Source organism: Silene latifolia, chromosome 7 (assembly GCF_048544455.1).
Source record: "Silene latifolia isolate original U9 population chromosome 7, ASM4854445v1, whole genome shotgun sequence".
Lineage (NCBI taxonomy): Eukaryota > Viridiplantae > Streptophyta > Magnoliopsida > Caryophyllales > Caryophyllaceae > Silene > Silene latifolia.
Genome location: NC_133532.1, coordinates 23,791,421 through 23,863,509, shown reverse-complemented (window position 1 = coordinate 23,863,509; position 72,089 = coordinate 23,791,421). Strand labels below are relative to the sequence as shown.

Below are 72,089 nucleotides of genomic sequence, written 5' to 3'. Positions count from 1 at the left end.
GCTCCACATTCCAAATATCCAATCCAGTTTCACCTTGACCCATACATGGAGTCTTCAAATACTTTGCTACCTAGGACGGGACATACCCATATCATCCTTAGGGTCCACTTTTAGGTGCTCACATGACAAGGAAATTTTTACAAAATCAGTTACACCTCTTTGGTCTATGATCAAAGGGAGTTATCTCAAATCAATTCTTCGAGTCACCAAAGGAATACACCCTTGTGACCCTGCACTTTAAGGCCCTAACAACATAGCTTAGGCACACACCTGAACTACGAGCATGGTTTGATTTCACCTCTTTAGGTGGATACATAGGCAGTCCTTTCTTACCCAAGAAGGATACAACCACAACACCCAAACAAAATTAACCAAACCTCAGAACTACGATCTGGTTTGATTTCACTTCACGTGAATACGTAGGCAGTCCTCAAGGACACAAACATCCCAACTTTAAACCTCAATTATCAACCATCCCAATTTTCAACATTCCAACCTCAATTAACATCCCTTCCACAACCAACACCTCTATACTGGGGGCTCCTTATTGTCGCCCAACCTCTTTTTTTTACCAAAGTCCAGAGTTGTGGACAAGGCCCTCGGGAACTGCGTCCGCGGGATCCACACCAGGCATAATCGACTCGAGGTTCTTTCGAATCGAATTAAGACAAATTAGAGTCGCCACCAAGTTTTTTGGGAACTTGGAACCGTTCAAGTCAACTTTACACCTTTCATCGAAAAGCATAAAGCCCATCGACTACGAGTGATTAAAGATAAAGACTTGTACCCTATATCACTCGATTTGAATGACTCTCGTAATCCAATGGTATTTAGACGGATCCACAAACCATAGATCTTGAGTAAGGGGTGAGGGTACGTGTTGGGAAGCCCATAAGGACACCCAACCCCGCCCGTCAATAACGGCCTCTACTAAGTCAAGTGTCGGATTTCAAACAAGGTCATAGCTACTGCGATGTATGTAATGCAAACGTTGTTTTAACCCTATCATGTGACAACAATTTCTATGTCGTTTTAGATGCAACTAAACTAACTTTGTCAAAGTTGTAATTTAGCATGTGGGTTGATTAATCTAGCAACATATAACGAAACAAACAAGGCTTGATGGGGAATGGGGGAGCCGTTGGGATCTACCTATTACAAACCAGGCATTTCATGCCGACACAACAACAAATTAAAGATACAACTCGATCTAAATACAAATGCTACATACAAAACGACACACGACGACACACTCGGCCGTTTGGCCTTGAAAACCGTGCACATGAGGGTGGCCCACGGCTCACAGGACCCACGGCCTTGGGTCACTCCTCGTAATGCGTGCTCACGCTTAATCTCATCGAATTAGACATAGGGCTACGCACCAAAGCATGCATTAGCATAAACCGGGCCATGTTGCTTTAGACAACACGCGGTTTACTACGCTTCTACAAGCATCGGGAACAACCGTCTAACCAAAAAAGACCAAGGTTTTTAGAAAAGGTTTTGACTCAAAAAGAAGTAAAACAAACTCGAAAGATTACAACTCGATAAACAAACTGTAAATTACAAACTACCAAAACAACAAGGAACAAACGATAAACAAAGAAAGAGAAACGAAAAAAAGAAAGCCAAAACGCACGGCCAAATCACGGCCCAAACCAACGGCCAAGATAAGGCCAACCTAGTTCCTAAGTTAGATTCATTGGTTAGATCGAATGATTGCGAAAAGGGATAGGAAACAAGTTAGAAAACGAGTTAAAAACGATATCGATTGATTGTCGCATGAGGGTGCATTCTACACGGCCTAAGGGGTCTAATTAGGTCAAATTCGCTAATTAATTTAACTCATCGAGTGTCAATAAGAAGGTGCTAATCACGCACTCTTATACTAGCGAGAAATTAGGTGAAAGAGAGAGATGCATTCAATTATTTACAGAATCGTCGATTGATTTTATAACTTACGACGAAGCCACCTATCGTGTCTAATTAGATTATTAAATTAAATTAATGTTATCTAAATATGTCCTAGGTTAACAATCAGAGGTTAAACTAACATACAACGGGTCCTAGGGTATGTCGATTGGCCGAAACAGTAAGGGGGTCGAAAGCGATGAAAGTTAGACAACTCGTTTTATTTATGCCCTACCTTGAACACGAGGATATGTAAATGAGACGGGGGTGTACGACCGACAGAAGGAGCGGTTTCTTTTCCCATCTCAAGTCAACGCGGGTGTTCATGGTGGTACTTTAACTCATACTCGGACTAACTAGTTTCATAGTTAATTAAAAAACAATCGATAAACAAAACGAAAACAAACCAAAAAAACAAACTAAAAAAAGGCATAAGAAAACGAAATAAAAAGAGGAAAGAGAAGGGGATTTGATGCACCCTCAACCTACATGTATCGTTGACACCGTCTTGGGTCGTAATCGATGGTAGATTTTATCTCGAGAGGCCGTCGTCGACGAAGAATAAAGCAAACACGCGTTTTGGAAACTTTCTGGACAGCGATTTTCAAACGATGATATCTCCCTCGTTTCACGACGAAAATTCGATTTAAAAGATGTTTTGAAAACTAGAAAGAGAGGAGAACAGGAATCTTAAAGCAACCCCTGCTCGTTTTGGGTTATTGGGTACGAAAAACGAGCACAAACAGAACTGGACAGACAAGAAGAAACCGCGAAAACAGAGTGTATAACACTCTGTTTTTCGAGGGATTTCGTGTACTCTCAAGGGCAATTTGGCTCGTAAATCTTTGTCTAATGTGTAGATGGATGTTATGTGGTTAATTAGGAACAAGAAAATCGAGTTTTGATGGAGATTTGATGGAGGAACGAATTGTTTTTCGAGGAAGACACACAAACAGTTTCAGTTTGTATGTCGGTTTTGTGGAGGGTTTTTGAGAGGCAATTAGGGTTTGTTTCTGAGGTTTAAAGCTTGTGAGTGATGGTAGGATGTATGTAGAACTTAGAGGAATGAATGTATGGTGAAGGGGTGGTATTTATAAGGGTTTAAAATAGGGTAAAAGGGAGGAGGAAGCAGTCGGGCTCAATCCCGTATGGCTGCTGTCCAGCCGGTTTTGGGAGGGTTTGAGAGGGGTTTTCTTGGTGATTAAGGTAGGATAATATGGGTAGGATACTAGGGTATGGGTTAGGGTTAATGGGTACGGGTTTTGGTAGTGTTTGGAGCGGGTTTTGGGCTCGGGATTGAGCTGCCAAAACAGGGGGGCTGCTCGGTTTGGTGCGGGCTGTTTGGGGCTTGTTTTGGACGAGAATTTGGGCCGTGGTTGGGGGGTTCGAACAAGGGTGGATGTGTAGAGGCTTAGGTGGGTTAGCATACTCGAGATTCGTGCCAATTCGTAAAAGAAACGGGCTCAAAAATCGAGCTAAAATCGAGCTCAAAAACAAGTGTTCAAAACGAGTTTTCTTCGTTTTTCAAATCGATTTTTCAAATCAAATAATCCATTAAAATAAATGACTTTTCAAATCAAAAATACTCATAAAATGATTTTTCAAATCAATTATTTATTTTATTTTCAATAAAATAAACTTGGAAAAAATAAATTCAAAATAAGATAAATTAAATTGAAATTACTTTAAAAAACAAACTTTAATTTAAATATCATTTAAATTAATAGAATGAACTCACTAAAAAAACATTAATTTAAATATCATTTAAATTAATAAATTACTTCATCGACGACGCCCCTTCTACCTCGTAAAACGAGCCCAAATAATGACAATGACAACTAAAGAATACATGTGTCCTATCATCATCGGGTGTTTGTCGGGTTCTCTATAAATTCCAATATCGACGGATACGGGTATCTACAGAGCCCCCACTTTGACTGAGGCTTGGACAAGGCGAAAGTCAAAGTACACCCCAGGTCCCTCTCGACCTGAGGATTCTTCGGGTCGTTTATAGTCCATTAGACTTGCGTATATAAGCTCGCCAGCCATAAGAAGAGATCATACCTGAAACCTCGTTGAGGATTGACTCTTGCTTCTGTTGTGTCAAATTATCATCGTCGGTCATCGACCCATAAATTGCATAAATGGTGGGTTGAGCCTTATCCTTAGGCGCCTACGTATCCGTTTCTGACGGAATCAAACCCGCGTCGTAGTTCGGCAAGAATCGACACATGCCCAAAGTTTATCATCTGTGGCGTATGTCCAAAATTCATCATCTGCTGACATTTGCCCGAAATTTATCATCTGCTGGCGCTTGTCCGAATGGGACGGGACTTTCCGAGGAGGTTGCCGCCGCTTTCATCATTTGCTTTCAGCTACGGAATTCTTCCATTTCATACTCTTGTATTGAATTGAATTCTTGGTGGATGTCATCTTTTTCATCTTGACAATGGTCTCTGAAGCCAATGGCTTCAGAGCCCCCAGTTTGCAATGGCTCTAAAGTCGAAGACTTTAGAGCCCCCAGTTGAAGCATATCCTGCTACATTTGAAACACAAAAAACGCACTTGCAATAATCATCACATAAGCACATTTGGATCATCGATCTTGAAATTGGATTATTTGAAATACTGGGTCATCGACCCGAAAATTGAATTTGAAGATTACTTGGTATGTTGGGCCATCGACCCAAAAAATTGAATTTGAGTTTTTTTTGAATTTTGAAAGATTGGATCATCTATCCACAAATTGCAAAAAAGTTTTTGAAATTTCGGAATTTTGAACTTTTGAATTTGAACTTTTGAAATTATTTTTTTGAAATCGAACCTTGATGGGTGAGCATGAAATACGACTCAGACACTTTGTATGACCGGTAAACCACGTGGGCGTAGCCCGCTACCGTAAAACAAAAAAGGAAAATAAAACCGTAAGTGTGCACGGGTTTTAATTCAATTATTGACTTGTTGGGGGTAGAAATGTAAATTGGCCATTCCGGCGCCAAAAGATGGCAAATTGGAATCACAAGGCCATCGGACTTGAGACAGAGATATCGTATGGCACGGGCGTGCTCCCGAGGGCACATGGGAATCAAGATCACTTGGCATTGACAGGGTGGACTAAACTCACAGAGTAACAACGTTGGCTTCGCCCAGACACTAAACACAGACTGATCTTATGAAAGCACTTAGACATCACACATCACTCTTGTTGGGAACATTCTGTCACTCTTCTCCTCGCCTCCTTTCTTTTCAGCGAGTTTCATCATTTCTTGCCACCGCCTTCTTTCTTTTCAGCGGGCTTTTACTCTTTTTTCTTCCACGCCTTCTTTCTTTTCAGCGGGTTTTTCATATTTTCTGTTCCCAACACAAACCCACATCTATGTGCCTCAGCATCTTCGCCTAAACCATTAGATAAAGCTCATTCTGAGACTCGATACTATTCATCCGAACCTATATCCTCATCCTAGGCTACATCGAGTGCTAAGACCGACTCAAACAAAGGTGACTTCATTTGGACTTGGTTAGGACCCGTAAGAAACCGACAAGATGACAACTTGGTTGATGAGTGGATTGAATCCCTTATTCTGAAGGACTGCCTACGTATTCGCGTGGAGCGAAATCAAATCCGACGTAGTTCGATCTAGGTGCATAAACTTGGCATATTGATTGTGTGTACACACTCGAAGGTTTCACCTAAGGTATCATGTCGTATCCCATTCTAGCCTGTAAGGTACCGTTAAATCCCGTGTTTGGGGTTAGGTGTAAAAGGCTTGGATCTTTTGGGATGTGGAGCTTGGTAATAACAAGTTGGAACGGTTAACCATCATTCTGAAGGTTTGTTTTCTGGTGCTAAGGCCAATGGGTTATGGCTTATATCGTGGTTGGAAAAGGTGTCTCGGGTTTGATGAAACCCGAGTGCAAATGGGTTGGAAAACAAAGTGGGTTCAAATTTCCATGTCTGGATCCTAAAGGCTTGGGTTTACTAACACAAGCTAACTGATTCCCAGAATCCCTAACTATTCCCTCATAAATGCCTCGGGAAGGACTTATGGGTATGGATGACTGTTGATGGCACTACCTGACCATTTTGGCTTCGCCTTTGAACTCCGATCAACATTTGGACATTTCTTTTTCTTTTCTTCTTCTTTTTTTTTTTCCTTTTTCTTTTTTTCTTTTTTTTCTTTTTTTCATTTTTTCTCTTTTTTTCTTTTTTTCATTCTTTTTCATCTTTTCTCTTTTTCTCATTTTTTCATTCTTTTTCATCTTTTTTCTCTCTATGAAAATGATCTTCTATTCATTCTCTTAGTCATAAATGGATACACCTTGAAAACAGGGCTTCGCCAACCAATTTGGGTAAGAGCTAACAATTCCTTGTTAGAACGGGTTGATATCTTCTCTCTTCGAGATGGAATGATTTTGTTGGGGAAAAGGCTTGCCTTCCGTCATCAATATGGAAAACAAGGAGCTAGTCCGGGTTCGTCCCAGAATCATCTAAAAGCTTGTCACAAACATTGGTTCAGATGGAGGTTTTCTACCACCAGACATGGAATAGGTAAAGAAATCAAACACGGGATCCTAGTGTACCTTACATTTTGAAACAAGACATATTTCTACCCCAGGGATTCCTTTGAGTGTGTTGTGCGTTTTATCATGCTTTCAGAATGATTGAGGGTTGAAAACAAGGCAAATTTGGAAACGAAACTGCAACTTTTTTATTGGAATGAGAAATGCTTAACAGACTCGAAGGAACGACTTCTAGGACACACCCTAGGTCATCGCGGAACAAACGACTCAACTTCAAGAAAAGAAAGTCCTAGACTCGACTCGACTAAGATAAGAAAACAGATCCGACTCATAATTTTCAAATCTAGTTTTGAGCTTTCCCTTGTTCAGTTGTCAACTTAGATGCTCGGCTCTTGTCCTTGATTCCTGTGATGGTTTGCCTCCATCCCGAGGTAGTTCTCTGAGGATCTATGCTAGTGATGGAGGTTGGTGAATCGAATTGTCTTTTATTAACTTCGTTAATGAGAGGAGTACATTCTAAAGCAAGGCTCCCGACTTGAATTTCATTCTTCGGGTTTGGCAAGAATTCAAAGCAATCCACAAATATTTTCCCGATAAACACCCCTTTCAAGTGACATGGGCGGATAAGATGGGAATAGTCGATATTGTCTTCGACAGAAACAAAGTTGGTGTGATCGCCAAATGGATTGGTGATGTTATTGGGTTTAACAGTTGGGATCGGGAGTGTTCCATTCTCAATCATGTCTTGGATTTTGTGCTTCAGTCGATAGCACCTTTCAGTATCATGGCCTTTCCCTTGGTGAAAGGCACAGTAGGCGTTTGGTTTATACCATTTACCTTGTTGCTCAGCGGGAGGGTCCGGAGTTGGACCAATAGGCTTTAGCTTTCCTTGGGCTATGAGCCTTTGGAGAGCGTATGTATAAGTGCATCCGATATCGGTGAATGCCCTAGGTGTTTGGCGCTGCGACTTCTTCGATTGCCCTTCTAAGAGATTGACAGTTTCAACAAAGTGGGCCGCTGCTGGTGCTTTTGCTTTAGATGACGAAGCCCCTTGGTATCCCTTTGGCTTCTCAGCTTCAGCAATTCGGACATCGTCCTCTACCTTTATCCCGATCCTTATCAATTCTTTGAAAGAACCAAAATTCGGTATTTCGAGTGTTACGGTAAAATGTGTCGTAAATTCTTCACGAACTTATCTACCATTTCAACTTCATCGAGGCTTCTTAGCTAGTTTTACGCTTTCAGCGCGCCATCTTGCGAGGAATTCAGTAAAGCCCTCCTTCTCCTTTTGTGTCATAACCTCCAAAGTTCTTATGTTGGTTTGAATCTCAACATTGTCAGCATAGTGCTTACAGAATTCCACCGTAATATCTTCGAAAGTGGGGAAGTTCTTAAGGTCAAGATTGTAGAACCACGCCTTCGGGTGTTCTCCTAGAGATTGGGCGAAAATTTCAGAGAGCATATCAGCAGGTACTCCCTTCAGTGCTAAGTACCCTTTATAGGCCTTAACATGGTGGACTGGATCTTCGGTGCCCTTGAACTTTGGGATGTCGGTGAGTACCATGTTCGTGGGCAACTTATCCGAATCGGGGCATAGGCCCTAGCATTCTCATAGTGGATGTTCTTCCCCTGGGAGAGTTTCAAACGGTCTTCGATGAACTTGAACCGTTTTTCCAGATCAGTCAATGGTGGAGGGGAATCTTCACCCAGCTTAGATTCGATTGCATCCATTCGGGTCATCATGAGGTTCACGGCCTCAGTAAGCTTGTTAACAGCATCTTCCATTGCTTGACGTCGGGTTTTTGGCGGCCTTTCTACAAGAAAACCCCGTACTGAGTCAATATTTAAAGTAAGAGCCCCTGCACACTTAAGGACTCGACCCCAACTTGACTCAAACAAAGACTCGACTTGAGATTGACTAACCAGAGGTTCGACTCACGGTTTGATTTAGACATCGGTTCATTTTAGACTGGACAAAACGACATGACTCACTTGTCATAACTCGATTCTAAACTGGACTTGGTGTGGCTAAACCCGTGATTGGGCTAACATAGCCCATGGGTTCGAGTGAAAACGTCCCAAAGGGCCTAGCTTGGACGTTTTTTGTGGACTATCCTAGACCAAAAGGTCGACCAACATGACTCAAAGCCCAAGAGGTGAGCTTGGGTGACCCAACAAGGTCGTGTTCTAGACTCTTAGAACGAAACACACCCGGCCTAACACGGCCATGACCCGGACACGACTCGACGCATTTCATGCTTGGTTGAGGTTCGAGAAACATTTTGGATTGATTTTGAAAAATGAAGGATTGATTTGAAAATGAGATTTGAAATGGGCGCATCCTATATAAAAGCTCATTTTGGGCCGAAATTTCTAGTCCTATTTGGGCAGCGTTCCGCGTTTTTAAAACCATGCTATTTCGAAAATATGTTGTTCAAAAGTTCGGTTTTGAAAAGGACATGGGAATTTTCGAAAATAGAGACTCGGGAAAACACATTGCACATTGTCATTCTCATGTTATAAGGATGTATGCTCCTAGACATCTCTAAGTCTCGGCAAGTCTTCTATAAGAAGGTCTATGCCCTCCATCCTTTTGCGGTCTTATAGAGCAAGGTGTCTTAAGGTAAAGTACCTAGAAGATCGTCCCCACTCCCAAGAACCACGCGAGGCGAAGTGGAAGCGAGCAATGTGCAGCTTCCTGGCATAGTGGGACGTCGCCCCCCACGCATCACGAAGAAACGCTGGGACGGCCCGGGTAAGTCCTTAAGGGTTTATGCATGAATCGTAGCACTATGAGTAATGTTTTACTTGCCAACACTTTCTTTTCAAGTTTCACCTCGGAGGAAAAGACCCTAGAAACACAGTGTAACTAGTCCTCTTTTCCCCAATGAGTCGCCAAATCAGTGGACAAGGCCCTCGAATCTGCGTCCGCGGATCCACACTGGCATAATCGACTCGAGGTTCTTTCGAATCGAATTAAGACAAATTAGAGTCGCCACCAAGTTTTTTGGGAACTTGGAACCGTTCAAGTCAACTTTACACCTTTCATCGAAAAGCATAAAGCCCATCGACTACGAGTGATTAAAGATAAAGACTTGTACCCTATATCACTCGATTTGAATGACTCTCGTAATCCAATGGTATTTAGACGGATCCACAAACCATAGATCTTGAGTAAGGGGTGAGGGTACGTGTTGGGAAGCCCATAAGGACACCCAACCCCGCCCGTCAATAACGGCCTCTACTAAGTCAAGTGTCGGATTTCAAACAAGGTCATAGCTACTGCGATGTATGTAATGCAAACGTTGTTTTAACCCTATCATGTGACAACAATTTCTATGTCGTTTTAGATGCAACTAAACTAACTTTGTCAAAGTTGTAATTTAGCATGTGGGTTGATTAATCTAGCAACATATAACGAAACAAACAAGGCTTGATGGGGAATGGGGGAGCCGTTGGGATCTACCTATTACAAACCAGGTATTTCATGCCGACACAACAACAAATTAAAGATACAACTCGATCTAAATACAAATGCTACATACAAAACGACACACGACGACACACTCGGCCGTTTGGCCTTGAAAACCGTGCACATGAGGGTGGCCCACGGCTCACAGGACCCACGGCCTTGGGTCACTCCTCGTAATGCGTGCTCACGCTTAATCTCATCGAATTAGACATAGGGCTACGCACCAAAGCATGCATTAGCATAAACCGGGCCATGTTGCTTTAGACAACACGCGGTTTACTACGCTTCTACAAGCATCGGGAACAACCGTCTAACCAAAAAAGACCAAGGTTTTTAGAAAAGGTTTTGACTCAAAAAGAAGTAAAACAAACTCGAAAGATTACAACTCGATAAACAAACTGTAAATTACAAACTACCAAAACAACAAGGAACAAACGATAAACAAAGAAAGAGAAACGAAAAAAGAAAGCCAAAACGCACGGCCAAATCACGGCCCAAACCAACGGCCAAGATAAGGCCAACCTAGTTCCTAAGTTAGATTCATTGGTTAGATCGAATGATTGCGAAAAGGGATAGGAAACAAGTTAGAAAACGAGTTAAAAACGATATCGATTGATTGTCGCATGAGGGTGCATTCTACACGGCCTAAGGGGTCTAATTAGGTCAAATTCGCTAATTAATTTAACTCATCGAGTGTCAATAAGAAGGTGCTAATCACGCACTCTTATACTAGCGAGAAATTAGGTGAAAGAGAGAGATGCATTCAATTATTTACAGAATCGTCGATTGATTTTATAACTTACGTCGAAGCCACCTATCGTGTCTAATTAGATTATTAAATTAAATTAATGTTATCTAAATATGTCCTAGGTTAACAATCAGAGGTTAAACTAACATACAACGGGTCCTAGGGTATGTCGATTGGCCGAAACAGTAAGGGGGTCGAAAGCGATGAAAGTTAGACAACTCGTTTTATTTATGCCCTACCTTGAACACGAGGATATGTAAATGAGACGGGGGTGTACGACCGACAGAAGGAGCGGTTTCTTTTCCCATCTCAAGTCAACGCGGGTGTTCATGGTGGTACTTTAACTCATACTCGGACTAACTAGTTTCATAGTTAATTAAAAAACAATCGATAAACAAAACGAAAACAAACCAAAAAAACAAACTAAAAAAAGGCATAAGAAAACGAAATAAAAAGAGGAAAGAGAAGGGGATTTGATGCACCCTCAACCTACATGTATCGTTGACACCGTCTTGGGTCGTAATCGATGGTAGATTTTATCTCGAGAGGCCGTCGTCGACGAAGAATAAAGCAAACACGCGTTTTGGAAACTTTCTGGACAGCGATTTTCAAACGATGATATCTCCCTCGTTTCACGACGAAAATTCGATTTAAAAGATGTTTTGAAAACTAGAAAGAGAGGAGAACAGGAATCTTAAAGCAACCCCTGCTCGTTTTGGGTTATTGGGCACGAAAAACGAGCACAAACAGAACTGGACAGACAAGAAGAAACCGCGAAAACAGAGTGTATAACACTCTGTTTTTCGAGGGATTTCGTGTACTCTCAAGGGCAATTTGGCTCGTAAATCTTTGTCTAATGTGTAGATGGATGTTATGTGGTTAATTAGGAACAAGAAAATCGAGTTTTGATGGAGATTTGATGGAGGAACGAATTGTTTTTTTCGAGGAAGACACACAAACAGTTTCAGTTTGTATGTCGGTTTTGTGGAGGGTTTTTGAGAGGCAATTAGGGTTTGTTTCTGAGGTTTAAAGCTTGTGAGTGATGGTAGGATGTATGTAGAACTTAGAGGAATGAATGTATGGTGAAGGGGTGGTATTTATAAGGGTTTAAAATAGGGTAAAAGGGAGGAGGAAGCAGTCGGGCTCAATCCCGTATGGCTGCTGTCCAGCCGGTTTTGGGAGGGTTTGAGAGGGGTTTTCTTGGTGATTAAGGTAGGATAATATGGGTAGGATACTAGGGTATGGGTTAGGGTTAATGGGTACGGGTTTTGGTAGTGTTTGGAGCGGGTTTTGGGCTCGGGATTGAGCTGCCAAAACAGGGGGGCTGCTCGGTTTGGTGCGGGCTGTTTGGGGCTTGTTTTGGACGAGAATTTGGGCCGTGGTTGGGGGGTTCGAACAAGGGTGGATGGGTAGAGGCTTAGGTGGGTTAGCATACTCGAGATTCGTGCCAATTCGTAAAAGAAACGGGCTCAAAAATCGAGCTAAAATCGAGCTCAAAAACAAGTGTTCAAAACGAGTTTTCTTCGTTTTTCAAATCGATTTTTCAAATCAAATAATCCATTAAAATAAATGACTTTTCAAATCAAAAATACTCATAAAATGATTTTTCAAATCAATTATTTATTTTATTTTCAATAAAATAAACTTGGAAAAAATAAATTCAAAATAAGATAAATTAAATTGAAATTACTTTAAAAAACAAACTTTAATTTAAATATCATTTAAATTAATAGAATGAACTCACTAAAAAAACATTAATTTAAATATCATTTAAATTAATAAATTACTTCATCGACGACGCCCCTTCTACCTCGTAAAACGAGCCCAAATAATGACAATGACAACTAAAGAATACATGTGTCCTATCATCATCGGGTGTTTGTCGGGTTCTCTATAAATTCCAATATCGACGGATACGGGTATCTACAAGAGTCATCTTCTCATCCTGGGGGCTTCTCTTCCAAGATTCCACCCTTCCTTTATTCCTCTAAGTCTAGCTAGTACTCGGTCCGGAAAATGACAAAGATCTTAGATCAATTCTCCAAGTCATCGTGCCTCAAGAGGGGTCTCTTTTACAGCCAGTGGTGGAGCTAGGGGGCTAGCAGGGGCGGTCTGTAACACCCCGTATTTTATTAAGTTGGATAAAATTCTTTTAATTGCTATTTTGAATTTAATTACATCATTTAACGATTTATATATATATATATATGTTTAGCTAATTAATTAATTTCATCATAATTCGATACGTTAATTTTAATAATCATTAATAAGTTTATTTAAAGTTAGTTCGAGTTTATTGAAGTTAGTTGAGTTTATTTATTTAATAATTTCCGTTTCTTTACGAGTCCTTATGAAAGTTGTTTTAAGTGAACCCGAGATGGATTTTGGGAACAAAACCGTCCAATTAGCTATTTTGAGCTCATTTCACTAAATTAGCAATTTTTATTAATATCCGTTAGTTTTGTAAAAATCGCTAATATTCCGATTCAAGCTGATATTGTATTATTTACGTTAACTAGCTGAGTTTATTTTATTTTCACTCATTAAATTTATTTATTATTGATTCCGTTTTATTACTGAAACTTTTACTAAAAACCGATTTTATTAACTCGAAACGGTTTTAATAACTATCGAAGTTTCTTAACGACGAAGTAACGTACGTATAATAAATAGCAGTCAATTTGCAGTTTCTTTTATTTTCATCTCCTCACGTCTCATTTCTTCTTCTCTGTTCTTTTTCTTCTTCCTCGATTTTTTTCTTTCCTTTTCAAAATTTGATCTGTTAATCGACGTCGGTGCTTCGTTCCTTATCCGTTTTCAACTATTTTTGTTCCATAGCGTTCCTCTCGTCGTTCTCGTCATTCCGATGTAAGTAACATTCATTTTCGTCATGTATTTATACAAACCCAATTTATACTTTCAGCTTTATTTATTATAAGACGGTTGTAGATGCTAAGATAGACGGTCTTGTAGAAGATTTGTTAGTCATAAATGATTAGTTCAATCGGAAAAAGGTAACAATTATAGATTACTCAATATTACTTGTAAAATATGTTTATTTCGAATGCTGGTTAGTCTGTTTTATAATTAAGACGGTGTATAATTATATATAGGGATCCTTATGGATGTTAATTAGTCAGTTGTATAGTTGAGACGGTGTATACTGATATGTGGAGATGGTTGAGACGGTGTATACTGACCTCTAGGGATCATTTGGGACGCTAGCTAGTAAGTGGTATATTTAAGACGGTGTATGCTGACATGTATGAATTGTTTTGGGTGATAATTGGTGTGTTTTATAGTTGAGACGGTGTATACTGACATGTAGGGATTGTTTTGGACTAATTTGGACTCTGTGTTGGGGCGATTTTTGTAGTCTTTAGGGACTGTTTTTAAGTTGCTTTATACTTGTGGATTTCCGCTCTAAAACCGTTTTAAATGCTGACTTAGTTGGCTCAACTAGGACTGTTTTTAGGCGCGAGAATGGAGTCTTAAGGGGACGATTGGTACTCTGTTTTGGGCAGGGACGAGAGCTGTCATCGTGGGTTTTCACTTTGCATTTGAGGACTGGAGTTGGGGTCGAACTTAGGCATCTTTTGGGTTCTGTTTTGGACTGATTTTTGGGTCAGGTTATGAAGTAGGGTGAAGGGTGGCTATGGGTAGTCGGGTGGTGGTCGTGTCGGACTCCTTGTGGCTTGCTTTTAGGCGAGTCTGATGGCCTGGCAGTGGCCTGGCCGTGGCCTAGGCAGTGACCTAGCTAAGTCACGAGTTTGAGGCCATGTGTAGTTGGTGGTTAGGCCGAGTTTGAGGTTGTCATAATAACTTTTGAGCCGTGTCTATAAATTGTTTTGACGCTAGTTTGGTTTATTTAAAATATAATTAAATTAATTTATGTCTCATATTTTATATAAAGATAATTCGTTAATATCGTCCTTTCACATAATTATTTTAGGTGGCTCATATGTGGTTGAAGATGAAGAGTAATTTTGGGTTTTAGAAGCTTTCTCAAGTTATTACTTGTCTCTTTGCTAGCGTAAGGTAACTATTCCGAGTTACTCGACGAATTAATGTCACATTAGTAGTTAATGTTGTGCCTGTTGTTTGTTAAGTGTTTAGGTGATTGATAATGTGTTACTTTCGTTTTTCACATGATAGAAATTAGAAATAGCATGAGAATTATATTGTGATAAATTTGTGATTTGGGCCAAAGTAGGCCAAGACTCTGAGCTGGGCCAGATTGACCGAACGAGTTTGGTCAAACTAGGTTTAAACCAGTCAGCCTCGATTTGACCGATGACCCGTCGCGGGACTTGGGTCAAGGGTTTGTCTTTGAGGTAAGATTGGTTGTTATTGGAGGTTTTATGTTATGCCTTGATATTTGTAATTATCATTTCACATGTTGGTTGTTGGATGCTTTGGATGCCTTGTGCTTGAGTCTTGTTTGCCTTTAGCCATTGTAGTTTATTCTCATAGACTATGATATTGATGGTTAGCTATAATTTGGTTATTGATGACATTGAGGATATGGTTGGATTGTCTGCTGAATAGACATTTATATAGCCTTTCACATGATAGAATGTTAGCATTCATGTTGGTAAGTTGGACTCTTTGCCCTCTTATGGTTAATTGGGTATCCTACTTGTCTTGTGTGGTGTGGGCTAAAGTATTCAAGCTGGGACTAGGTCCTAGGTGAGTATTTCGGCCTTCATCATAGATAGGCCATTATAGTCTTTGACGAGTATATGTTCACTGCTTGATAGCCTCTGTGTTCCTGACTTGGTGGGTTTATATCCAAGTTGGGGCATGACCTCGTTACTTATTTTGATAGTAAGTGGTCAGCTTAAGTACTAGCCAACCCTTTGGTGGACTCCTTAGGGTACTCACTTTGTTTTAGAAAAATTGTGGGTCTTGGGTGCGGTGGTGTGTATCCGCATGTCTAGGTCTGCGCAGATTTTAGGCTAGGGTTGTGTTGTGTCTTGGCCATGTTTTGATAGAACCTCTGAGCCAAGATACCGGTTCGATTACCTTCCCTACCTCGTGGTATAGACTCGAGTTACAAAGTGACTATTGACCGTACTAAGAACTTATGCCTGTCTTTGATATATTGTCCTTTCTTGTATGGTGATTCTATGAATCATAGAAGGTGAGATGCAAGCCGGCTATGGTTGATAGAGTTTGGATTCCTGGATGTTATGTGATTCACATGATAGTGTAGTATGAGTCGGTTTAGTATTCACATGCTAGGACTATGTGGTGTTATATTGTTGTTCACATGATAAGCACGATTGTATAGCATCTATATGCTAAGGCATTGTGTGATTCGTATTCATATTCTTATGTTTACATGTTATATTAATTATGACATTTCGTGGCTGGGAGAACTCGGAGTTACTCCCCACTGACTGTGGCTTTCGTATTTGTATAAAATGCGAATGACAGGTAGGTGATGCATATATGGGGTACATGGACGAGCTAGCGAGCAAAGTAACCTTTGAACCTAGATTGGCTTTATTTTATTGTGACCCTTAAACACGTTTTATGTCACATACATTTTAGGGACATATGTCTCCCTCTTTACATTTGGTTGTATAATTTGCTATTCGCGACTTTAGCGATGGTTATGTTATGACTCTAGTTAGACCTTGTATGTTTGACACCTTCCAATTTGGATATCTTTATAACGAGTTCGGGTTTTAAAAATTACGGTTTTTACCCAAATGAACCTATTACAAACATATCCATGCACTTTTATTCTAGAATTACGTGTTTATTTTTCCGCAATAAATGAGGGTGTCACAGTTGGTATCAGAGCATATTTGCTCCCGACGCACGTTTGTGCACCCCAATATAAATAACTTGACCTTAAAATAATAAACTTGAGAGATGGGTAAGATGGGTAGACTTAGGACCTTATGTTGTAGTCTCTTTGTGTTTGCTCTTTGTTAGGTACTAACCTGTTTGTTGATTGTCATTTAATAATTGTTGCGTTCTTGGATCAATGACCGTGAGCTTATCTATAGCTAATGGAGTTATTACCCTTATTATAAAAAAAATTGAACTAAAGGTTTTGAAAATATTTTAATGTTTTTCTCTGGTTTTAACGTCAATTAGTGTTAAAGCTTGTTATTGGAGACGTCTGATAATTAGTTTTATCATTTGTTGGTGTAAAAATGTATTTTTATGTCTTTGAATTGGAATATTGATGTTCTTGAGTGATCGCCAAGAGTATCTCCGTTCCATTGAAAGGACACTTATATTTTACGAAGATCAAGATTTAGTGCCTTTTGCTGAGGATTGAAGATTTGTTCAACCTTTGAAGAATGCTTCTACTTCCTTGAAGATGTTTCTCGTTCTTTTTGTATCTCGCCTTATTCTTAATCTCTTGGTGCTTATCCTCCTTCAAAACTCCCTTCTGTTTTACTTTAAAAGCTACGCTTGTACTCCTAACTTGTCTTTTGTTCCTTACTTATCCTCCCTTAACGCCATTTGATAGTACTCCTTCTTGTGAGGAATGTTGACCTGGGTTGGAAAATTCGACTTTTGAGGAGATTGTTTGTGTCTGACCCTTAACCCTGGCTTTGAGAAGTCGTGATGTTAGAAAGACTTAGGTAAGGTGATGAGACATACTTAGTGATTCTTATACCTAGTTCCTTGACAAAGCGAGTATAATCGATTGGTGGATTCTTTGTGTTAGGAATGAGTTGCCTATGTTACTAAAGTTATAGAACTTAGCTTTGTTGTTTTTGTTTGGGATTTGAAAGCTTAGTAGGTTGAGCGTTGTTACCTTAGGAGTAAACATGAGATAAGTTTAGAATATGAATTTGGAAGAAAACCCATTTTTAGATGTTAACAATCCTGTATAGTTTGGGAATGTGATTTGGTGTTAGTTGTTCCTTGAGAACTTTGTTGAGAAGTCTTTATCAATTCATTCTTTGGTTTTTAAAACATTGAGGTTGTGTCGAGTGCTTGAGATAAAGAGATGCTTTTATATTTGAGTGGTAGAATTGCTTTAGGGAAATCCTAATATGTGATAAGATAGGTGAAAGAAGTATCTAACCGATTTATCACCCCTTAAGCGAGCGTTTATTTTACCTTGACCCTTGTTTGGGATTTAGTCGTTTTGTCATGAAGGTACAATGCCCTAATAGGCGTGACCTTGTTAGAGAGAACCTTAAGTTTTAGGAAGCGTATGGTTTAAGCCTTAAAATCCTCTTTCATACCTTTAATCGTTTTCCTCCCTTTCGTTCATACCTTGGTTGGATTTGATTCTTAAGTATAGAAGTTTACTCGTTATTTCCTTGTCTTGAATACCTCCCTAATTCTAATATCTCTTACTGGTTGTTAACTAGTTATCTTTATGATTCGACTCTTTTAGTCTCACACCCTGACATGTTGCTTAAGTTTCCTTGTTGTCTAAATTCCCTTTCTCCTTGATCATAAGCGTTACCGTTCATACCTCCTTTCCTCGCTTCATCTTGCTCCTCCTTTAATTTTGACACTCGTATCTTGTGAAACTCTATCTTTGACATCCTTGTAATTTTGAATTCAATTTCTACCCTATGAAATTCATTATAGCTCTCTTGTTGCTTAAGTTTGAGCTCTCTTAACATACTTTGTTTCTATGCTATCTAAGTTACTTTCCTTTATGTACAACTTCTAAGCTTTCAAGCTACCAGTTTCGATTCATTCTTAAAAGTTTATGTCACTTCTGCAAACCTAACCTATTTTTAAAGATCTGAAAATGAAAATTTGATTTAGTTCCCTATTCCTTCCTTAAATATAAACTCATATATCGTAATTTTAATTACTAGACCCGAGATTTCGTTAAGTTTTATCCAATTTCTGTTAACTTTGATCTATTTATGACTTCTTTGTCAAAGTTTAATGTTACACTTTCAGGGATTTGACCCCCAATTGGGTTTAAAAGTGAAACCTTTATTTCTATTTTGGCTTTTTGCAAAAGAAAATTTGAGTAGATTACCTTTTCTTTTGATTTTAACGTTGATCGGATGTTAGAACTCGTTATTAGAAACGTTTAATAACTTGTTCTACTCTTGTCGACGAGTGATTTTCGGTTTTAAATTTGTCTTTGACTTGGAAGGTTAGCGTTCTTGTGTGCACAACAAGAGCAATTTCGTTCCATGAATGAGACTTATACTTTTGAAAACTCTTCATTAATGTTTTCGAAAGTATTTTGATTTTTGATTTATACAAATGATTTGCCTTTGACCTTATCTTGGATTTGGAATGTGATGTTCTTGAATGCGCAACGAGTACTTCCGTTCCTTTGATGAGAATCGTTACATTTTAAAATTTTATTTGAAACTTTTGAAAGAATTTTGATTCTTACGATAAGTGACCTTTTAAATGTTTTGGTTACCAATTCCAATTTCAGTTTTATTTTTATAACCTTTCATTTATACTTTCAAGTTTCGAGGACGAAACTTTTTAAAAGATGGGGTGATTGTAACACCCCGTATTTTATTAAGTTGGATAAAATTCTTTTAATTGCTATTTTGAATTTAATTACATCATTTAACGATTTATATATATATGTTTAGCTAATTAATTAATTTCATCATAATTCGATACGTTAATTTTAATAATCATTAATAAGTTTATTTAAAGTTAGTTCGAGTTTATTGAAGTTAGTTGAGTTTATTTATTTAATAATTTCCGTTTCTTTACGAGTCCTTATGAAAGTTGTTTTAAGTGAACCCGAGATGGATTTTGGGAACAAAACCGTCCAATTAGCTATTTTGAGCTTATTTCACTAAATTAGCAATTTTTATTAATATCCGTTAGTTTTGTAAAAATCGCTAATATTCCGATTCAAGCTGATATTGTATTATTTACGTTAACTAGCTGAGTTTATTTTATTTTCACTCATTAAATTTATTTATTATTGATTCCGTTTTATTACTGAAACTTTTACTAAAAACCGATTTTATTAACTCGAAACGGTTTTAATAACTATCGAAGTTTCTTAACGACGAAGTAACGTACGTATAATAAATAGCAGTCAATGTGTCTTTGCCTCATTTTCATCTCCTCACGTCTCATTTCTTCTTCTCTGTTCTTTTTTCTTCTTCTGGCGATTTTTTTTCTTTCCTTTTCAAAATTTGATCTGTTAATCGACGTCGGTGCTTCGTTCCTTATCCGTTTTCAACTATTTTTGTTCCATAGCGTTCCTCTCGTCGTTCTCGTCATTCCGATGTAAGTAACATTCATTTTCGTCATGTATTTTTACAAACCCAATTTATACTTTCAGCTTTATTTATTATAAGACGGTTGTAGATGCTAAGATAGACGGTCTTGTAGAAGATTTGTTAGTCATAAATGATTAGTTCAATCGGAAAAAGGTAACAATTATAGATTACTCAATATTACTTGTAAAATATGTTTATTTCGAATCTTTGGTTAGTCTGTTTTATAATTGAGACGGTGTATAATTATATATAGGGATCCTTATGGATGTTAATTAGTCAGTTGTATAGTTGAGACGGTGTATACTGATATGTGGAGATGATTGAGACGGTGTATACTGACCTCTAGGGATCATTTGGGATGCTAGCTAGTAAGTGGTATATTTAAGACGGTGTATGCTGACATGTATGGATTGTTTTGGGTGATAATTGGTGTGTTTTATAGTTGAGACGGTGTATACTGACATGTAGGGATTGTTTTGGACTAATTTGGACTCTGTGTTGGGGCGATTTTTGTAGTCTTTAGGGACTGTTTTTAAGTTGCTTTATACTTGTGCATTTCCGCTCTAAAACCGTTTTAAATGCTGACTTAGTTGGCTCAGCTAGGACTGTTTTTAGGCGCGAGAATGGAGTCTTAAGGGGACGATTGGTACTGTTTTGGGCGAGGGACGAGAGCCGTCATCGTGGGTTTTCACTTTGCATTTGAGGACTGGAGTTGGGGTCGAATTTAGGCATCTTTTGGGTTCTGTTTTGGACTGATTTTTGGGTCAGGTTATGAAGTAGGGTGAAGGGTGGCTATGGGTAGTCGGGTGGTGGTCGTGTCGGACTCCTTGTGGCTTGCTTTTAGGCGAGTCGATGGCTGGCAGTGGCCTTTGGCCGTGGCCTAGGCGATGACCTAGCTAAGTCACGAGTTTGAGGCCATGTGTAGTTGGTGGTTAGGCCGAGTTTGAGGTTGTCATAATAACTTTTGAGCCGTGTCTATAAATTGTTTTGACGCAAGTTTGGTTTATTTAAAATATAATTAAATTAATTTCTGTCTCATATTTTATATAAAGATAATTCGTTAATATCGTCCTTTCACATAATTATTTTAGGTGGCTCATATGTGGTTGAAGATGAAGAGTAATTTTGGGTTTTAGAAGCTTTCTCAAGTTATTACTTGTCTCTTTGCTAGCGTAAGGTAACTATTCTGAGTTACTCGACGAATTAATGTCACATTAGTAATTAATGTTGTGCCTGTTGTTTGTTAAGTGTTTAGGTGATTGATAATGTGTTACTTTCGTTTTTCACATGATAGAAATTAGAAATAGCATGAGAATTATATTGTGATAAATTTGTGATTTGGGCCAAAGTAGGCCAAGACTGAGTGGGCAGTTGATTGAAACGAGTTTGGTCAAACTAGGTTTAAACCAGTCAGCCTCGATTTGACCGATGACCCGTCGCGGGACTTGGGTCGAGAGTTTGTCTTTGAGGTAAGATTGGTTGTTATTGGAGGTTTTATGTTATGCCTTGATATTTGTAATTATCATTTCACATGTTGGTTGTTGGATGCTTTGGATGCCTTGTGCTTGAGTCTTGTTTGCCTTTAGCCATTGTAGTTTATTCTCATAGACTATGATATTGATGGTTAGCTATAATTTGGTTATTGATGACATTGAGGATATGGTTGGATTGTCTATTTGAATAGACATTTATATAGCCTTTCACATGATAGAATGTTAGCATTCATGTTGGTAAGTTGGACTCTTTGCCCTCTTATGGTTAATTGGGTATCCTACTTGTCTTGTGTGGTGTGGGCTAAAGTATTCAAGCTGGGACTAGGTCCTAGGTGAGTATTTCGGCCTTCATCATAGATAGGCCATTATAGTCTTTGACGAGTATATGTTCACTGCTTGATAGCCTCTGTGTTCCTGACTTGGTGGGTTTATATCCAAGTTGGGGCATGACCTCGTTACTTATTTTGATAGTAAGTGGTCAGCTTAAGTACTAGCCAACCCTTTGGTGGACTCCTTAGGGTACTCACTTTGTTTTAGAAAAATTGTGGGTCTTGGGTGCGGTGGTGTGTATCCGCATGTCTAGGTCTGCGCAGATTTTAGGCTAGGGTTGTGTTGTGTCTTGGCCATGTTTTGATAGAACCTCTGAGCCAAGATACCGGTTCGATTACCTTCCCTACCTCGTGGTATAGACTCGAGGATTCTGAGTGACTATTGACCGTACTAAGAACTTATGCCTGTCTTTGATATATTGTCCTTTCTTGTATGGTGATTCTATGAATCATAGAAGGTGAGATGCAAGCCGGCTATGGTTGATAGAGTTTGGATTCCTGGATGTTATGTGATTCACATGATAGTGTAGTATGAGTCGGTCTAGTATTCACATGCTAGGACTATGTGGTGTTATATTGTTGTTCACATGATAAACACGATTGTATAGCATCTATATGCTAAGGCATTGTGTGATTCGTATTCATATTCTTATGTTTACATGTTATATTAATTATGACATTTCGTGGCTGGGAGAACTCGGAGTTACTCCCCACTGACTGTGGCTTTCGTATTTGTATAAAATGCGAATGACAGGTAGGTGATGCATATATGGTGTAACACCCCGTATTTTATTAAGTTGGATAAAATTCTTTTAATTGCTATTTTGAATTTAATTACATCATTTAACGATTTATATATTTATGCTTAGCTAATTAATTAATTTCCATCTCATATTTTATATAAAGATAATTCGTTAATATCGTCCTTTCACATAATTATTTTAGGTGGCTCATATGTGGTTGAAGATGAAGAGTAATTTTGGGTTTTAGAAGCTTTCTCAAGTTATTACTTGTCTCTTTGCTAGCGTAAGGTAACTATTCCGAGTTACTCGATTTAATTAATGTCACATTAGTAGTTAATGTTGTGCACATTTGTTTGTTAAGTGTTTAGGTGATTGATAATGTGTTACTTCCGTTTTTCACATGATAGAAATTAGAAATAGCATGAGAATTATATTGTGATAAATTTTATGATTTGGGCCAAAGTAGGCAAAGACTACGAAATGGGCCGATTGACCGAAACGAGTTTGGTCAAACTAGGTTTAAACCGGTCAGCCTCGATTTGACCGATGACCCGTCGCGGGACTCGGGTCGAGGGTTTGTCTTTGAGGTAAGATTGGTTATTATTGGAGGTTTTATGTTATGCCTTGATATTTGTAATTATCATTTCACATGTTGGTTGTTGGATGCTTTGGATGCCTTATGCTTGAGTCTTGTTTGCCTTTAGTCATTGTAGTTTATTCTCATGGACTATGATATTGATGGTTATCTATAATTTGGTTATTGATGACATTGAGAATATGGTTGGATTGTCTGCTGAATAGACATTTATATAGCCTTTCACATGATAGAATGTTAGCATTTATGTTGGTAAGTTGGACTCTTTGCCCCTCTTATGGTTAATTGGGTATCCTACTGGTCTTGTGTGGTGCGGGCTAAAGTATTCAAGCTGGGACCTAGATTGGTTTTATTTAGGTCCTAGGTGAGTGTTTCGGCCTTCATCATAGATAGGCCATTATAGTCTTTGACGAGTGTATGTTCACTGCTTGATAGCCTCTGTGTTCCTGACTTGGTGGGATTATATCCAAGTTGGGGCATGACCTCGTTACTTATTTTGATAGTAAGTGGTCAGCTTAAGTACTAGCCAACCCTTTGGTGGACTCCTTAGGGTACTCACTTTGTTTTAGAAAAATTGTGGGTCTTGGGTGCGGTGGTGTGTATCCGCATGTCTAGGTCTCCAAGCTTGATTTTAGGCTAGGGTTGTGTTGTGTCTTGGCCATGTTTTGATAGAACCTCTGAGCCAAGATACCGGTTCGATTACCTTCCCTACCTCGTGGTATAGACTCGAGTTACAGAGTGACTATTGACGGGACTAAGAACTTATGCTTGTCTTTGATATATTGTCCTTTCTTGTATGGTGATTCTATGAATCATAGAAGGTGAGATACAAGCCGGCTATGGTTGATAGAGTTTGGATTCCTGGATGTTATGTGATTCACATGATAGTGTAGTATGAGTCGGTCTAGTATTCACATGCTAGGACTATGTGTTGTTATATTGTTGTTCACATGATAAGCACGACTGTCTAGCATCTATATGCTAAGGCATTGTGTGATTCGTATTCATATTCTTATGTTTACATGTTATATTAATTATGACATTTCGTGGTTGGAGAACTCGAGTTACTCCCCACCGATCGTGGGCTTTCGTATTTGTATAAAATGTGAATGACAGGTAGGTGATGCATATATGGGGTACATGGACGAGCTAGCGAGCAAAGTAACCTTGGAACCTAGATTGGTTTTATTTTATTGTGACCCTTAAACACTTTTTATGTCACATACATTTTAGGGACATATGTCTCCCTCTTTACATTTGGTTGTATAATTTGCAATTCGCGACTTTAGCGATGGTTATGTTATGACACTTCTAGTTAGACCTTGTATGTTTGACACCTTCCAATTTGGATATCTTTATAACAGGTTCAGGTTTTAAAATTACAGGTTTTTACCCAATTGAACCTATTACAAACATATCCATGCAGTTTTATTCTAGAATTACGTGTTTACTTTTCCGCGATAAGTGAGGGTGTCACATATGGGGTACATGGACGAGCTAGCGAGCAAAGTAACCTTGGAACCTAGATTGGCTTTATTTTATTGTGACCCTTAAACACTTTTTATGTCACATACATTTTAGGGACATATGTCTCCCTCTTTACATTTGGTTGTATAATTTGCTATTCGCGACGTGTTTATTTTTCCGCAATAAATGAGGGTGTCACACGGTCGCCCCCCCTGACGGATGAAATTTTCGAAGTTTTTAGTTAAATTTTTCGAAAAATTTTTTGGGTGCCTTATGAAATTAGTCGTTCGCCCCCCCTAAAAATTTTCGCCCCCCCTAAGTTCAAATCCTGGCTCCGCCACTGTTTACAGCAAACGGTGGTGAAAGAAGTCCTAGTAGACAGATGATCCATGGCTCATGCCTTGCCTTTATATGCCTTCATTATTCTTGCAATTCTTATACATTTGGAACTGATACGCATTGTCACCCACACTTGGCTAGGGGTTGCGCATACTTAAACAAAGTCTGTCAAAGGCATCCCTGTGTCGCGTCAAATCTAAGTTAGTGTCGCGTCAGTCAAACCTAAGTCTACATTTTGCATCGCGTCCTAGTAGATCTGTGTCATGTCAAGTCCTATGTCTAAAGCCCATTGAATATGCATAACGCATTACAAACGACAAACTTCTTTGAACAAGTTTTAAACGACTTTTAAAAAGAAACAACTTTTGAAAACCTATGTGTTTCCTTATTCGAGGTCCATGTGATAATTGCTTACGTGCATATATTAGATTGCATTCTTGTGTGGCTACTAACCATGCAGGTAAGTATCAGAAGCAGTACTTTATCAAGACCTCGCTTGCCACAACGAGCTTATACTCTTTGACAGGTGTTTCGACACACCTCTATTCATTCCCCAAATGAGTACACGGACAGACATTCCCTTTCGAGACATGGAGATCAGTTCCCAAGATTTATTCCCCAACGAGAGTTTGCTTGAGGATAGAAACATGCAGATTCCCTAGAGTAATCACCCAACGAGAGTTTGCTTGAGGACAGAAACATGCAGATTCCCCAAAATCATCGTTTTATTCCCCAGTGAGAGTTTGCTTGAGGACAGAGAGAGGCAGATACCCCCAGGTGATCCTTCATATCTTTAGGTAACCCTTTTCAGGATAAACCCTCATATCTTTCAGGTAACTCTTTTTCACGATAAACCCTTCAGATCTTTCAGAAACTTACCTTCATATCCTTCAGACAACCCTTTAGATAACCTTTGGGATAATCTTTCCTTGAGCCTTCCTCCCTTCAGATAATCCTTTATTTCTTCAGACACTTCAGGATAATCCTTTTAGTAACCTTCAGATAACTCCTTTTCAGTTAAGTCCCCTTTCAGTCCTTTAGAGAGAGTTGTCCTTCAGCCTTTCCTTTAGTGAGAGATAGCCTTCAGAGTTAGCCTTCGGAAGTGTTAAGAAGTTTCTTCAGAATCCCTGTGACCTCTAGATTCTTAGATCCCAAAATGGCTTCCTTTAGGTTCATAAACCTTTAAGCTCCCATACCAACATCCTTAGGTTCAAAACCCATAAATCCTTTTGGAGTTCCCATACCTCAGACAGCTTAAGTGCACGCGCTTAAAACAAGAATTAGTAACCCATTAAGCTCCTAAACTTAACCCTAGGATCCCAATTCCTCTTAGGTTCATAAGCCTTTAAGTTCTCATATCAGCCGTCCTTTTAGGTTCATATACCCATGTTCATACACCTAGCTCTTTAGGTTCCCAAACTCCCTAGATTTCATATACTTATACCCCTTAGGATCACATTCCTTTAGGATCACCTTTTCCCTTTAGGATCATAATCCACTAGAATCATCTCCATTAGAGTTCCTACACTCAAACCTTGGTTACCCCTTAAGTTGAATTATATTTGACTTCCTTCCCATCGATGCTTTCCTTTAGGATCCCACACCCTAGCACAATCCTTATATATCTTTTAGGTCTTACCCTTAGCTCCTACGCTTACCCTTAGCTCCTACGCTTAACCTTAGCTCCTACGCTTACCCTTAGCTCCTACACAACTCCGGAAACATCTCGAGAAAGAAGTCTCAGGTATGGTCTCTTCTTATGGCTGGCGAGCTTCCTTACGTAGTCTAATGGACTTTAAACGACCCTTCTCGATAGTCGACAGACTCTAAAATGTTCCCGACGACAGGTCCTTGGTTCAGACCCCTTGAATCGCCTCGCATCGCCATAGTCGTCAGGTTGTAATCTTCGATTGACCTGGTGGCTATACTTTGACTTTCGCCTTGTCCAAGCCTCAGTCAAAGTGGGGGCTCTGTAGACACCTCGTTTCTGCACCTCCCGCAAATCACCCGGTGATGATTGGGCCGCATGTTTGGTACGCGGAACGATTTGTGACAGTTCGTAAGTTTATCGTCAAGTGATTGCTCAAACATTGATGTCTACCTCTTAGTTGTCATCTACGTACCGATACGGTCCTTTTGACAGTAATTAGAGTACATTTGGAGTCCGGCCTAAAACCGTCTTCATTTTCTGATAAACGTTAAATCCCGAGTCAGAATGTTCTGGAATGTTCCGGATATTTCTATTCCATATTTTATAAATATTTCACAATCTTTTATCTTTGGTAAACAATTGCCGGTAATATTCATACAAAATATTAAGGAAAACCAAATTATCCCGTTATTCCATAACTTAAACGCGAAAATCTTTCTTCCGCAGGAGGAAACCACTTGGGAACAGACGCGGCGGTCTTTGCGCCTCTTCCAAGAGACGCGATGGCTCGCGCGCCTCTTCCCAGATCCTTTTCTGCGTATTTTTCGTATCTTTTTCATATCTTTCCGAGATTCACTTCCAAAGTCTCTCCGGAAACCCTATTCCTTCACGTGATTAGTATAAATAGGAGCGTTCGCTCCTCATATTTCTCACGCGAGTGTCCGCCCTTCTCTTCTCCCTTTGCATTCTAGACCTTTGTTCTTACTTTTTGGCGTCTACGTGCTTGAACATTCGACCACGTAAGCTCGGATCCTTCTGAGTACCAGCCTCGTTTGCATGACCGGCCAATTTGACCAACTCCACATCAATCAACTCAATTAATCTAATCATTTTCCTCTTACGAGGGCACTTTCGTCTACATTCGAGTCGAGCATCACTAATCGTAAACTTAGTTCATCTCGTTTCGTCAAACATGTAAGTCTGAGGGTGTAAATCTCTCTTTTATTATTGTTCTTTACCTTTTTGTATCATTAATGTAAGGTTTATGTCGAGAACATCTCTTAAAACCGATTTCTAAAACCTCGTTTAAAACCCTTTTTACGGATTTCCAGAAGACAAACCGTCGAGAAAGGACGCAGCAACTGCTGCGCCTCTTCGAAGGAGCGCAGTACCTGCTGCGCCTCTTCGTGAGGGCAGCCATTCATTCGCTTCCTTTTTCTTCCTTCGTCCTCTCGTAATTAAATCAACTTTTGTTTGCTTCGTTTGTTTTTGTTGATTCTTTGATATGATAACATAATCATTTCACATGTATATTATTCATCATCATTAACACGTTTAATTCGTCATTAAATCCGACTTAAATCCCTTATAATCTCATATTTGCGGGTTTTCGTCATTAAAGTCAATCCGGGTTGTAGAAATTCGATTCTTTCATATTGAGTTTCTGGAATTCGATCTTTGATATATTTTCATCTGTCTATTGTCATATTCATCGCATATTCGTCATTAGTTTGTCATTAATTTGTCATATTTAGCCTATTTTGTTCACCCATGTCACTAATCAATCATTCATCCATGTAAATAATTCGTTTGCATCCGTCTCATCCATGTTTTATTGCTTTTATGACCATTAATCGCATGTAAATAACCTGATAATCACTTCCATCCGAGTAAATATCGTAATTAATCATTTAAATTCACCAATTAATGTTAACAATTTGCGCTTCGGCCACACGGCGAACTCACCCTTGGAAACAGACGCGAAGCAATCTGCCGCCTCTCCAAAGGGCGCATCTGCTACGCTGTTCCAGGTTGATTTACTCTCGAACTTCCGTTCTGTCTTGACTTAGTTTAATTAGTTTACGTATAATTGACTATTAATCGTATTATCACCTACTGATTTGTTCGTTAATCCTTTCTTTGTTCTTTTTCTCAAATTATCCGTTTTAAAGGTATTTTCGACATAAATCAATGAACCCATTGTAATTATTGTAATTTTCATTATTGTAATTTTGTTTATTGTATTTGTCATATTTCTTGTATCATTTGTATGCCTTCACATGTAATTGAACACTAAATCCTACTCCGACATTAATTGTGTGCTAAATTACTTGTTCACCGACTTAGTTAGTTCTCACATGCTAGGATCAATTTATTGGATGTTGCATTGCATGCATATAAACCGACAACATATCAAGTATAGATTATTTTTCCCTAATCATTAGTAGAGGCCGCTATCGAGGCGGGCGGGATTAGGTGTTCGATCAAAAGAGCTTCCTAATACGTACCCTCACCTCTTACTCCAGATCTCTGTGAACATCCGTGTTCATTGGCATCCACGAGAGTCATTCTGGACATAGAATGCTAAGGGTAACGAGTTCTTGGTGTTCATGTCACTACTTTGTGTCTTGACATGGCACGAGGTATTCGAACGGTTTCCAATTTTCCACAATAAATTGGTGGCGACTCCACAAATGCAAACGCTTGTTCCCAAGCGCCCCCGTGGCCCATGTCCACACAAGTATACAATATGAAATTAAATAGCGACAAATCGAACGCGATCATTGGTGTTGGGAAGTAACCCCAACATTATTGATGAGCTAGTAACATATGAGTCTTTATTTGTTTAGAGTTATATATGTTATATGTAACTAGTATTTACACTTTAGATAGATGTTAGAAGTCATTAGTAGTAAATATTAAGAGTTAGTATTTTGTATGTTAAAGGCTCTTAATGTTACTAGATAAGATAGGACTTAGGAACTTATATAAATAAGGGTCATAAGTCATGTTGGATTAGTGAGAGAGTGTATGCTTAATATTCCGAGTTAAGCATAGTTGGAAATCTTAGCTAGTAGCTAAGTGTTGGAAGATTGAGATTGTATTATTGTTAAGGTTTAAGAATAATAATACAAGTTGGGTTGTGGTTAAGTCCATAACAAAAATATTGTGTCTTTGCATTTTATATTATTTGTAACAAAATCCCAACAAGTGGCATCAGAGCTACGACTCGATGGAGAAAAGTTTTGGTACAAAGTTTGAGATGGATTTGTTCAATGGCAAGAACAATTTCTCGTTATGGCAAAGCATGATAAAGAATATTCTCATACAACAGGGGTTGTATGTGACTCTTGAAGACAAAAGGCCCGATGATGCTCAGGTTCTCAAATGGGAGGACATGAAGTTGCCCGCGGTTAGCACAATCCGGTTAGCCCTTACACCAGAAATCAAGTATAGTATGTTAGAGGAGACAAATCCTAAGGAGTTTTGGACCAAGTTATGTAGCATTTATAATGCGAAATCCTTGCCTAATAAACTATTCTTGAAGAAAGATCTTTTCGAGCTCGAGATGGTAGATGATGGCGACTTGAGGGATCATCTAAACAAGTTCAATGGCTTGATCACCCAATTGGCGAGTTTGGATGAGACATTCAAAGAAGAAGATAAGACAATAATATTGTTGGCTTCTCTTCCCAAAAAGTATAACACGGTTATCACTATTTTACTTGTGGGGAAGACAACATTGGCCTTAGATGAGACCGTTGTGGTTTTGCTCGAGTCCGAAAAGTTGATGAAGTAAGGAGGTAGTGGCTCTTCAAGTGATGGAGGAGCTTTTGTGGGTGAATATCGTGGCACGAAGAAGGGTGGTTGGAAAAAGCACAATCCTAATATCAAGTGCTTCTACTGCGATGAGTTAGGCCATATACAAACCGTATGTTCTAAGGCAAAAGAAGATTTGAAAGAGTTGAAAAAGACTCGTGTTAGTGGGGTTGCAGCTATGGCAGAAGTTGATGATGGTGAGCTCTTAATGGTTCATCGTGAAAAGGAACCTAGTGAGAGTTGGGTGTTACATGATACCGTCGTCAGGTATCAAAAATAAATTCCTAAATACACTAACAGAAGCTAGCAGTAAGTAAGGTCAATCTCCATAGGGAGATGGGAAAATGTCAGCTTTAACTAAGTCCGTCTAGGTAACCAGTTTTGGGGGTTTTAGTTGTTTGTTCTAATTTAATGAGATCAAGGAAAAGAAAGAAAACAAGAGAGTTGAAATTAAACAAGCAGGGGAAAAATAGCTAAGACAGTCGGTTCACCATGATTCTCTAGTCATGAAATCTAGGTCTCAGGTCAATGCAAGTGTAATCTATGGAGCAATGAATATCTCCTTCCGGTCTCAATTCGCCCTAAAACACAAATAGCTTAACTTCCGCCCTCACTAAAGTGCCCTAATGTTCGCTACAGGTCTCACCCCTTCCAATCTTCCGATCTAGGTCAAGGTTTACCGTGATTTATTAACTAATTGCCGACTCAATTAGACAAGAACAATTATATGTAGCGATTAACAACATAGACTAAGGTTGCATTAAACCTAATAATTCAATTTACACTTCCCTTAAAATCATGGCTCCCCTATGTTTTAGCAAAGGGGAATTAGTTATGCATTATTATTGAAATAACAACTACCATACACAAGCAATTAAGATTAAACATGATAGAGCAAAGAAAGCTTAATGATAATAATTGTAATTTAGAGAAGAGAAAGCAATAAAGAGCAATAAAAGATTAAGATTAAAGGAAGAATAAGAGTACCAATTACAAGTTGTAAGATCCGAGTAAAGGTTTCAGAGGAAGTGTATGAGAGAGTCGGGAGAGAGGAGAAGAGTATCGAAGTATCAGAGAAAAGGAAGTGATCGTTCGTCGTACTACTAACCTAGCTTATATCTTAATTACAAAGCCCATCTCGAAAATAGGCAAAAACGCGCATAAAAAGCAAAGTCTCTCGATCGAGTGAAATGAAACCACTCGATCGAGGACAAATCTTGAAATTCCTCTCGATCGAGTGAAACTGGAGTTCGATCGAGTACTTCTCAAATCAGCCATTTCGATCGAGTGACTAAACAACTCGATCGAGCAATTCTTGGTGGATAAAGCATTTGATCGACCAAATAGTGTAACAAAACTGGTCGATCGAGCTATATTAGCACATACGGACTCCTTGGCACCTCCCGAGGTCATCTCACGTGTCCCTAAGTGATGGTTTCCCAGCTCCGATTCCTTATTCTCCAGAAATGCATGCAAATGGGACAAGTTTGGGCTCGATTTTGCTCCTTTTCGGTCCGTACCTGCAATTTACATAAGACAGACCAAAGTCGACTATTCGGGGGCATTTGTAGCTATACGCCACATAAATAACACAGAAATGCGTATAAAAATGAGGTAAAAACCTTATATAAAATACACGCATCAAATATCCCCAAACCAAACCTTTGCTTGTCCCCAATCAAACTATAAACACAAATAAAGACAACTAACGGAACGGGACCAACTCATCAGCTACAAATCACCCACCCAAACCAGTTTAATGCAACAACTAACAAAGTGGTAAATGGTAAGTGCAAACGAATTAAACCAATGTTTCAAGCTACTGAACCGTCGTCCTTGCAAAACTCATAAATATCGGACTCTCACGGGTCACTTGATACGTGCATTTTATATAGTCCTTTTGGCCTTTTTATGCACGTATTTCTATGCTATTATAATAGTTTTATGTTACGAAATGCCCCGAATATGCTACTTTGGTTTGTTTTGTTCTATTTGCAGGAATGGACCAGAAAGTAGTGAAATCAAGCCTTTTACCGTCCATTTAGCATGCATTTAGAGGAAGAGTGAATTTGGAGCGGGAATGTAGCTGTCTTGAGATGCGCAAAGAAGTAAGATAGCTAGGCGAGCAAAGGAAGAACTTCAAATTGCTAGTGCCTACTTTGAAGAGACATATCTCAAGTTCTACAACTGATTTTCAGGTGATTCCAATTGAAGATGAAATCTTGTCCTCTTATCTTTCCAACGCCATCGGAATAGTCCTGTTTTCCCAAGTAACAAAGAAATGGCAGCCGTTTGAAGTTCAGTGCGCGAAGCAGGAATTGTGCGCTGGAAAGTACTCGATCGAGTACAATTATGTTCGATCGACTCCTTTTTCTACTCGATCGAGTAGTTGCATTTTAGAGTTTACTCGATCGAGTATATATTTCACTCGATCGAGTGGTTTGAGCTTAATTTTGCTCGATCGAGTGGTTTCAAATCACTCGATCGAGTGGTTTCTTATTGGGCTCGGGCTTTTTAGCTTTATTTTGTTTTTAGGTCAAATAAAATCGTCTTTCCTATAAATAGGAAGACGACAGTACACCTTGATCATCTCAAACACTACTTTACAATACTTTTTCCCTGTTACTGCTGCTACTTTGTTCTTCTCATTTTTCCGGATCTTATTCTGTAACTCTTTCTTTCCCGTTTACTCTCTTTATTTAATGTGTATTGTTCTTCTTTCCCTTGCTCTTGCTTTACTTTTACTCATGTCTAGCTAATTCTCCCTGCTAGGATTAGGGGAGTCAATGAACCGATGTTAATTGCTAACTAGTAAAGACCCCGTGCAATGTATGCACGGTATTTATAGAGTTTTACTTTTCAGTGTATTTTGATTTGAGAAATAAAAAATTAAATCGTAAGAAATCATGAAGTGAGTGTTTATTGTTTTTTTTTACGGAGAAATTAATGACGTTACTTTATAAATATTTACTAATAACATATTTTTTTAGCGGCAACTTTTTATCATAAATAATCAATGAATTTTTATCATAAAGTTCTAAAAAAAAAAAATTCTATATCATAGAAAAACCGGAGATAAATTTATGCAAAATGTGAAATATTGAATGTTATAAATATTCAAATCTAAAAGATTATGCCCATTTATAACCCGTCATATAAATAGCTATAGTATATGCAAAAAATACAAAACCTTATTCTAGGAATCATGTTTTAGGCGGGAAAATTTGGAGTTTTGCCTATTCATTTAGTAAATAGGGGATTAGTTTATAGATCTGTTGTTGTGTTTTTGTCTATGTTGTTAATCACTGCTTTAATTGTATCCTGCTAGTTGAATCGATGCAATTAGCGTTTTTAACTTGGTAAGCCTTGACCTAGACCGGAAGGTTGGAAGGGGTGAGACCCGCAGTGAACAATAGAATGCTTTAGTGAGGGCGGAAGCTAAGCTAATAGTATTTTAGGGCGAATTGAGACCGGAAGGAGATATTCATTGCCCCTTAGACCGACACATCGACTAATCTGTGACCTTAACTGCAATTAACTGACGTTCATTGATGACCCGACATCCTAGTTTCCTTTCCCTCTGCTTAATTTCTCTTATCTCTATTTCTCTTGCCTTAAACTCCTTTAGTTTAGTTTAAACAACTCAAAACCCCCACTGTGACCTTAGACAGACCAAGTAGACAAGTGGATAGTGACCGCCTCCTTGTGGAGATCGACCCTACTTACTGCTAGCTTCTGTTAGTGTAACTAGGTATTTTATTTTTGGTACCTGACGACGGTATCAAATTTTGGCGCCGTTGCCGGGGAGGCAACTATTTTATTTACTTGTTTATTTTTGTCTGTCTTTGGCCTCAAGGAATTTATTCCTTTAGGCAGTTCTCATCTTTTTTCTAGTGTTGTTTTGATAGGCCCTACAGGTCCTACCTAGACAGTTCTAGGTAAAATATCGTCAAAGGGAAGGCTGAGTATCTTTGACCCGTCACCTATGTTCCATTATATGGCGTAGCAGGTGATTTACTGTGGGAGATGTGGTGCTGCTGGGCACAATGCAGCTGTTTGCCCAGCTGAAAATGACGAGGTTTATGCGTTCAAGCAGCATAGACTAGCCAGTCAAACAGTTGTAATTGCGCCGCCACATCTACCCTATCAACGAGGCTATCAAAAGCCTATGTTTGTCTGGCCGTCGCAACAACAAGCTCCTCCTCCTGATAAACGGAAAGAAGCGATTGCGGAGCTGAAATCTTTGATGAAGGCACTTGCATTCCGAGTGCAAGAAGATGATAGACGTAAAGAAGCTCAACTAATTGAGCTGGGGTCTCAAATAGCTCAGCTAGCTGCTGAGTCGAATAGTAGGCAACCAGAGAAGGTATACTTTACCGAGAGTGCTCTTTCCCATGAAGGACTCGAGTTGCCTAGCGCTATTAATGATTTGGATGACTCGGATTACAAAGATCTATCCGAAAATGAAGCGAGTTATGAAGATTTCTGCGATGCACTACAAAAATCACTCGATCGAGTTAGTAATAGTGCTCGATCGAGAGGATTTCCAGAGAAAACGTTCGATCGAGCAGTTCAATGTGCTCGATCGAGTGAAAATCAGGAAGAAAGCCTTCGATCGAGTTCTATTTTTGCTCGATCGACTAGTTTGGCCAGAGAGAGCAAGGATTTATCACTTGGGCTTGTTCTAGATGACGATTTTTATGAAGACAATGGATATGGTGAATCTCCCCTATTCAAAGTCGAGTTGGATGCGCTAGAGGCTGCGATTTACGGGACGGAATCCACTGAGGAGGGCGACGAGAAGACAGCTGAGTCGGTAATTGCTCCTAGCACGGATGAGGTATTATATTCTTTTGTCAATGATTCCGACATTGAGAGCAACCCACATGAGGTAGTTAGCGATAATTTTACTATTGTTAATATTAATAGTACGCTACCTCGTATGACTCATGTTTTTTCTTTTTATGCTATACCCCCTCCCAGTCGGTCAGTTAATTTAGCAGTTTTTCACCGTTCTTGTCATCTTAAATTTGTTAAACTAAAACAATGCCCTAGATTATTATTAATTGCTCCTGCGCTCCTTTATTTTATTGACAAATTTAGGAGCTATCATAGGAAATTTGTTATGCTTAAACGGTCGCACATTTCAATTTCCTATTTTATTTTTATATTATGGTGCTACTTATGCTCTTGTGTAGCACATGCGCAGATATATGATCTCATGCTAAGAGCTTTGAGTTGTTTTGATTGTGACTGATTGGAGCAGCTAGATGGAAAAGAAGGTCAAGTTGGGACCTGTCTGAAACTAGCGCTACCCGGGAGGCAGCCTGGAGAGATTTTATTTTTAGTTGTTTTTCAAACATTTTATTTAGTCGTGTGTGTAATAATTGGTTTTCATACCATAGACTATTTCAGTTATGCTTGCTTTGTTAGTTTTGCGGGCTGTTTTTGTTGCGTCTTTGCAGGTTTCTACGGAGGATGACTCGATCGAGTACAAAGTACTCGATCGAGAACTTCTGCTGCTGATTTCGCTCGATCGAGCATATATCCTTCTCGATCGAGTACCTGCTAAGAGATGACCACTCGATCGAGTGCCCATTTCCTCGATCGAGCTGTTTAGGATGCCCAGTTCACTCGATCGACCATTATTCTCTCTTGATCGAGTGTTTTTGACTTGGATTAGCTTCCTGTGACGATGCTCTGGGCTGTTTGCGACCTCCCACGTTGCTGGCTGGTTTGGGGAGGTCCCTTATTCGCGTAGTCTTGTGAGCTTTCCGCATCTTCACTCTCTCCCTTTAGTTTGCATTTCTTTCCTTATTTTTGGGTACAATGAGGGCATTGTACGGTTTGGTTTGGGGAGGTTATGCATCCATATCTGTGTCTGCATATTATTTTTATTGCATTTTTGTTATCACGTTTAATTTTTCCGCTTGCATTGTTGTTTATAAATTTCTAAAATCTCAAAAAAAACAGAGAAAATTCAAAAAATTTCACGTTTATTTTTGCATATAGGTTGAGTCGGAACGGTAGATTTCAATGATGATATTGCACTGCAATTGTCTTTTGGCTTAAGCCTTGCATAGACTATTATTCTTTTTAGCATTGTCTTTTTGCATATCTACGAGTTAATGTTAAAATTTAGCTGAACGAATAGACTTGACCTGAAAATATTGGCAAACTACTCCATAAATTCTGAGTTTTAGAGCCTTATAAACTGGTGTCATTTGTGACCAGTTTCATGTAGGATTGTGAGTAGTTACTCCTTGCATAGCATGTTCATCAATTTTCACGTATATGAAATTCAATTGCTCTTTGCCTACATACATTCGGGTTAGTGGTTGGTGTCACATGCAGGGAGGTGCTTACAATTTCCCTTTCTTTCATTTTTACCCACTTAACTCCACATTAGCCAAATTTGCCTGTTGACCCTTAGCTACATTACAAATTTAGCCTGCCTTGTCAAGCTAGTTTAGATTGTTCTGTGGTATATTGTTTATTGTGCCAAGTTTGGCTTGTGTTATGTTGATTTGGAGTTGGTAGAAAAGAAAGAAGGATGATGAGATGAAAAAAAGAGAAGTTGAAAAAAAAAGAAAAAAAAAAAGAAAAAAAAAGAGAAAAACAAGAATTCGAAAAGAAAATGAAACCGTGAAAAGGAAAAAAGAAAAGAAAAAAAGATATTGTTTGATGAGACGGTTTCTACTCCTATGCTTTATTTATATTTATTGAGGAGTATTTTCAGTTCGGTTTGGTGAGTTTTGTGCCAAATGAAGGGCATATGTGCTTAATTCATAATTGAGTTGGAAATGGATGTTGTCATATGGTTTTGTTTAGGTAGTAGCTTAGCCGCCTATACCTCCACATTCCCATAAATGTTTTGCCTTTTCTTACCCATTACCTCACTTTACCATATTTTTGTAAGCCCTCTGTGACACCCCGCGATAAAGCGGAAAATATAACTAATAAATTATAGCGGAAATTTTGAGATTTTAAAAACTTTTAAATTACTAGTTAAAGATTAACACGCGGGTGCCAAAAACGAAATGAAACAAAAACAATAATAGACAAATTTAGGTTATTACAACCCAAGTCTAGAAAGCGGGAAAAAGATATCCCACGAATAAACAGATAAGGGGTTTCTAAACTAGAAACTAAGGTCCAAGGGTTTAGTTCTCGCTAGCCCACACGTCTTCCCCACGTAAGCATCTTCACCACCTGTCATTCATGTAAACATGAACGCCACAGTCAGTGGGGAGTAACTCAAGGTTCTCCCAACCACAATATGTCGAAATGCAAGTAAACAAACACCAATTAAACATATTAATGCAACATATATGAACAATAAAGAACAAGGAGTTATAATGAATGATCATGATGAAACAGGCATAATACTTTCTTAATAGAATAGGCATGATATATTAGAATGAGTATGCAATCAAGGAAATAGAATAACCAAGCCAACCAACTCATATTGACACGACTCAACAAGTGTAAGACCGAGACAAAGTATAGACGGAGTATCCGGCTCAGAGGCTACCTATAAAGCATGTCCGAGATACCACACACAAGACTACATCCTAGACTCCAACCTCCTGGTAGGACGACGATCATAATACGGTCCTAGTCTAAACCTGGATCCAGACTCTCGGGATGGACGTCACCCGATTCGATATGCGGTGACCTATCCGCATCCAAGACTCGAAACATGGCACACAGACCGTAACCAAAGGTCGCGTAACCCCAAATCGGAAACATGGCACACAGTCCGTAACCAAAGGTCCGAAGAGGCGGTAGGATAACCCAATCCGAAAACATGGCACACATATCCGTAACCAAAGGTCCGAAAGGGTAAATAAGGAATTTCAAGTCGTCACACAATGTAAAATGTCACACTTGAGTCACAATAAGAGTAAAAATGATAATGCAAACATCATATGACACGGGATCATTAATGTCACATTCATACTTATGGCTTGCAGCTCACCATAAGTACGGATGGGAACATCAATCCCGACGATCATATCGCAACTAGAGGGCTTATAGCTCACCTCTAGTATCCGATAGGACCAATACTCTCACAACAGAACAATATAAGGCATTATCAAGAATATGACTCTCACAATTACTTATTTATAGTGAATATCTCATACTTGTGTTATATTACTAAGCATTCCATTTTATAATTTAACATGCCGGTTAAGTAAAATATAATGAAGGATAATGAATAGTTTACGTTTTATGAAAATTACGGGATAAAATGTGACCAAGTCCGAGTGACTCATTTATGAGTCCAATAAATAAACTGTAAGGAGCCCAATAATTAAATAATAAGAAATCCATCAAGTCCAACATAGAAAGCCCAACAACAAGATCAAATGAGCCGAATAAATTAAATATGTGAGAGAGCGATATTTAACGAGTTACGTTATATAAAATACGAGACGGAAATTAAACCACTCGAATAAACCAATAAATGAATCAAATAAGGTCCAACCACAAGGAGCACACCAATCCAATAGATAAAATAAGGTGAGCCCGGTAGACAAAGCATAACAAGCCCAATAAAAGAGGAATAGTCAGACCAACAACTAGAGTATATTGAGCCCAATAAATTAAATGTGTGATAGGGCGATATTTAATGAGACGGATATATTATTTAACTATACTTTAAATGAGCCAAACTAGCGCCCAAACAATTTTATGAGCACGACTCAGGAGTTATTTGGACAGCCAAAATCCCGACCCCACCAACACCACCCGCGGCTGCCCAGATAGCCGGGAGACAACCATACAACCCGCCGCGAATATAAGTGTTTTAAGGCGGAGGTTTTAAGTACAGAACAGACGATGTTGAGGAGTGTTAAGCAAGCATTGAAACGGGTCTGAAATGTTACTCCACTCATCCCAAAACAGAGGCCAAGCACGCACCAAAACCGACTCATAACCTCACCCAACAAATCACCATTACTTCATCTAATTGACCACCCAACCCAGCTACTATAACCAGGCCGATTCACCACCATAATGCCGGCTGAAACGGAGTAAACGTTGCCTCCAACCGATCCGTTTCAAACGACCACCAAGACCCGTCTCACCACTCGACTTGGGCCAGACGGAAATTAAAAGGGCAAATTTGAGACGGAACAAGGCACGACTATAGCGAGAATGACCACCAAAATTTACTATAATAAAACTCAGAAAAACCAGAAGTAGGGCAGCCATTTACTCGTGCAAAAGAGCAACAACCTACACTCGAAACCACCATGGTCGGCTCCATCATGAAAACTAAGCCATGTAGACACTCAAATAGCCATGTAAGATGACAACCAAAACTACAAATTCAGTCACATACATGATGAAGACAAAAAAAACTAATCTTTTCAACAAACAAGAGTGAAAACCGAGAAAAAGGAGAAAAATCGACACTTTGTCGAGTAACCTATCACCGTTACCTATAACTCTTGAATTCCCGAGTGAAAACGTCCAAAGCACGAGCTTTTCTTCAGTATTCGAGGTCTTCAACTAAAAGGGAGGAAAAACGAGCTATATGAGTCACCAAAACCGAGTTTGTCATAAGATGCCCATTTTGAAAATTCAACAAAATCAAAGCTTTCCTACCTTAAAAGAACGAGGAAGGGACGAGGAAGCTAATGGTGCAAGAATTATGAGATTTGGTTGAGAGATGAAGGCGAGATCGGAGTTTCAAAGGTGCGAAAATGGAGGTTGAGTATTGTTTGTGGTTGTTGCTTCTTTCGCAAGAAAGGAAGAAGAAGAGGGAGTATAAAAAGGGGGGTGGGGACGCGTAAACAAAACAACAACAATAATAACCACACACATTTTATAATAATAATAATATAATATATATATATATATATATATAATAATAATAATAATAATAATAATAATAATAATAATAATAATAATAATAATAATAATAATAATAATAATAATAATAATAATAAAAATAATAATAATTGGGCGTGTTGTCAATTTCTGGTTGGTCCGAATTAAAGCATGTACAAAGTGAAATGTGACGGTCTATAGCTAGACGGATGTTGAGACGGGAATTATTATTAGTACTGTCATTATTACTGTCCGACCAAAAGTACGTATTCATAAATTCTTATATAAATTATGCCTCAAAAATATAATTTAATAATACGTATTTTTATATAAATGAGCTTTTATATATTACCTTTATAAAAATCGTATTTGACATAAAATTAATTAAATAGAATAATTCAAAAATATTTAATAAACTAATTCAAACGGTTTAATAAATTTTAAATGTCAAAATGGGATATTCGCGGGTGTTACACCCTCGGCTGTGACGGACCTTGTTTGGTCGGAATGTGTGTACGGTAGCTAGAAGTGTCTATCATATTAGTTGCATGCATGTTTATGTGGGTCGTAGTCTAGGTAAGCGACTATTTTTCTTTCTCTCTTACATATATATGTTCACCCTTTGCTTCATGAGAGAAGAGTGACCCGTGAGAGTCCATTATTAAAGGTCTTGCAAGGTCGACGGTTCAGCTTTATTATAAAAATCCTATAACTCGTTTGCATTTGACTGTTTTGCTATAAGTGTTAGTTCGCTTGCATTAAATTAGTTTAAATGGGCATTTGTAGCTAGCTCTGAGTTATCTTTTCCGTTCCATTAGTTTGAATTTAGTTTACTCGAGGACAAGTAAAGGTTTGGTCTGGGGAGATTTGATACGTGCATTTTATATAGTCCTTTTTGGCCTTTTTATGCACGTATTTCTATGCTTTTATCATAGTTTTATGCTACGAAATGCCCCGAATATGCTACTTTGGTTTTTTTTGTTCTATTTGCAGGAATGGACCAGAAAGTAGTGAAATCGAGCCTTTTACCATCTGTTTAGCATGCATTTGGAGGAAGAGTGAATTTGGAGCGGGAATGTAGCTGTCTTGAGATGCGCAAAGAAGTAAGATAGCTAGGCGAGCAAATGAAGAACTTCAAATTGCTAGTGCCTATTTTAAAGAGCCATATCTCGAGTTCTACAACTGATTTTCAGGTGATTTCAATTGGAGATGAAATCTTGTCCTCTTAGCTTTCCAACGCCACCAGAATCGTCCTGTTTGCCCAAGTAACGAAGAAATGGCAGCCGTTTGAATTACAGTGCGCGAAGCAGGAATTGTGCGCTCGAAAGTACTCGATCGAGTACAATTATGTTCGATCGACTCCTTTTTCTACTCGATCGAGTAGTTGCATTTTAGGTTTTACTTGATCGAGTATTTATTTCACTCGATCGAGTGGTTTGAGCTTAATTTTGCTCGATCGAGTGGTTTCAAATCACTCGATTGAGTGGTTTCTTATTGGGCTCGGGCTTTTTAGCTTTATTTTGTTTTTAGGTCAAATAAAATCGTCTTTCCTATAAATAGGAAGACGACAGTACACCTTGATCATCTCATACACTAGTTTACAATACTTTTTCCTTGTTACTGCTGCTACTTTGTTCTTCTCATTTTTCCGGATCTTATTCTGTAACTCTTTCTTTCCCTTTTACTCTCTTTATTTAATGTTTATTGTTCTTCTTTCCCTTGCTCTTGCTTTACTTTTACTCATGTCTAGCTAATTCTCCCTGCTAGGATTAGGGGAGTCAATGAACCGATGTTAATTGTTAATTAGTTTATAGATCTGTCATTGTGTTTTTGTCTATGTTGTTAATCACTGCTTTAATTGTATCCTGCTAGTTGAATCGATGCAATTAGCCTTTTTAATCTTGGTAAGCCTTGACCTAGACCGGAAGGTTGGAAGGGGTGAGACCCGCAGTGAACAATAGAATGCTTTAGTGAGGGCGGAAGCTAAGCTAATAGTATTTTAGGGCGAATTGAGACCGGAGGGAGATAATCATTGCCCCTTAGACCAACACATCGACTAATCCGTGACCTTAACTGCAATTAATTGACGTTCATTGATGACCCGACATCCTAGTTTCCTTTCCCTCTGCTTAATTTCTCTTATCTCTATTTCTCTTGCCTTAAACTCCTTTAGTTTAGTTTAAACAACTCAAAACGCCCACTGTGACCTTAGACAGACCAAGTAGACAAGTGGATAGTGACCGCCTCCATGTGTAGATCGACCCTACTTACTGCTAGCTTCTGTTAATGTAACTAGGTATTTTATTTTTGGTACCTGACGACGGTACCATCATTCACCTAACTCGACCTATAAGAACATGCATGCAATTTAACATGAATAGAATCTCTACAACCGTACATACGCATTCCAACCAACTAATAACCAAGGCACATATCGAGGACTTACATTTGGGTAAGTGAGGTAATGGATAAGAAAGGGCTAAAATGAATTTGGAAGTGTGGAGTTAGCAGCCAAGCTAGCAACAACAGATCTAAACTAGTAGCTAGTATTTACACTTTAGATAGATGTTAGAAGTCATTAGTAGTAAATATTAAGAGTTAGTGTTTTGTATGTTAAAGGATCTTAATGTTACTAGATAAGTTAGAAATTAGGAACTTATATAAATACGGGTCATAAGTCATGTTAGATTAGTGAGAGAGTGTATGCTTAATATCCCGAGTTAAGCATAGTTGGAAATCTTAGCTAGTAGCTAAGTGTTGGAAGATTGAGATTGTATTATTGTTAAGTTAAGGTTTAAGAATAATAATACAAGTTGGGTTGTGGTTAAGTTCATAACAAAAATATTGTGTCTTTAAATTTTATATTATTTGTACCAAAAATCCCAACAATTGGGATAAAAGCAAAGTAAAATACACGTGACTTTATCAATTATCATGGCTTTATACGGGTAAGTATGAAATTTGCTGACATTGGTTAAGATTGAAAGTATAGGTTAAAAATTACTCCCTTGACTCAATTATTTGTTTACTTTTAATTGGAGTTTGTTCAATAATGTGCGTATAGGGTAAAAATTATGTCGGAATACTTGAACTGATAAAATTAGAAAATATGGTACATATTTTATTATGTTTTTTTACTTCATATTAAAAGTTGAGAATTCGAGCGATATCGGTCCAAACTTGTATAAATTAGTATTTAGATTACTTATTTAAGCATAGATATATTGTTAATGGATAAAACAAATTGATTAATATTCGACTATAATTATATACTCTATTTGTTAGGCATTTTCTTAGTTAACATTGTACACGACAAAGGACTATAAATAGGTTCGTGCATCGCATCGGCATTAAATTTAGTCTATATATAAAAGAGAGTTTTTTCAAGTAATTCTAGACTGTCCATATCATCACAAATTAATTTAGGAAAATATTATAAATAATATTTTTGATGTAAAAAATAAAGTGGTAAATATTTTAATTACTATAATAATATATGTATCCTATTTTATAGTCAAGTGATATTTCTAATTTTTATATAAAAATTTATACATTTCATTTGGCAAAATAATGTCGGTAAAAAAATTATGAAAATAATATATTTAGATTCGTAGTAAGAAATGATATCATTAGAGTATAGATTTCATATAATTTGCACATATTTAAGATGATGTACTTCTTAATATGTTATATGTTCTACATTGAACGTATAAATATTAGAATTCCCCCACGTCGAAAGATTAACATAAGGTGAGCTGATCCTATGATTATAAGACATCCTTGGTACTCAAATATCAACCCAAAATCTTTTAAGTCTCTCAAGTATTTTCTTTGAGAGTTCTTAAAAGTTAAGATTTTGTATCATTATCTCCATAATATGATATAAAAATAATGTGGAGAATGTTTTAAATATTATAATATATATTTTCTATATTATATTCGGTGTTGTTTATAATTTTTATATAAAAACTTTTACATTTCATTTGCAAAAGTATCGTTAAAAAAATTATGAAAATTATATAATTAGATTCGTGATAAAAAAAATGTTATCATTAGAGTATAAATTTCTTATCATTTGCATATGTTTTAATTATGATAAAAAATAGAAAAAAAAACGTATGAACATAGTATAGTATTAATCGGGTTGGATGTCTAACTAGGTGCAAAAAAAGATGGCGTACTTCTTACTTCGTAGTATGTTATTTATCCACATTAATATTTAGGTGTTGTTAATATATAGTGTCTAAGTAGTAAAATTGTCCAGCGTCGGAAAATTACCAAAAGATGCAGGGGCGGACCCAAGATTTAAAATATGGGGTAGCAAAAAAAAATTTCAATTCGTATATATCAATAAATTTTAGGATCGAAAAAAACATACATAACTTGTTAAATCGAATTTACAAATAAATATATAGTACAATGACTGCTTGCATAATAACTTAAATTTTGTTATTTTCCACCTGAAATTTCAAATTCCATTTTATATTTATTTTTAATTTATGATTATTTTCTATTTTATCGACTAATTTTTTTATCTTGCAATTTAGCGAATTTTTATTACTTTTGTTTTATGCCTCAAGTTTTTTTATACTTGCTTTGTAAACCACACTAATGGAAAAAACCCCTATTGCGTCAGTTGTAGAGGGCCTTTTGCGTCGGTTTTGGACTGACGTATATTGAGGGGTCGTATTTGCTATGCGTCAGTTGTGAAACTGACGCAAAAAGTTCACCATTTGCGTCAGTTGTGCTTTAAAAACTGACGCAAAAAAGAACCATTTGCGTCAGTTGTGTTTAAAAAACTGACGCAATTGTATGTACAACCGACGCAAATGCTTCAGCATTTGCATCAGTTCTTTATAGAGAACCGATGCACTTTCTTTATTTTTTGCGTCATTTGTTATAACTGATGCAATTGATATTTTTTTAGGGCCAATTGAATTTCTCATTTGCATCATTTCTTTCAAAAACGGACGCAATTTATTAATGTTTTTTTTATATAAAAATTTGTTGCTGAAATTATATAGAACTCACAATCCGAATACCAAAACTTAAAATCCTGCAACAATAAAAATACATCTCATGTAAACAACATTACATCTCATTCAACCCAACAATGTTCCAAATACAATCCAATGTATAAATAATCTAACAAACGTCTTTGTTACTAAGCTAATCTATACTAAATGTTCTCTAAACATCTAGTAAACTTACATAAAACTATAAATCAATTCAAATTCGATGCCACAAACCTAACACAACTCAAAGTCTCAATCGGACATACTCATGCCAATAGTGCTCGATCGGAGTGGTAGAAGAATACATAGATCACCTGGCAACCCTCTCTTGCCTTGACCCTATCTAGGAATATCCAATCTACTCGATAGCCAACTCCTCATTGATTAATGCACTGTTGGTTCTGGTATGCACTCGCGGTTCAATGCTGAGGTTGGAGAACCTGCATATAGATCACAAAAATAGTCATTGAGTATGCACCTTTTAGATAAAATGAGATAGATGACCTTCCTAAAAAGTGAATAGAATGACTAATGATAGCTAGGTGGAAGTGTGAAATGGGACAAGTTGACAAAGATAACAAACCTACTTAGGCTTCAGCAAAAGGACATTCCAGCACCCTTGTTCACATCCTAAGATCAGATTATGTGAGTAGCAAGGTCAGGAGTGCTATAAAAGATGAAATAGTTACACATTTTTAGTTAGTGATTTGGAGGGAAAAGGAGGGATCTAACATAGTAAAAATTGACGGATAACATATTAAGTTGGGAGGGAAACGTTTTTCCTCTTACAAGCCAATTCAAAGTTGTTTTTAACATAGTAAAAATTGACGGGAAAACACCCTTTTTCCCTCCCCCATCCCATACTCATACCGCCCCTCCATGGCTCTATCCCCCTCTTATTATCCTATCCAAACAATGCAATAAGGCAATCTCATCAAGTCTTGTTTATATCCTGAGTAGAAATTTACCGAGCCAATCCAATTGAGCGATGCAACTAAGAATGAAGGTAGAATAAATAATGAGATAGCCTCACCAAAGAGTTATCCTCGAAAGAGTACCTGAGATGATCTAATAAGCAGTTAGCAAGTCCAGCTTCTGAGTGGCGTAGAACATCCCAGTCTTTTCTGAAAGTTAGAGTCCAGGATCCATAATGATGGATTTCATTCTTATAGATCTAACAATTCGACAAGCAACCACACTAAGTAATTGTTGCAATCATTCATTATCTTAGTAACAAAAAAATACACCAGCATCCTCCAAAAGGTTAGACAGAACAAAAGAAAGAACCGAGTTTTTAGAAGACGAAAACCTCTAATTATTAATGAAAGTCATTGGAGACATAACTGAGCTAATAAGCTGGTACAAATATGAGTGGAGCAACGACAAAGTAGATTAATGATAACAACCAAGGACACCCCTTCTGTCCCCATCGGGTAAAACAAAACTGTTCAAAGCAAAGAACTGGTCACCCAAAAAGTAAAGAAGTCTGGCTTAGAAGCAAAGTGAAAACTAGTCAAGAGTAGACATAAAAGTTTACCTAGGACAATATTCCATTTGAATATACAGAAAAGGTGATTCAAGCTTGTTTACCTGCCCAATATCTAACGAGGTACCAGCTGTACCACCCTCGTAGGTGAAGCTTAGGGTAGCGCCGGTCTGTGAACCCCAGGAGCTGTCTCCCAAATGTCCTGCAACTCTGATTTCAATCCATGCCTAAAAGTTTCAGAAGGGAAGAAAAGCTATTAAATCATCAAACTAATACTGAACACAAAATACGAGCTAACCCAACATTGCTATAGTTAAATGAATCGTGTATTCACAACCTTGATAATAACGCATTTAAAAAGGAAACGGTATCATACTAAAAGTGACAGTGTGAGGGTTAACACGCCAACATATCTTCGGAAGCCACCGCATAAACCTGCAAGAAAAAAAATCAAGTAATGTTAACTGAGCAAACACGTTGACATACATAATGTGATTCCTATCACATATTTTATATATTGTGGATAATCATGGTACGTAAGAAACAATTATGCTTCAAGTGTCCTTGCAACACAATTCCACTCTATATTTATCAGAACGTTTATTCACGCATAAGTAGTATAACAGCCAAAAGTAAAGGGTAATGGTCCATAATATGGCTATAATACATACTTTTCCATTCTTGCAAAGTGCAGCACATTGTGCCTCGGCTTCAGAAGGAGCCTGCACCACAAGAAAACTCAGATTTATCAAAAAATAATTGACGGAAAAAAATTCACAAAAAATAATGAAAAATCACCTCAACCACAGGCACTCCCATTAATCCCAGTAGTTTCTAACAGTCTTCGTTGTGTTGTTTTGTCACCTGCAAGATTAGAGAGTGACCAGTAAGAGTGTAAGACCACTGTGCTAGGAAAGGTCTTAGGCAATGTCACAACCAAACTTTTGTTAGGCCCTTTGCTCTATTAGCTGCAAATTACACATTTAAGAAACCTACATCTGTTCCCCTCAAACAAAAGGGCGGACTTCTTAAAAGAAAAAATAGAGTTGGTGAGGGTTTATTTTCTTAAGCGACAAGTTACTAAATCACAAAGTTGCATACCCCCAGAAGAAGTTTAAAAGCTGTAATCAAATTCTCATATAGAGATAACATACTTTTACGATTCGTTTACTGAATTTTTCGATTCCTTATTTATCTCCTTCCTGCATTTATCATTGAAGAAAGTTAATAATAGGATAAACATAATGCATATAGAAAACAATGAACCTGTAACATGCTGCAAAACAAAACAGAAGCAGCGTTTTCAGCAATATTGATTGGCAAAATCCACCTCTATGGCTGCAGATAAATCCCCAGTTGCATCAGCTCGTTTGGAGTGCCCACATGGTCATAATCAAATCAACTGAATCACTAGTTTTAATGAGTTTGAGTGACAAGTAGACAGGCCTCAATACTGTTTTGCAAGGTCGGAACATAGCAAGGAGCAGGCAGCGGGCCTAGCCGAGCAACGTTTATGCACTAAGACACATATGAAATTGACAAACCTTAAACAACATTAATGTAGCATAGCATAAATTAACCCACCCAAACCAACTAATCAAAATAGAAACCCCCCAATTTCACCTAACCCTAACCATAACACAATTCTAGATTTACATTCAATTCATACTAACAAATCAATTACTATACAAAATTGTTTGTAAACAACAATAATAAACCTTATTAAAAGAACTTACAACAAAAAACTCAAGTAAAAACCATACCAATATCAAATTAGGAATTAGATGCGTAGAAGAGGGTGAGACGGCGACACTGGGGTCGGCGGCAAGTCGTAAGTGGGTCGGCGGCGAGCCGTCTGTGGGTCGGCGGTGGGTATCGATTGAATGTGGGAATGGAGGAAAGGGAGTGTTAATTTTTTGTTGAAGGAATGAATGGGAAAGGCACTCGTGTTGATGAGTTAATATGTGAGTGGTAGGTATTTGCATCAGTTTTAGCTATAACTGATGTAAAAACGTATCATTAAATAAGTCGGTTTAGTGATGTAACTGATGTATTTGATCAAATACATCGGTTTTCATAATAACTGACGCATTATATACGTCAGTTTTTTAAAAGAACCGACGCATTAAGCTTACCTATAGGGCAAAATTGCATTCCCGCCAAAACTAAGTACTTTTTGCGTCAGTTTTTGTAGAACCGATGTAAATTGATTGACGCAATAGGTGTTTTTTCTACTAGTGCCACCAATCAAAAATAAACTCTATACAATAAAATTAAAGAACTAAAAATACGGTTTTCAAAGCATGGGAATATGCATATAATGTGAATTGAACCTCGGACACATAGGTAAAATACCAAAACATTTACCATTAAACTACTTGATGTTTCATGTGTAATATAATATTATAATATGCATATATATACTTATCTATTATTCAGCAATATTTGGGATATCAAAAATCCATCTGTTATCGATCTTTTTACGTTTGGGATAGCGGACGTCACCCCTTGCTATCAGGTGGGTCCGACCCTGATAAGATGAGATGATCCTATTATATGGTTAAAAAAATTATGAAAATAATATAATTAGATTCATGATAAAAAAAATGTTATTATTGGAATATAGATTTCATATTATTTCCACATATTAAAGATGATATACTTCTTAGGGGTCGTTTGGTTCGAGATTAAGGAATAAAATGGAACGTAGTATGATATCATAGATGTATGATATTTCAACTCCATTCCATCTCAAAGTTGTTTAGCTCAATCTAAATAAGTAAGGGGAAGGAATGAAGTTTATTGAAGAGGAGAAGGTGGCCGGGTGTGAGTTTCCAAGGGGTTGAGATGGAGTTAGAATCTATTGACTATCTAACTTCTCTAAAATCACCCAACCAAACACTTGAATAGATTCAATCCATTCTAAACAAGTCAACCAGACACCCATTAGTATGTTATATGTCCCACATTGAACGCATAAATAATAGAATTGTCTCATATCGAAAGATTAACATATGGTGTAGTGAATATATGATTATAAATAGAAGGCATCATTTGAACTTAGATATCAATCCAAAATCTTTTGAGTCTATCAAATATTATCTTAAAGAGTTCTTAAGAGTTCTTTTCAGAAGGTTAGCCCATTGTTGTTGTTGAACTAGCTTCCTTGTCTTCACAGTTGGGGAGTGCACTGGTGAAGTAGGTTGGCTGACCCCCAGCAATTTAGTGTAATATTTAAGGAAGGCATGCTCATCAGGCTCCATATGAACACTCTTACCAATAGCATGAAGCCACATAGCATATGAAAAGTGGGCTAAAACTAGTTCCACACGTTCCGTAGAAGACAAAGTTTGGCACTAGTTCCAGCTTTTATTTTAATTTTCCTTTTTTATGTTCTTAGACCTATCCCAAAACCTTGTCCTTACCCTATCGTTAAAGATAGACTTATAAGGGTGTGCACACATTTGATTCATCAAGTACAACTTTGACCGGTATTTTACCAAAAAGAGTGCCCGGCATTTGAATTACATATGCGCGATTTAAAACTCTACTACATTATGTTTCATAACATGAGAAGATATAAAGTTATACGATGGTATAGTTATCAGTGCACCACACAATCACGCATATTAATTTTAACTTGTGACATAATATATACAACTTTATTCATATGGGGTGTGATGCACTTTTGTGCAAAGATTAATGTAAACCACCAATTATTTACTCGAATAACCTTTAAAATAGTCTCTTAATTAATAACTAACTCTCACAAGGTTTTTAGGTAAATTAAAAGGCGGTTTTACAATAACCTAGGTGTAAAACCGTCTTACATGAGAATTTGTGTTAAACAAAAAAAGATGCACATGAGTTTTTTTTTTTTGTGTGTTTTTTTTTTCAATATTAACAAAAAGAAAGAACAATAATACAAACATAATTGAGTATGAAACAGCTCTATAATTTATGTTTTTTTCGTCATTAAAATTTGTAATGAAGTTGAAAGGGTACTCTGATGACTTGTTAGTTTTTCAACTAAACTTGTAAAAAGATAAACTATCTGCTACTCCATCAAGTGCAACCCAATTTCATCCATAAACTGACCTGCAAATTTTAAATTTGTAGAACTAAAATAAAATTATCACCAAAACCATCGGTCTTTGATCCTCTTGAACTTTTGAACATCTATCACCGTGAAGTTGGTTGAAAACTTAGCAGAAAAATTTTCTGAAAAATGAATTCATGTAAAATAAGGTCAATGAAGTACTCGTATAAAGTATAGAGTAATATATAAGTGATTATCAGGTTTGTTGATCCTCGAGAACACCTAAACAATTTTTTTTATATAGAGACTATCATTTGAGAACTGAGAGTGAATATGACGAGTAAAAATATGATGAACTTACCGTTACAATTTAAGTTTTCAACGCTTGCTCAAAGTCATTGCATATTTCAAAAAATGCATTAGTTTATCATAAAAAAAACATAAAATAACGAGTATTAATCAACATAAAGAAAAGGGTGATCATCATCATAGAATGAAGAAGCACTAAATCAGGGGCGAACCCATGATTAAGAGTACGGGGTAGCAAGCACTCTAAAAAAAATTTAGTTAAAAATAGACACGGCCTTAAAAACAAATGTTTGTTAACAAAAAGCTTGTTTGTTACTCGTATTACTTGCTTTTGTGTCTAACCTCGATAACAAATATTCTTCATAGTTGCTCTTTCATGGACAAAGATTACTCTTTCATGGACTTTTTTCCATAATATTTCCATCAACTACCCTTCTTCTAAAAAAAATCTCTTTTTTCCTATTCTTTTCATAGATTAAACAAATTGTTTTTTAAGGGAAAAAAATAATGAAATTGTTAACAAATTCATTAATGAAATGCCTCATGAATCATAATCATAATCATAATCATTTTTTTAAAACCCGTATTACATAGGGCAAGAGGCAAGAGAGACAACGTCATGAAAAAACTAGAAACAATAAAATATATGAAACCAAGATAAATTAAACAAATTGTTTTTTTAGAGAAAAAATTAATCAAATTGTTAACAAATTCATTAATGAAATACCTCATGAATCATAATCATAATCATTTTTTTAAAACCCATATTACATAGGGCAAAAGGTAAGAGAGACAACATCATGAAAAAAACTAGAGACGATAAAATATATGAAACCAAAATAAATTGACTCGATTGCTAGTTGACTAGTAGATACTTGATAAACATGAAATGGCAAATAAAATGTGGGATATGCAGGATCTGAAAAAACGGGCAATTTTGGAATAGTGAATTCCATTGTAACAAGCACCATCTCTTTAAGGTTATGTGGGGCAACTTACAATTTGTTTTTTCATTTTGAAATCAAATATAACCTTCGGTTAAAAGATCAAGTACAATAGAAAGTAGCTTTAAAACATCTTGTGTATTATCAACATTTTTTGTCAAAGGGCAATTACTAGGTTGTTTAGCCGTGCAAACCGATTTACAACTATACATTAAACCTATGCCATAATTCACCCAAGCCTTGGCCTCTTGAAAGTTTGCTTCAGCCGTAATCATCGGGTTGACCCGGTTCAAAAGTTGATCCTTCAATTTTGTAAATGCATCCAAACACACTATAAGGACTTGTTGAACATACGGGTCAGGCATATACGGGATTAGATCCGAATTTATGCGTTGTATGGCATCCGTGGCATTGTTCTCCGCGAAATCTCTTGTATAATATGCTAGAAATCTTGTATCCGCATTTTGGACTGCCCCTGTATTAAATACTGCAATGCAGTACTTGTATTGTTTGTCCCCACTTCAAGACATATTTCCTTGACAAGTTTGGTTGCTTTTTTCGTGTCATGTGACATGGACGGATATATAAACAAGCATACGAGTAACAAGAATATGGGTCGATGGAATCGACCCGAATAATTCATGTTCCTTATTAGATGGAATTTTGAGATTAATGCCACAAAGAAAAAAGGGCTACCTCTTTATCTTTATGGTCATCTTTTTTCTTTTGTTTTTTCCGTGTTCAAAGTCATTTGAAGAAATGTCATGCTCTTTTCTCTCTGTCGATGTTGTTTGAAGTTTACCATAAATAGGTATGGTTATATAGCTACATTGGTGCGTAAGTTCTCTATTATTACACAATTCCTTTTTAAAAAAAATCATTTTGAGAAATGTTCAATTATAGGAAATAGGTTATATAGTTATTATTCCAATCACGTAGTGTGATGTACTACGAATTAGCCTTAAACTCGTGTGTTATACGGGACGTTCTTCGTTTTTGTTATATTAAAATGTTTACCTGGTAGATATTTTATAAAATAAAATGAAATGACCAACATCATAGATCAATAACCAACTTAGTGTTTAGACAACATAAAAATAAGAAAACTCGTAGAAAAAAAAAATATTTTTGAAATTTCAAAATGACAACTAATTCTACAATCCACGATCAAACTCATTCGTATTTTTTTGAAGAAAATTGTTTAGCTTAACGTCTTACCCTTGACCACTCGTTCTCTCTACACATAAAACACAAAATCTCGTATCAACCCCTTCCATCTTCTTTTACAACGTTCTAAACCTTACCCCTATAATAAGCCACCATCATTATCAACAACTAATGCCAAAATATAGACCTCATTCTCCCCAAGACCCATATAACTCGCCACCATCACAAAAATTACCTAACCTACAATCACCATGAAACCCAACTATCCTATCTCGCATTGAAATTAACCTAAATCATCGCCTCAACCATTAAAACATGTTCGACTTTGTTGAAATTTTCTATATTAGCTCATTTTCGTATAACTGAAATCAGTTTCATATAATATACGAGTAGCAATATATAAAAAAAGCAACAATTTTATTTGATTCCTACAAAATTGTGTATCACCAATTTTACATGTTCTTATATGTCGTGTAATCTTTAGTCAATTAAGCATAATAAGGATTTCTATACTCTAATATCTATATAATTTGTTAGTGTATTGTTATGTTTAATCTCAAGTAATTTATATCTTACTGATCTCAAAGCCTCATTACAAATACCCTTCGTTGTGATTAAATAAATTTATGGAATTTATTTTCTTATTCTATCACGGTTTCAGAACCTCGTACTCTTGATTAAACGTTAACTCCTTAGAGCCGAACCTTTTTCTTTGCCATCACCTTTATTACGACCACCTTCTACCAACCAAATAAAAGCATGAAACTCATATCAAACTATCCTTTAATAATTGAACGATCAACCATTATTTTATTCAAATTTATCCAAACTTCTTCTGCTATTCTCCCAATTTTCTCTTTTCTCGCATCTCCGAATCTTCAATTTGTCTTACACTTTATCAATCTTTAAATTTAGTTATAACTTCATCTTTTTCAACATAAAGTTTCTTGGAAAAAAAAGATGTTTCCTTTATTTACCTAGTAAAAACCTGAATTTTGAAACGACAATTAAAAGTAATGAGTGATAATTAACTAAGTCAATACATATTTTTTTATTTGTAACACCTCAACCCAAATCTTGAGATTTTTATTAAACAACAAACTAGCAACTCTTCCAAGTTTCCTCCTACTAGTTATACCCCATTGTATAAAGTCTCACATCAACGTTTTTTATACATCTTGATTTAATAAAATTGCTTCCTATATCAATATGTCCACGATCTATTTTATATTTAATCTCAACATTCATTGTTGAAATCAAGTGAAAAACCAAGTTTAGTAACCATCATATATTAGTAACCATCGTATATTATATTAAAGTAGAAACCGTCTCCCACGTGTCATTTGCTGAGAAGTTTTGTCACGTGTCAACTCCGAGTTTAATAGCTACAATGAATAGGTAGTCGATTTATGACAGTTATACTAAATCTTTAGTTAAAATTATTTAAAAATGTATATAATAAATAAAACCAATTATGTTAAACATACGCAAAATTTAGGAAACAAACCCATAGTTGCCCAAAATCTATATATTTCGTTGAAGAAGTTTCTAATATGGGGAAATTTTTTAGCGTAGTTCTAGAAACAGATTGTTAGCATGATTTTAAGAGAAACATATTGCCATATTTAAAATTATGAAAATTAAATTTCAAATATTTCTAGCAATAATTATACAATATCAGTACAAAATAAACACGGGAAACTGACAGAAATAATCCGTCAATAACGCGCTTTTCCCGTCAGAAACACGGGTTCTTGACGGTTTTTCACCCGAGAATCGACGTCACTACGATTCGTCACGAAAAACGGGTTCTGACGGTTTTCCATCGAGAATTCCCATTTCGATGGCTTACCGATTTGCGTTATTCGTCAAAGCCCTCATCTAGGATGGGCCAGAAAGTTAACATAATGTTGACCTTTCTGACGGAAAAACCGTCAGGAAATAGGAATTCCTAACGGAAAATCCGTCAGGAAAGTCAACAGAGTGTTGACTTTCTGACGGAATATCCGTCAGGAATTCCTAAAATTCAGACGGTTTTCCGTCAGAAAAGTCAACATTGACGGATTTTCCGTCAGGAAAATTAAAGGCAGTGGCTGGAAACAGTAGCTTGCTGCCCAGCCACAATGCCGAATATGTAATTAATACAACCAAACCTGCAAAAAAACATATATAACTATCGACCGCCAAGCGGGAATCCATTTTCATATCAACCGTAGGAGCGGAAATCAAGAGTAGACAACGAAATTATCGATAGAAACCGGAACACGATTGGAAGAACGAAGTTGTTATATAGAAACTAAATGTCAAATTTGTACGTCGTCTCATAAAACAATTTCTTTTACATACCAACTAAAATATAAAGCCACAATCATAAGTTTCTAACCTAAGATAAAGCCTTAACATACTAACATAAGATAAAGACTAACATAATAACATAGGCGATTTATACTAATAATTACCTAGAGGCTCAACTTGATCACTACCTCCAAAGCCATGCCCGTCATCCGCATAGTCGTCTCTACGAAAAGGACAAATGGAAACCCGAGCATGAGGGAGAGGGTTAAGATTGCTTTGCATCCGAGCCAAAGCTTTTGCATGGCTGCCATCTGCTCGCTTGAGACGGAATGCTTCTTGAGTGGTGTGCATTTGTTCCTCAAGAATTAGTCGTGCGGCTTGCTCATTGTTCATTTGGGTGGCAAATTGAGAAACCATGCTAGGAGCGTAAGATAATGATCGACGAACACCTTTGTTACATGGAGGTTCAAACCACACTTCGGCCCCTACATCTCCATTCCCGAATATCCTCCCTCGATTGTTAAAGCCATCGATAACCCTGTAGTACGAACGGTACTCGTTTAGAGCATCTCTGCGTTGGTCGACTCATCTCTTCCTTATAAGCGGCCTGAAAGAACAACAAATAAGGAAAAAATGATATTATATTTAAAAATGAGGGAAGTACAATAAATATTAACATTAAGAATGAGAGAAATACATTAAATATTAACTTACGTCAGTCTTAGCAGCTCGAGGATTAACCCACTCGCCCTTCTTGTTTTTCTTGGTCTTCTCAAACAACTTGTAGGGTGTAGCCGACTCACCCTGAAAGTAGCATAAAAACATAAATTGATTATATTCGGCAATCAGTAATTCTAACCAATTTGTGAAAATAATAAATATAATACTTACCAATTCCTTGAAAGCATCGGAGCAACTCTTACAGCCTACAGTGTGGGTGCCTAATGCTTTCCCGTCTTTGGCACCCGACTTTCTATTTGCCGTGTTTATTTTAGAAATTTTGGCATACTCAGGATTTTTTTCTTCCTTAATCTTGAGATTCTCCCACCAAGTGTCGGGGACCCAATCAGCCTTTTTCTTTGAATATTTGAGTCCAATAAGAAGCTTGGTAATCCGCCTCGTGACCGCCTTTTGCCATTCATGCGTAGCGTCATGGTTTTCGTTGACGGACTTCACATGTTTCTATTTCAAAAACAAGTGTTTAATTAGTAATAGAAAAGATGACTTTAATTACAAAAAAAAATTATTAACGTAAAGTAAATAATAGGTAACTTTCAAATTACCCTAAACTAAGTCAACATCTTTTTTCGATGTGCATGACTCACCTCACTCCATTTGGTGAAGTACTCGTCATCAGAGATATTATTAGTGAACGACCAAGTGACATATTGTTTTACAGACTTGGCATTCCACCTGAAAATTAAAATATACATAGATATTAGAAATTCAAATAAAATTATTTGAATGATATATTTTTCATAAAGGTAAAAATAAAATATTAGAACACTTACCATTGACCACCTTCTTTTTTTTTGATGAAATGTAAGAATTTCATTAAGCACAAATGAGCAACTACAAGCTATACCAGTTTTAGTACATCAACTTTTCACACAACCCAAACAAAGACGGGTTTTACAAAGACAAGCTAACTAAATTCAACCAATCTAAATCATTCTTATAAAGTCCCTGGTTGGTTTTAGTAGACAACTTAATCTTCACCTCCTTCTTGATCTGGACTATCACACATTCAGGTCTAAGCAAACAAGCATCAACCTGCACTTTGTTTATTTGCATCCAAATATGATAGAAGGCTGCCAACACAACGCACATTAGGACATTCTTCTGCAAGGAAGACCCCTGCCAAACTCCAACCCAATGTACCAGATTAGAATTAGGCCAAGAAACTGGCAAATGCCAGCCATGTCAGTCAGGATCCTTTTACTGTAATTGCAATTCAGAAACAGATGGAGATGACTCTCATCAGTTTCACCACACAAAAGACATGTTGCATCAGGAGCTATACCTCATGCAAACAGCTTATCCTTCAACTAAAGAGCTTCACGAGCTATCAAAAACCAATAAACTGGTGTTTAGGAATACACCAGCTATTCCAAAGATGCTTATGCTACTGCACCTCCTGAAACTTTGGTCTGATCAACTCATACCCACTGCCGATTGAGTAGCCTTTATGATCCAACATCCACTTATCATTGTTGTACCCATGAGCAAGCTTATTTTTTGTTCTGCAAATGACTTTCCAACCCCAGCTAACATCTCCAGTGGGATTATAGTCATTCCAGGAATTCCCTTTTAAATAAACTTGATGTACCCATTTGACCCATAATCTGTCAGCACAAAAATAGATCCACCATACGAGCTTCCCTATTGCAGCAATATTCCAAGACAGGCTGTCCCTGATGCCAAGTCCACCTTGAGCTTTTGGAGAACAAAATTTTTCCCACCCCACGGGAGGCACCCTAATAAAATCCACACTTCCATCCCAAAGATAGTGTCTACAAATAGAATTAATCTTATTCAGGACATCTTTAGGAATAAGGAATATGTTGATCCAATAGTTATACAAAGTAGTGAGGACTGAGTTTACCAACACCAACCTCCCAGAGTAGGAGAGATTTTTAGTCCCAAAACCTCGAATTCTACTAACAATCCTCTCAACAAGCACTTGACAATCCTGCTTAGTCAGTTTCCCACAGGTAATTGGTATCCCCAGGTACCTGAATGGTAATTGACCTTCAATAAATCCAGAAACTTGCAGTACATCAGCTTTAAGTTCTTTAGAGACTCCTTTAAAGTAAGCATTTGTCTTGGTAGCATTCATCTGCAGCCCAGATGCATGCAAAAAAGTACTAAAGGATCTCAGCAAGACCATTATGGATGCAACATCACCCTTACTGAACAAAAGTAAATCATCAGCAAACATAAGGTGTGATAACCTCAGCTTCCCACACATAGGATGGAACTTGAAGGCCATAGTATCAGTTGTGTAAGCTAAGATTCTACTAAAATATTCCATGGCGACAGTAAATAAAAGAGGAGAGAGGGGATCTCCCTGCCTCAAACCCTTTGCCCCTTTAAAATAACCACAAGTTTCTCCATTTAAAACCAAGGAATAAGTAGCTGTAGACACACACTCCATAATCAGGTGAATCATATGTTGAGGGAAATTCAGACTAGTCATCATCTATTCAAGGAAAGTCCAACTCACATAATCATATGCTTTCTGTAAGTCAACTTTGAGCATAAACCTGGGTAACACCGCTTTCCTATTATAGCACTTTTGACTACATCTTGACAAATTAATATGTTCTCAACAATGCTCCTCCCTTTGATAAACCCACTTTGGTTCTCACTAATGATGTCAGGGAGTATAGCAGACAGCCTATTACAGATCAACTTAGAGATACATTTATATACCACATTACAACAGAAAATTGGTTTAAACTAGGTCACACTTTGTGGTATGTCACACTTGGGTATAAGGGTTACTAAGGTATGATTAATTTGTCTTAGCAATTTCCCTTCATGAAAGAAGTCCTGAATGGCATCACAGATATCCCTCCCCACAATGTCCCAAGAGTCTTTGAAAAACGCACTAGAATAGCCATCAGGCCCAACAGCTAGGGGTGAGGAAAACCGTGAACCCGATATGGTTTTGAAAACCGTATCGGGTATACGGTTTTAAAAATCGCAAAAATCAATATACGGATCCGATACGGTTTAACCGTATATACGGTTTTCAGATACCCGGAAAATCCGTGTATACGGAATCCATATATACGGATACGGTTTGGTGACAAATGCCCAATTAAACATTGTAATTATTCAAGAGCTAATAATTCGCTCTAAAATGACCACCTCTTATAAATGGCTGATTTTTGTTTATTGAGATAAGTTAGTAAAAAAAAGTCGTCAAAAACATTAAAGAGTGGATTTGAAAGAGGAACTTTGCATTTTTTTATTTTTTTTATACAAAAACTTTAAACAGTGTCAGAAACCGTATATACGATTTCGTTTTTGCCCGGCCCGGATACGGTACTTTTTTTATAAAACCGTATCGTATATGCGGATTTTCGTATCGTATATACGGAAATCCGTATAACTCAAACTGTATACCGTATCGTATCCGTATTATAAAACTGTATCGTATATTTTTGCTCACCCCTACCAGCAACCTTATGACTAGGGATTGAAAACATAACCTTTTTAATTTCTTCATCACTGACTGGGGAGAGGAGAATTTGCTGGTGATCCTCAGTACATGTTTGCCCCCTCTGCACCACAGCCTTACACACCTGCCTGGTCTCAGTAGAAGTACCCAAGAGAGAAGTGTAGAATTGCAGGAAAGCAGTCTGAATGCTATCAATATCCTCACACAAGACCCCCTGAGTATTAGTGATATTCCAGACCTTACCTCTGGACTGCCTGCCCTTGATTACATTGTGAAAAAATTTAGTGTTACTATCTCCTTTTTCCATCCATGTAACTTTAGATTTTTGCACTAAAAATTCATGACAAGCATTGTCCAGGAATCTTACACTATTAGAAGCTTCCGTCTCCATCTCAATAAGCTGAGTATTTTGAGGCTCAACCCTTAACCTATCTTGGATATACTCCAAATTCATTTTAGCTCTATTGCAATTGTTTTCAATATCAGCAAAATTCTCCTTATTCAGCTTTCTAAGATGGATTTTCAAATTCTTAAGCTGCCTTGTCACCTTATACATTTTTGTGCCATACCAATTGCCTTTCCAATTAGTCTGAACACACTGCTTGAACTCCCCATCTTGACTCCACATATTATAGTATTTAAAACTCCTTATTTTCTTCTCCCTATCATCAAAAGCTTGTATGACACACGGGGTATGATCAAATACTCCTTCACAGTAGAACTGAGCATACACACTAGAATTATCATGAAGCCACTTATGATTGACCAGCACTCTATCCAGTCTACTATAAATTCTAGTAGATGGAACCTGCTTATTACACCAAGTATAGAAAGAACCACTAGCAGGAACATCAGCCACCTCACATTCAACAAGACATGCCTTGAAGTCCTCCATTTCCTCCACAGTAATATTGCCCCCCAATCTCTCAGCAGGCACCAGTACAATGTTAAAGTCACCACAAATAACCCATGCTCCCTGAATACTCCTCTTAAATGTACACAATCTTTCCCACAATTCTTTCCTCTCTTGAATCCCATTATACGCATAAACCATAGTTAACCAGAACATATAACCATTCCCCAAATCAGTGATCACCATATGAATGAACTGAGGATTGTATTCTAAATATTGCACACTAAACATATGAGGCTTCCATAAAATTTAAATTCTCCCCCATTTATGTAGATGAGTATTAGTAGAAATGCACCATTCACTACATAAATTGTTCCTAACACAATTTTGAGACAAAGGCTTAACTTTTGGCTCAAGGAGGCCAAATAAACTTATCAGGTGTTGGTGCATAAAATCATTTAATGCTGTTTTGTTTAGATATGCTATTCATTGACCACCTTCTTGGTTTTGTGAGAGAATGATCTGCATGTTCTCCTGTTCCGCTGTTATATTCTGAACATCCGCTTCAGCTTAAATCTCTTCATTCTCCTCCCCACGACGAGATCCCCAACTACTACTCCCTATCATCCTTCGAATGAAATTTGCCATATACTAATTATAAACAATGCAAATTGGCAGTCCAACATAAATCGTTAGTACAAATTGTTAGTTCAAAAAAAAAAATGGAGTGTCATGAACAATATACTAAGTATATAATTTAACAATGCAAATTGTTAGTCAAATAAAAATCGTTAGTACAAATTGTTAGTCCAAAAAAAATGGAGTGTCATGAACAATATAATAAGTATATAATTTAGCAATGCAAATTGTTAGTCCAACAAAAATGAAGTGTCATGAACACTAACTATGAACAATGCAATCAAACAAACTCCTTACAAGTGCTTCAAATTTGATTGAATGATTAAAATTCATACATAAAAATGATTTGATTAAAATTCATTCATTAATATTGTAGAATTACAACAACTCCCATCACTCATCACTATCACTATCACTACGAATTAAAAGAGGTTCATCATCTGAAAAAAGCATTCCGACTTCTTCCTCTTCTTCCTTATTTTCTTCAACTTCAACTTCATTATCCTCTTCTTCTCTGACATCCCCGTCATATTTCCTTTCACCCATTCCCATAACCACTTCATATTCATCTTCACTTTGTGACTCTTCTACCAAAATTGGTGAAAATGAGTGATCATTGACAACCACATCCTCTTAGAAGACAATTTCGTCAACATGAATATCAACATGTGATCTTGCCTTAATTTTAAAAATCGCAGACCATTGATTACCTTTCTTAGTGGTTGGATAAGGAGCATAACAAACTTGATCGACTTGAAAAGCTGCCACGAATGGGTTATGTCCACAAATTTTTTTTTTTCATTTACATCTACAAGTCCGTATACCCTATGGATATTAAGTCCTTATTGAGAATTATCAAACCAATCACATTTAAACAATATCACCCTATAAACCCTTTGTTCGGTAAAATAAGCAAGCTCAATTACTCCATTTAGGGTTCCATAGTAGTTCAACCCTTCTGTAGAATTCACACAAACCCCATTACTTAAGGGGATTATTTCACAGGAATAATCAATCATATGGGTGTTCATCTTATATTAAGCCATCCTTCATATTAACTCACAATAATACCAACTATCACACGACCTTCCTAATTTGCACTTAGCTACTTAAGTGACCTGCTAATTCCGGTTCCTTTTCTTTAACCCTATCTTTGGCCGCCTTTTTCTTTCTTCATTAATTTCTTCTTTATTATTCTCCTTAATCTCCCAATTCAACCAAATCATATGTCTTCTTCTTCTACATCACTTCATCTTCTTCTTCTTCTTCTTCTTCTTCTTCTTCTTCTTCTTCTGCTTCTGTATTTATCCCTATTTAATTATCTTTTCCCCCCCAATTTACATCCCTCTTAAACACTACCTACCTCATCATTCTTTACATTATAATTTTCTCCCTTCGCAAACACTAATTCAACCAAATCCTCATCATCACGACATTAATACTACCTCTGAATTCTTCGACAACATCGATTTTACTTCATTAGAATCTCCTCAAACTCCGAGTTCCAAACTCGTATTGCCGATTTGACAGCCGAGTTGGAGAAAATCTGAGTCGGGAAAAACAAGCACAAACGACGCTTCCGAGACCAACCACGTGAAACAATAAATTGATCGGCGGTTTTATAAAGAAGATCGTAGACCTTAACCTAATTTCCAATGGCGGTGCATTTGTGCTCACCTTAACCTCCCAATTTCTATCCCTAGAATTGCTGGGTTTATTGTTATAATAACAAGCAATATGAAATAAAGGGTATTTTGGGGGAGAAAAAAGGGAGTTATTGAAGTTGGAATAAAAATTGTTGATTTTAATAAGATTTGAGGACTTTTTTGATGTGGGTTTTTGTTGATTTCAATCAATTTCGAATCAATTTTTCATTGATGGTGAATTTTTGTGGGTTTCAACCAACTTCGAATTTTTGTGGGTTTCAATCAACTTCATGAAACCTTTCCCCTTATATGGTCTTGCATATGGTGAATAGTACATTAATTTCTCTATGTAAGTGATTACTAATTACTTTGAATTGAACAATTTTATCAATAGTTTTCCTAATTAATCGTTTTTTTACATTGATTGCAGATTGTTTAAATGGCATCAAAGTATGAAAATAGCTCATATTTAATTAACTTTCCAAATTCCAAGTAATCTTTGTAATTTTAGTTTATTACCATTGTTGCACATTACACGAAACAAAATGATAAAGTGATAAAGTTGATTTCATAGTAAATCTGCACACATTTGTTAAGATTTTTAATCTACTTCATTTGATCACAATTATCACAAATCCTTATTATAGACGGAGATATCCGTCTATAGTAATCGACAACCAAATATCCACCCACTTTAAGTATAAGACAAGAAACAACTTGCATGGTGGGACCCAAAAATATCACCACTTTAAGCATATTTGACCCGTCTTTTACTCTAGACGGATATATCCGTCTATAGTGAGACTAATTACTCAATTATTTGTTTACCTGTTAATTATTTGTTAGCATTTAAAGGTAAATAAACAAATGAGAGGGAGGGAGTAATATTTACCCCCTCCGCATCACATATTTAACTGACAAAGGGTTTTATAGTATTCACAAGCATCCTAACTAAGGCTTTGTTTGGTAAAATGAACTGAAAAGGTAACTGAAAATTAAAAAGATAACTGCAACCTGAAAAGATAACTGATAAGGTAGCTGAAAATTAGGAACTGATAAGGTAGCTTGTTATATAAAAGAATATTTGGCAAACTAACTGAAAAGGTAACTAATTTTGATGAAATGACATAAGTGATTATATACTAAAATGATTAGTTTTATCAATACATGAAAGAAACAATTTTCCCACAAATAGGATTATACATCCTGTTGTACCATAAGCACTGTACAATCAAGGTATAAGAATCCGAGTTTATATGTATTTTTTCTGAGCTAATTCAAAATTCACGTTTTTAATGTGTAAATGGATGGGTTCAATATTTTCTAATAAAACTCATATTATTTAATATAAAGCTCAAATACTTTATCACAAAGCTCAGATTCTACTTCGTACAACATATACAACAGGTTGTATAATCCATGAATTGCAATTTTCCTTCCACGGAAGCGTTGCATCTACTCCTTATGGAGAGAGTACATTTTTGCACCCCTTATGGAGCTTATTAAGATAAGAAAGTATCTAATTCAAGTTTGTTTCTCGTTGACGTAATTGGAGGAAGCTTATTCAAATTTAATATGAATATCGGTTTGATATGAGCCAATTTAAGAAGTTTTATAATATCACACTTCGTACTTAATACATATATTGATATTCAAAGTACTTTGTTCCGGATCATTGTTATGCGATACTTTTTTGTGTCATTATTTCAGCTTTTAGGAGTAATACTATATTATCGAGTGTTTTAGAACAAAATAACCGTACACGTGATGCATAATAAATGTGCCAAAATAAAATAGGCTTCCCGCTTCTATTAGAAAAATAAAAGAAGTTTTTTCATTGAATAAACCCCCTAGTCAAATAAAAGTGAAACAAAAATTGCATATAAAACTCCCTTAAAAAATTGTATCTAAAACATAGATTATAGATATACTACTTTTCACAACTTTTTAGCTTTGGAAATGTACACTTCTCTCTACTTTCTAGAGAGAGTTTATCTCTCCCAGCGAGAGTCCTCTTTTCTTCCCTTTTCTAATGATTAAAACTGCTTTCTCTTTTCACCTTCTTTAAAATATTATTTTTTCTTCCCTTGGATTGGGTCTTTTCATCTTCCCAGAAACGCCAACTGTTTTCTGGGTTCTTTGCGTGTGTCAGAAACTTTAATCATTGGTAGTTCGTTAATTTTATTGGCAGTTCTCGCTTTTCCTAGGGCTTCTAAGAGCTCTTCCAATAGTTGATACGAGTGTTCCTGACAAGCTTGCTTTTGTACTCTAGGGTTTGGCTTCGTTTTTCACTATTTAAGAGAGGGTTTTAGGGGTTTCTTGCATCATCCATCTCCTTCCGTCTTCTTTGTTTGATCTTATGTCTTCTTTTAATCAGTTTGGTAATGGTGCTCCCTTAGGGGAGCCTGAGTTTGGGAATCAATGTTTTTCTCAGGCTATGCCGAATGTACATCATCCTCTGCCTAACCAACACCTTACCATCAACCTTTCCCTAATCTTTGCTTTTCAACCTAATGATCCTTTGCATGCAAGAGCTTGGCGGTTTCCAAGGTCGGGTCCTGTGTTTAATCTTGATCCTGCTACTCTTGGTAAGTCTAGGGAGTTTTGGAATCAATGTGTTCTTGGGTTTCTTGTTGACTATCGTATTTTTAAGGCACCAAAGTTGAATGATTTGATTCAACGTAAATGGAAGACTAGGGGTACGATTAAGGTTTTAAAACTTGGAGATCTTTATGCTTTACACTGTGAAGACGATGAAGATAAGGAGGATCTGCTCAGACGTACTTATGCTACTTTCTTTGGGGCTTTCATGGTGTTTACTAGGTGGTTCCCGGATAGTATTCCTAGGACCATTCGGTTTCCTTGTGCTGATGTTTGGGTGAGAGTTTGTGGTTTGCCGTTCGAGTATCTGACTAATGAGGTTGCAAATGTGGCAGGCCATCTTTTAAGCCATCATTATGAGGTGGATTCCTTTGATCCTGTTCCTGATAAGGATTACTTAAGGGTGAAGGCTCGTCTTCAGATGAATCAACCTCTTTCGCCTGGTTTTTTTTCTCTCTATGGACGGTGGATATCTCTTATGGGTCCAGTTCCGTTATGAAGATGTGTTTAAGTACTGTGTTCGTTGTGGAAAGGTTGGTCATATTGCTGCATGTTGTCGTGAGAGTATTATTTCGATTGTTTCAAATGTGAATGGCCTCCTTGATCGTGCTCAGGAGCAGGGTTTTGCTGTGTTTCAGACGCAAAGCAATCATATGATGTTTAACCTAGATCTCAGGGCTACACCATCTACTACTAGGTATGTTTCTTCTAACATTCGTCTTGGTGGGCATGGGGGCTCTGTGTCTTCGAATGAAGCTAATTTTGAAGATGAGCAAGTTATTGATTTTGAGCTTGGGACTACTCCGGGGGGGAGGGTTCACCCAGGGATGAGGTTTAGTGTGACTGCGCAACCCTTTGCAGGGCCTATCCTGTTTAATGTGGGTGGTGGTGATTTTAAGTATGCGGACCCACCATTGACCTTATGCATGTTACTCCCGCTCCCGAGGTTCCCGATTCTGTTGGTTTGCATGAGCCTGTCTTTGACATGGGTTTAGGCGGTAGTGTGGGTCGAATCTTTGTTGGGGTGTCAAATAATAATGGGCTGGTTAATTTGGATGGTATGCCAGCTTCTATTCCTGTGCCTATGCAAGTGGAGGCAAATGGGGGTGTGCCTGTTACTGGGGTGGGAACTAATGATCCTGGTTTTATTAATGGTTATCTTTCTTTGGTGTTTCGATAAGATTGAGTGCTGCTGTTTATTCTTCGAGTCGCCACCGGGTGGGTAGATTGTGGAACCAGATCCATTGCCTAATCTGGGTCAAGGGTTCCCTGAGAATGATCCATATGTTGTCTATAGTAATTTCCATACTGTTGGGAGTCATTTTGACCGTGATCTACATATTCAGGAGGCTATTCTCAGTCGTGTGGAGAGTGACTTTAACTGGTCACGTATTGAAGATGATGACAGGGGCTATGGACAGACTTTTGACCCCCCCTCCTCAGGGGGTGCCTATTGTATACCCTTATAATTTCTATCAGTTCTCTCCTGGGGATGAAAGACCCTATGATGAGGTGGGGAATCATTTTGGTAATAATGTTACAATTAATATTGATGATTCTTCGAGCTCTTATTACTCTACTCCTGAATGGCCCCTTCATAGTTCAGATTCTGAGGGAGATGAGGCTTTTGTAGAGGCTGATATGAGGGCAAGAACATCTGAAGTAGATACTATGTTGTCTCTGAACCTGGGATTGTCTTCTGTAGCTGCTGTGAAGGACAAAACTCAGACTGCCTCATGTTCGGTTCCAGTTAGTAATGCTCCTGTTCAGGAGGCTGGTGTGGTGTTACAAGAACCAACGGGTTGTGTTTCTATTGCTGTGGATGAGTGTGCCTTGACTGGTGTTGCTGCTGTTCCTGCTATTGTTGGTAAGACTCAGAGATCTCAGTCTGCGGGTGCGTGCTTGGATAGGTCAGGTGTGGGTATTTCAGTTTCAGGGGGTGTGTCAGAGTACAGGTTACCTTTCAAGAAAAGGAAATGCAGGTCTGAAGCTGGTAAGGATGAATTTAAGGGTGCCTTACTTCCTTCTATTGGTCATGCAAAGGCTTATCTCACTCAATTGGCTAAAAAAACTTGTATGGTAGATGTGCGTACTTTGGATCTGGGCAAAGTCTCTACTGGGTCTGGTTTTCATATCAGAATTGCTGAGGATGACGATATGAGCTCGTGTGATAGTTCTTCTGTTCGTGGGGAAGGAGTTGCGGAGGTTGGCCTACATCAACCTCCTTGCTCACCATGAATGGGCTTCTTTGAAATTGTAGGGGCTTAAATAATGCGCTCTCCCCTATAATTCCGAAATTAAGAGCGCTTACTAGTAATAATAATTATGACTTTATTTTCCTTAGTGAGACAAAATGTAATGCAAGCTTTGTTAGTCCTATGTTTCGTAGTATGGGTTTTATTGAGTCCGTTGGTGTTAATGCAACGGGTAGTGCTGGTGGCCTTTGGTGTGGCTGGAAGAAGGGTTTGATGATGAGTTGTGTAACTACATGTAATAACTTCATCATCCTTTTGAATAAAATGAATCCTTCTATGCCTTGGTATCTCGTGTTGTTCTATGGTGAACCTGAGCAATCTCTCCGTATGCAAGTGTTTGAACTTTTGGGTTCATGGTTAGCTTCCTTAGAATATCCGTTTGTTATTGTTGGAGACTTTAATCAAGTCGAATTTAGTTGCGATAAGCTTAGTTCGAAGACGGGTAGTATCGCGGGGGCATTGAGTTTCCATAATTGGCGTGTTGAACATGAACTTGTTGATATTCCGTTCAAAGGGCCGCGTTTCACGTGGTGCAATAATAGAAAAGGTTTTAAGCGAGTTTATGAAATAATTTACAAGGCATATGGTTCAAAGGATTGCTTTCATCTTTTCCCAAATACTGGTGTTAAACACCTGCCCATTCAGATTTCGGATCACGCTCCCATTGAATTATGCTTTAACCTTGTTAAGAACTCATGTAAGAAGCCGTATAAGATTGAATCTTGGAATTTGGATAATGAAGAGTGCTTGTCTTTAATCCAGAAAAATTGGAAGTCCGTATTTATAGGCACTTCTCCGTTTAAATTGGTAAGGAAGCTAGCTTTTATTCGAAATTTGCTGCGAAAATGGTCCATTGAGAAACGAAAGGCTTGGAGTAAGAAGTGGGATTGTTTTGATGAACGTATTATGGATGCTATGAATTGCGCCATTAATACGGGAAATTCGGATCTAGTTGTTCAGGTTAATAATGAGGTTACAGAATTTGCTAGAGCGTCGGCTTTGTACTGGAAGCAACGTGCGAAGATGAATTGGGCGGTTGAGGGGGATACTTGTACTAAGTTCTTTTTCAATTGGGTTAAGGGCCGTGCGGGTCGTAATTTTATTCTTGGTATCAAAGACACGCTGGGGAATTGGAGTTATGATCCGGTTTGTATTGGGAATCTCTTTTACAACCACTTTTATGCTATTTATAATCCGGTTAGTGACGATACTGCTACGACCTCTTCTGATTCTCATATAGCTTCGTCGTCCTCAGTTGATTTTCCAAGGTTGGCGGAGTATGACGTGCTCTTTCACCAGGTAAGGTCTATTGTTAAGGAGGATGATTTGGATTCTTGACCAAAACTTTTACTGCTAAAGATGTGAGACGGGCGGTTTTTCAACTCGGAGCCTTGAAATCCCCGGGACCCGATGGTTTTCCGGCCTTGTTTTTTCAGAAATGTTGGCATTTTGTGAAACATGATGTTATTGCGGCGGTTTTAAATATTCTCAATGGTGGTGTGGTTCTAAAAGAACTTAACATGACTTTTATTACACTTGTTCCGAAATGTGAGAGTCCTGAAAGGGTGGAGGATTTCAGACCTATTAGTCTTTGCAACGTTATTATGAAGGTGGTCACGCGCTGCATTACGAATAGGATGTCTAGGGTTATGAGTTATCTGGTTGGTGATTACCAAAATGCTTTTGTTGCCGGTCGGCATATTGGGGATAACGTTCTTCTTGCCCACGAAGCAATTCAGAATATTAATAAGCACTCATCTGGGGCCTGCGGGAGATTTGCTTTTAAAGCGGATATGAGTAAGGCTTATGATCGTATTCGATGGGATTTTTTACACCGTACTCTTATTTGTTTCGGGTTTCCTAATGGTTTGATTAATCTTATTATGAGTGTTGTCACAAGGTTTCGTATGAGGTTTTGGTTAATGGTGCCCCTTTGAAGCAATTTCAGCCTAATTGCGGCTTACGTCAGGGAGATCCGTTTTCGCCGTATCTTTTTATCTTATGTATGGAAATTCTGTCTCAAAATGTTCTTGCAGCTGAAGCCAATAGGTCTATTTATGGTATTAAGTTATCAAGAAATGCGCCCTCTCTTTCACATTTATTATTCGCGGATGATTCTATTTTCTTTCTTCAAGATAAAGAGGAGGCTTTCAGTAAGCTTAAACTGATCTTGGCTAATTTCTGTTCTGCTTCGGGTCAGATTATGAATGAGTCTAAATCTGGTATTCTGTTCAGTCCAAGCACCACGATGCGCTCTGTGCGGGAAGGTCTGAGGGTTTTACATATTTCAGAGAATAAGGGTATTGGTCGATATTTGGGTATCGATACTGATTTTGGTTCGTCTAAAAAGGAGATTTTCAATGCGCTCATTGAAAAGGTGCGACGCCGTATTTCGTCTTGGAATGCTATCTTTCTCTCACCTGCGGGAAGGTTGACTTTGATCTCTTCTGTTTTGTCTGCTTTATCGAATTATGTCCTATCTGTATTTAAAATACCGGTAAGTGTGGCAAATAAGATTAACTCCTTATTGTCACATTTTTGGTGGGCTGGAACGAGATTAAGGTCCACGATCCATTGGTGTAGTAAGAATTTTATTAGCCTTCCAAAGTCGGAAGGTGGCCTTGGAATTCGAAATATTCAATGTATGAATCGAGGCTCATAGGTAAGTTAGCTTGGAAAGTCCTGTCTATGAAAGACACTTTGGTAAGTCGAGTTTTTTATGACAAGCTTATTTGCAATAATGATCTTGTGATGCCTGGGTCTTTAAAGTCTTGCTCGTATCAAACTTGGGGTTGCAAGAGTTTATCTTTTGGTATGGAGTTGCTTTTGGCTCACTTGGGCTGGAAACCTGGTGTCAATTCAATGCTGCGTATATGGAAGTGTGGATGGGTTGGTGGTGAGGTACCGCCTCAAAAGACGAGATTGGGATTTCCGCCGCCAGACTCTATGTCGAATTTTACGGTTAAGGATCTTCTTACTCCTTCGTTGTGTTGGAATCATGAGCTTATCTTTGATTTGTTTGAACCCGAGTGGGCTCGTCGGATTTGTGCCATGCCTATTTGTAAAACTGTTGTTGATGATTGTTTTTTCTGGAAGCTTACTTCTTCGGGGATCTACTCGGTCAAAAGCGGTTACGCGGTCTGTCTTGCTTCTTATCTACGTGTTCATAGTTCGTCTAAGGATGAGAGTAGAATTGATGCTTCTACTAAGGCTTTTTGTAAAAAACGGTTATGGCGCTTACCAGGTCCGCATGTTTGGAAGATTCTTGTTTGGCGAATTTTGACGGATTCACTTTCGGTGGGAGCTGAATTTGTTAAACGGAATCTTATCATTGGGTCGGTGTGTCCTTGGTGTGGGGAGGATGGTATGGTGGAGACTTTAGAGCACCTTTTTAGGGATTTTTTTTGGTTAAGCGTCTTTGGGCGTGTTCCTCGATTGGTATTTCTACTGAGTTTTCTACGTCGGTTCGGTTACGTGATTGGATTAAAAATTGGATAAAATTTTTCTACACAAGGAGGATTCATCTAATACCGTCATTCGGTTCCTTTCTGTTCTGTGGAGTCTATGGCGCATCAGGAATGAAATTGTGTTCTCAGGAAAGTCATTTTCGCCTGAGTACTTCTTTGCATTTCTTTCGAATTCTACTAATGTGGCTTTGGAAGCGGAGTCACGGCTTGCTTCTGCAGTCTCGGCTTTGGGGGCTGTCTTTTACGATCCGTTGGGCACTTTGAGGAATGAGATTAGTAATCATTTTCCGTTCTTTTTGGTGGGAGAAAAAGGAACTTATGCTCCTTTCCGAGTTAAAGTTGATGCGAGTTGGGTAAGTTCTTTTCATGCTTCTGCAGGTTGGATTGTCTATGCACCTAATGGGGAATGTTATGGGACTTTTGCCATAAGTTTTGATGCTGAATCTGCATTACAAGCTGAAGCGATTGGCATTAGGGAAGCTTTGAGATGGGCTGCTAGAAGTAATTTGCTTCACTTGGACTTATCCTCTGATTGTCTTCAACTACTTCTTCAACTTGCTAGAGTGGAGTCTCTGCACCACTTGGTTAAGGGGATTTTGCTTGATATTGAGTCGGACCTCTTGTTGTTTCATTGTATTTGCTTTAGTTTCGTACCGCGTCATCTTAATAAGGTTGCCCATAACCTAGCTCGGGCTAAATTGGGATTGTAGTATGTTCTCTTTACAGCTGCCAAAAAAAAAAAGATATACTACTTTTCCTGTTTATAATCTCCAAAATACAATTCTTTAGAAAAATATACAAATTTGTAATCATCCTATGAAAGATTCTTGAATACACTGGGTGTACAAGATTACGTACACCTTCTAATCAATGATAAACCTTTAATAATATTCCACTTAGATTTTACTTTATTATTTATGGAGAGGGTAAGTAATCCTAATAATCTTAATGGTTAAGGTGTACGATGACGTAGTACACCTGGTGTACCCAAGAATTTCTCTCATTCTTTATCATATACCATCATAAATTCCCTCCCATCCACTCTTT

General features: G+C 37.5%; 4 protein-coding genes across 11 annotated transcripts; 2 read left to right on the top strand and 2 right to left on the bottom strand.

Moving 5' to 3' along the window:
* Positions 1-45,219: 45,219 nt before the first annotated feature.
* Positions 45,220-48,630, bottom strand: LOC141591958 (uncharacterized). Of its 8 annotated transcripts, none has more exons than XM_074412485.1 (10): positions 48,402-48,630; positions 47,969-48,040; positions 47,793-47,840; positions 47,437-47,502; positions 47,310-47,360; positions 47,015-47,073; positions 46,743-46,865; positions 46,211-46,326; positions 45,736-45,782; positions 45,220-45,592 (listed from the first exon to the last, which is right to left on the bottom strand). In XM_074412485.1, the coding sequence occupies exons 5-9, from the start codon at positions 47,335-47,337 to the stop codon at positions 45,776-45,778; spliced, it is 333 nt and encodes a 110-aa protein (XP_074268586.1). In that variant the 5' UTR covers positions 47,338-47,360; positions 47,437-47,502; positions 47,793-47,840; positions 47,969-48,040; positions 48,402-48,630; the 3' UTR covers positions 45,220-45,592; positions 45,736-45,775. The 8 variants fall into 8 exon arrangements, 6 of the variants coding, with proteins under 6 accessions (XP_074268586.1, XP_074268587.1, XP_074268582.1 ...); XM_074412486.1 differs by having other exon boundaries at positions 45,740-45,782; positions 47,969-48,156; positions 48,402-48,589; XM_074412481.1 differs by lacking the exon at positions 45,736-45,782 and having other exon boundaries at positions 47,969-48,134.
* A 7,282-nt stretch (positions 48,631-55,912) lies between these two features.
* Positions 55,913-60,635, bottom strand: LOC141589875 (uncharacterized). Its single transcript, XM_074410497.1, has 7 exons — positions 59,573-60,635; positions 57,527-58,530; positions 57,053-57,249; positions 56,718-56,805; positions 56,323-56,574; positions 56,107-56,196; positions 55,913-55,999 (listed from the first exon to the last, which is right to left on the bottom strand). Exons 1-7 carry the CDS (start codon positions 60,633-60,635, stop codon positions 55,913-55,915), a joined length of 2,781 nt encoding a protein of 926 aa, XP_074266598.1.
* A 7,075-nt stretch (positions 60,636-67,710) lies between these two features.
* On the top strand, positions 67,711-68,913 carry LOC141589874 (uncharacterized). Its single transcript, XM_074410496.1, has one exon. It carries the CDS (start codon positions 67,711-67,713, stop codon positions 68,911-68,913), a length of 1,203 nt encoding a protein of 400 aa, XP_074266597.1.
* A 182-nt stretch (positions 68,914-69,095) lies between these two features.
* On the top strand, positions 69,096-71,752 carry LOC141589873 (uncharacterized). The gene is made up of 4 exons (XM_074410495.1): positions 69,096-69,387; positions 69,612-70,072; positions 70,345-70,939; positions 71,172-71,752. The coding sequence occupies exons 1-4, from the start codon at positions 69,096-69,098 to the stop codon at positions 71,750-71,752; spliced, it is 1,929 nt and encodes a 642-aa protein (XP_074266596.1).
* The last annotated feature ends 337 nt before the right edge of the window (positions 71,753-72,089 follow it).

Excerpts from the sequence above, each read along its gene's own strand:
- LOC141589873 (XM_074410495.1), top strand. The coding sequence starts at position 69,096 with ATGACTTTTATTACACTTGTTCCGAAATGTGAGAGTCCTGAAAGGGTG. Across the intron at positions 69,388-69,611 it reads TATGAGTAAGGCTTATGATC|CTGAAGCCAATAGGTCTATT; the intron begins GTATTCGATGGG and ends ATGTTCTTGCAG. Across the intron at positions 70,940-71,171 it reads TCCTTGGTGTGGGGAGGATG|GAAAGTCATTTTCGCCTGAG; the intron begins GTATGGTGGAGA and ends TTGTGTTCTCAG.
- LOC141589875 (XM_074410497.1), bottom strand. The coding sequence starts at position 60,635 with ATGGTTTATGCGTATAATGGGATTCAAGAGAGGAAAGAATTGTGGGAA. Across the intron at positions 56,806-57,052 it reads TATAAGAATGATTTAGATTG|GTGGAATGCCAAGTCTGTAA; the intron begins GTTGAATTTAGT and ends TTTAATTTTCAG. Across the intron at positions 56,575-56,717 it reads ACTTCACCAAATGGAGTGAG|AAACATGTGAAGTCCGTCAA; the intron begins GTGAGTCATGCA and ends TTTTTGAAATAG.
- LOC141589874 (XM_074410496.1), top strand. The coding sequence starts at position 67,711 with ATGGGTTTTATTGAGTCCGTTGGTGTTAATGCAACGGGTAGTGCTGGT.
- LOC141591958 (XM_074412481.1), bottom strand. The coding sequence starts at position 47,337 with ATGTGCTGCACTTTGCAAGAATGGAAAA. Across the intron at positions 46,327-46,742 it reads CCTCGTTAGATATTGGGCAG|ATCTATAAGAATGAAATCCA; the intron begins GTAAACAAGCTT and ends TCGAATTGTTAG. Across the intron at positions 45,593-46,210 it reads TGCTTATTAGATCATCTCAG|GTTCTCCAACCTCAGCATTG; the intron begins GTACTCTTTCGA and ends ATCTATATGCAG.